Below are 72089 nucleotides of genomic sequence, written 5' to 3' on the forward strand. Positions count from 1 at the left end.
TACGGAAATACAAAACATTATAGAACAGCATATAATCTAGAATCTTATTCAATTATATATTATCGACACGAATTCTGACGTTTCTACATTTTGGTATTATGTATATATATATATATTCTGACCTTTCTATTTTCTTACTTCTCCGTACTTCGATATATTCAACATTTTCTACTTTACCAAATTAAATTTTCGCTTTTTTAAATATTCGATATTGTCACCTTGTTCCATGTATTGGTCTTTCTAAATTTTCACCCGCAGCCATTAATTCTCTCTCCCTCTGTAACCAGAAAAAAACATTAGAAAACATCGCGTTTCAGATCGCGACATATGACTGAATCAAATTTTATCCCTCCGCAGTATATATATATATATATATATATATATATATATGTCTATACGCATATCGACAGCTCAACAGCTTCGGTTCCTCTTTATAACCAACGAACCACCATTCGTCCATATCGTGCTTTATAGAAAAAATTGAATGAAAAAATGTCTGGAATAACTAATCGGTGACTCGATACTGACGAAACAGTCGCGTCTTCTTCTCATCCGATGTTTAATCGGTGTTGGCCCGCATCGTCAGTCTGATCGAAGACCCCCCAGTCGGGTCCCATTCGTCGACTGGGTGTGCGGCTCTTCGTTCGCGGGCCACTGGACGTGTCGATCCCCCCCCCCCCCTCCCCTTCCTCTCTGACGTCATCTCATCTCATCTCATCTCACCTCATCTCATCTCATCTCATCTACTCTGATTCTCGCTTCTCCGGTACCTGCGTCGCGACTCGTCCTCTCCTCCTTACTTCTTCTCTTCTTCCACTTCCACTTCTTCTTCTTCTTCTTCTTCTTCTTCTTGTTCGAATATCCAAACCAACCCGCGTGGTGATGGTGCCCGGTGGTGCCGATGTAACGAACAATGGAGGCGGGATGCTCATTTGTCTGCGGGCATTGTTGCTCGATCAGGCGGAAACACGAGCCTCCCCCTTTTCCTCCTTTCCCCTTCGTCCTTCTCCACGTACCTACTCGATGATCCGGTTGCGGCCACACCGAGTCTCGACTCGAATCAACCGCGGGCGAATATCGACCCTTCGAATTATCACGCAATCGTGATTAACAAGATATCGATTTGCGATGGGGAAATCGGGATGATACCATTTCGATGAATCTGAGGAAGAAATTCGTCAGTCTTTAATCGATGTATCGAAGGAGTAAGATTGAAAGAAATCTTACCGTTGATCCAATTTCTCATAATTATACCGAACGATAAAATATCGAATATATGGGTGGTGCTTCTTAAATGATGCGTCGAATCTGATACGTAACCATAATCCCAAACGTACCGACAGAACCAAAGTGCAGACCAGTCCCCTTAATCTGGATAATCCTAATCGTTGTAAGGTTGTCAGAATGTGACTTCCGCTTTGCGACGGTGAATCGATCAGCTGCATCCATACGACGTATCGAATACCGTCCACATCCTGTTTCACTGCATAAATTGGCGTTTGTCTTTTCTTTTCTACTACTTTTTTTTTTTTTTTATTTTGTTTTTCTATTAAATGTTCACAAGGATACACGAATACAAACACGTGTACACGTATATACGTATTGAAACTTGATTTGGGTTGTTAATGCGATTTGAAAGGTTTAGATCGTTATAACGCGAGAGATTCGTTCGCCGGTAAATTTCGCAGAGTCCGCGGACTGGTTGGGGGAATTCACAACTTAACATATCGACCTTAGATCCATCCGTACAACAAATTTCGGCGTTATTAAATTATATACAGGCATACGACGACGGTCCGCAAAACTGGAACAAGACGCAGCTTTCAAAGCTCGTTATATTCACTTGCCTGTACATTATACACACGTCGTATATTACATTCATACATTTTACGTACATGTGTACGTTTATTCCCTGTTTTTACGTTGCGTGCGCACCGCGACGGTGGACTTGTTGGAAGAAAAGAAGCAAGGTTACGAACACACGGACTCGCACAATACCCATATACATACATGAATACATACATATACATATATATATATATATATATATATCCATGATGTTATATGTGCGTGTACATAATATTACATAGGTATATACGGGCGTCTTCTGGCTCATTGAGCCCCCGGAACAGATTCGTCGCGACGTGGTCGACGTCCCCGTGGATTACGTGGGCCTTATGTTAGGGTCCCAAAAATATACTACGGTCAAGGTAGCAGCTCCTCTCGCGATGAGAGGAGGAGAGTTGGGTCCTGAAGGGCGGCAAAGACGGTGGGGGGGGGGGAGGGGGGAGCAAGGGGGACATCGTACCTTATCTTCGACATCGGTTGAGCTTCCTTCTTCTTCTTAACGCGTGACCGAAGAAGACCGCCGTGTAACAAAAATGAAGCTGCTGCTGCTGCTACTACTGCGATTATCTATATATATGTATAATAATAAATGTAAAATGCAAACTTATCCATATGTAAAATTTTTACTATATAATACAGATATTCCGTAAAAATATTTGCGAAAGAAATTTAACGCTGTTTATTTATTCTTTGTCGATAAAATCACTTTTTTTATATTACCGTGTAAATTGACTGAAAAAAAAAGAACAAACGAAAGCAAAACGATCTCTTAAACCAGTCAAACATATAAACGTTTCAATTTGTATCAGAAAATTTGACAGCGACGCAAGTATAATCAATCACCGTCAATAAATAGTTACTTGTAGCGGTTGTTTTTTTCTTTTTTTTTTTTCTTGTGGCTGTTTTTGATACGTATGACGATATTTGAACGTTTTGTTAATGTAATTATTGAAACTCTGCCATTTACCACAATTTTTTGGTATCGTATTTTGAAACAAAGCGATATATTCTCTCTTGCAATTAGTGCGGTTTGCAGTTTCAATCTTTCGCTACGCGCTCCTCGTCCTTTGAGAATGATCGAGGGATGGGAAAGGGAAGGAAAGGAAAGTCGAAGGAATGGGGAGACGAGGAGAAGCAACCAATTTGACGGGAAGATAATTTGATGTTAATAGAATATTGGCGAGCAGTAACCATAAATCTTTGGTTAATTTGGCAGAGTGATTCAACTTGCTTCTGTGCTGCTGCTGCTGCTGCTGTTCGCCTTGTTGCTCTTTTTCAACGATTCTTCTTTCTGCTGCTCTTTTGTCGAATGCACCTTGATGCGCATCTCTTTGTGTTACGTAAGACTGTTGCGTCTAACGTTGTATACACGAACTATTATCGTTGTTGTCATTATTAAGTACATTAAACCTTGAGCGGGATTAACTGCTGTGTATAATTGATACAATTTTATTCTTGCTATTTTTAATCACACATCCGTTGAGAAAATGCGATTTAAAGCTTTCCTCGTTTTCCAAGCTTTAAAACTTTTCAACAATTGATCGCGATGATTTTCTTTTTTCTGTAAAATTCTGTCGATGTACGAGACAACGTACGATCGGATAGTATTTTTGAAAATAGTACGAAGTGCTGTAAAAAATCGTCGATCATTTAATTTCGCACTACAGTTGTGACGCGATTTTGTATCCTAGGATAGTAAAACTTCCAAAGGCGTATCGATGTTCGCTTTAGGCCTGGATTCGTATTTTGCAAGGATAATCGTGTACGTAATTTCGACTCTTTAACGGGTTGTTTCGATTTGCCCGTTGCGTCGAACACGCGCTGCAACCAACTAGGCGCAAGGCGCTTTTAATTCGTTCAGGGATCGTCCCGCTGCTTGCACCGATCAAAACACTAATTTCACGGACGTTTAACGCTCCGATAGCCGCGAGTTTGCGCCACGTACCGTTGCCGATGGTACCGCGGGTCGAGGGCTGACCCCCAAACAACATCCTCGGGGTTAAACACCCTCCTTTACACGAATATTACGCATCGTCGCTTTCCCGTCTCTCTTTTCCCTCCATCTCGCCCCCTCGCTCTCGTATAATTAATCACACATCAGGCTGTCTACGTGTCGTCGATTTTTCATATAACAATTATATACACGCGTACCCAAATGATGATCGCGGTTTATGCGTCGAACGAATAATTTTTAGTTACACTTACAACGTGTTGTATATATTATAGTTGTTATACGACTAGAAAATTTACTCTCATTAATTGTCGTGATCTATTTATTCGAAATTCATTCAACTGCGGTAATTGTGAGCACGCAGTTTGTAGGGTGAAATTCAAAACTGCGAGTTTAAGAAAAATTTTACTACTTTAAGTTACGACGGAGACATCTGATGTCTACTTTGCAATTAATTTGCATAATAAAAGTGAGTTTGTTAGTAAAGTTTGGTCAAAACGAGTCGTCGGAAAATGTCCATTTTCGTCTAGAAAATCGAGAAATGTAATGAAGTTTGAACGATTTGCTATTTTATAAGTATATATATATATATATATATATATATATATATATTTCTCTGTATTAAGTACACGAAAAATCATTATCTATTGTGTACGCAAGTTTGGAGTCGTGGACATACTATTATTATCATTATTACTATCATTATTATTGTTATTATTATTATCCTCGTATACTTTAGCGTACTGTACAGAGTTCGAAGAGAAGTTTTATATACGTATAATGCATACCCACCGAAGATCCAGTCCTTCTACATAGATCTATACACACGTACATACACGTAGGCATGTATTTATGTATAAGGATGGGCCAGATGGTCGATAGGAAAAGGAGATCGATTATTATCGTCGATATTGCCGAATGATCGGTTGATCCGTTGTTGTTTGTAGGTAATGAAATTAAAAATTCTACCTTTATGGGTGTTTCGCCGTAGGGTCCGTCCCCTGCCTCTGCCCCTCGTCCCGACCTCCTCACCTGATATTGTTATTATTTATAAACGTTCGGCGATCGCTGATCGAGCCGTATTAACCCGCAGCACATGCGCTACTAGAAAGTCTTCTTACCAAGTCCTTAGCTTGGGTCAGGAATAACCCACCTCAGGTTAACTGCCGCCGCTGCCAGGCCTCGACCTCCGTCTCTATTGATTACCTGTTACCATTCCGCCTCCTGGGCTCGTGATCCGTGTTATTACAACAAATTTTAGTCTCCCCTCCCCCCTCTCTTTCATTAATGGGATAATATATATACCGTTACGCGCAAAACCTGCAAGGCTGAAAAGACACGAATAAGATCTTTGACTCTTTAAGATCTTGGGTTTCGCAAAAGACTCCGTGGTGGTTTTCCTCGATTTTGTGCAAAATCCTCATACCGGGTCAGAGTTGAGTGAAGCCAAAGCAATGGACCAATTTTCAACCGAATTGGTACGTCCGACAATAGCAACGTTCGTTGCAACAAATAGTTCGCTCGATTTTGCTGGTCAGAATCTGATCGGCTCTGAGTTGGAAAATATCGAATTAGTCAGGATTGAAACGGCGCAAATCTGTCGATTCGTTCTCAAGATTTTATCATATGAAAAATTGATCAGTTGTGTGTCCAGATGCGGGACATTTGAAAATGGTCGGTAATGATTTTTTAAATCTTGAAACATGGGTTCGGTTCGTACAACGAAAATTAGCGCAAGCAGCCATTCCATCGGAATTAAGACAATAACACAGTATGTAGGGAAGTTATGAAGATCGAGGGCAAACGACGCCAAATTTATGTAACAAGTAAATATGTCTGGCTGGTTTGGTTCGGTGGGAGTTTCGTTGTCCCATTTTCCACGGTGTAGAGAGCTAATCATAACCGAAGTGACGCGACTCGAGACTTCGTACGTACGTAAAGAGTAGAAAGATCAAGACCAGACGTAACTAATTATTCTAATTTGTACAGAATTTGTCCCAATTCGTCGTCGTCGTCGTCTTCCACGTCGCTATGATATAACAGCCCTAGCTAGGAAGAAGCTATTATTCTCTCAGACGTTTGCAGACAGAAAAGAAAAAGAAATAAAAAAATTGAAATTGCCCGCACACGCATTACACACATCTCTGGATTTCACACTGTGCTTGCACACTGCCTATTTCATATCAGAACTAAACACCGGACTACCAGCTAGATCTGGACAATAGAAGACCAGACTACGTAAATTGCTATTTAAAACGTCTCTATCCGTTGTTAAATGTATGACTGCGGAATATATTATGGGAGAGGATTTTCCACGTCGCGTTGCTCTCGTTTTGTTCCGTTATTCTCATTTTCAGAAAAAACAGTTTAAAAAAATGTGTCCATTCTTCCACGAACCATCGTCATCTTGTCGTCATAATATGGTCATTAGATTCAGGAATTCAATTTCTAATCAGGTTCAAACTGAACCTGTTCCATCTTGTTTCTCGCACTGGAATCGTCGCGGAGTGTATGAAACTTGTTTTTTTTTTTTTGTTATTTTTAAATTGTTGTGTCGTTTCGTTTCCGAGAGACGTTCCGCACCTGCAGCCGTTTGTTTAAAAGGGAACATCCTGTTGAAGTGTTTATAGATATTGTTTATTATTTGTGGAAGACTGGATGTAGTGCCTGAATATGATCGTGGCCCGAACGAATGCGTGTTGATTTAAACACGTTTATAAACGTACACAGAGCGCAAGCGCGCGATAAAACGTGCGAAGCTTCGCGCCACAGTCAATTATCATTAATTACGTTGACGAGTGACAGCCAGGGCCACCATCGTCATCACCATAGCCATCGGCCAGCCGACGAACGAACGGACGGACGCAGAAAGCAGTAGGTACTTTAATTCGTCGCATCCCCCAGCCGACCTCGACGACGCAGTTCGTCTCTTCCTTGGTAGTCAGTCGGTACTATACCTCCCAGACGTGACAGAAATACCACTATAATGCAGCTACTACTATACCGTAACCGTTAACGACAACAACTCGCGCGTTAATTTGCTTACCGCAATTTGCTACTTCCTCGTATTAACCCATATTACGAAATGCACCAGCCCATTGATAATCGTCACTCTTCGATTATTCCTCGATTCGCTTCGTACCCCTTCAATTGATCTTCCGAATTCACCTCCTTTTCATGGACGTGTGAAAGGTTGTCAAATATCAAAATTGCAGGCGGGACGAATCGTTGGATGCTTGCAACTTGTTACAATGTGTCTCGTTTTCGATTGTACTGGAACCTGTAGACTGTACAGAGTTCTCATTAACTGCTCCTTGTTCAGAGAAACCAACGTTACTTGCAGTTTGACACTATTCTCAACGTAATCCGAACATCTTTGACCTTCCAAGGATCTCGTCAACTTGTACAATCATTTCGAAAATGGATTTAAACGTTCTTACTGACCAGGTATCAACTGTTTACAGAATGGAAACGAAGGTCTGATTGCATAAGAAACGTTTCGACGCTGTGACATGTATGCGCCATGTGCTTTGCCGTGGCAAATTGACAACAGCAATAGCATTGAAAATTAGTATTTAGATGAGTTGACTCCAATTGACGTATACCGTGAGAATATCTCGCTGTGTGAACCTCGTCATCGTCGAGATCATCTAGGCCCAGTATAAAACACTTCGTACGTTGCCACGATGCCGTTAATAATGCAAATTGTTGGACGTATACGTCCGCGTGCTCACGGGTTACGCAACTGTATTATACCCGCCTTCTTCGTTTCCCTAGAATCTCGATATTTTTTTTTTCGTTACGTTGGATCAATTCCATGCTTCAAAACTCGTAGATATTACTTACATACATTACGTTTTCAATGCTTAGGGGACTTTGGATATAAGAATTCGATAATAGCGGTAGGAAAGTGCCGGAACCTTGCCCACTTCAAGGATTTGAATTTCCGCCACTTTTACTGTTGATCAGTAATAATTATGGAACAATGTACGAATAAGCAGACCGATGGCAAGAACTCTAACCTTCAATTCGTAATGAAATTTATCGATAACCCTCCAAGTTATTGGCGTGTACAGAGTTGTGATTGCCGCACATTTTTTTTAATCGATTTTCCTAGTCTGAGCAGAAATTGTGAAGCGATACTTTTAATCCCGTTCTTCTGGACATTTGAATGCCAAGTTATGGTCTCCGTGTGTCGAGCCAAACACACCGGGAACTAAATCTCGTCGTGAATGAGGGGTATAATTTTCACGCTTCGTTTAAGAGAGAAGAGTCGCACATCTTGTGATGATATGGCGCCAGTATAAATAAAATTCTCACACGTACGCGGTGTTCCAACAGCTAAGGTATATATGTATACATGCATTCATTCATGGACGCGGACACACGCAGTTGTTGTGTATAAAAACGACCGAGGATATCTACGCGCGTATAGCTGTCAACGTAATAACATAGTTTTCGGTTTCCGTATTGAAACACGATTCTCTGCCACACCACTGCCATGGGGTAGGTCGTCGAACAGCAGCCACGAGTCGTATTATACACCCCTCCACGCGTGAAGTGGGTTGTTATAACTGGCATGCCTATGTGTATAAATGGCCTGAAATACCTTCTCACACCTGACTTAATGTAGTAACCATACGTATACACCGTGTTTATTATACGCACTATCCAAGTATCGTCCCAAATCACCACATTTACATGACCCGCAGTATAGGAAGTAGAAGAAGAAGAAGAAGAGGTGAAATTAAAGTTACACTCTAAAAAGGCTTAGATCTTATTCTTGCAGTTACATTTCTGTTCTTCAGCTTTATCCAGTGTCGTTGCTTCGACAACGAACTTGAAGTTAAGGATGCACGAGACGTATAGTCAGAGCGAAAACATGCCGACGGAAAAACGTGACAGAGGTTCAAAGAGTCCAACTCTGAAGCTGATCAAGTTAGACAGTAAAACATGTTGAGCTCGTCACTGAGATATCTAAACCATACATAGTTTGACAACGGCCTTTGTTTCAACACTTTTCTGAACTAACCGTACCTGTATGTTCCTTTGTTAATCCTTAATTCATTCCACCGCATTTCACATTCCTCGACTTGATACCTGTAAACCAGCGATTTACTGCTCCATCTGAAACGTTACGTGTGATTTTGCATGCGGGAAGGTTGAAACCCTTAATCCCACGCTGTTCAAATTCATCCCTGATTGCGAACAGTATGTTTTAAACCCCTCAGATTTTTGATTTTCGTCAGTACAACTGGAGCACCGCATGTCCGACGTACCTAACGTAACAAACATTCCCTCATTGTCGTGAATCCATCCCCTGATCCCTCTTCTCGCGTGCGCACCCCTCTACCCCCGTCCGTGTGACGAACCATTCGTCGTCCCTCCGCCGGTTGGCGGATGCTCGACCAATGAGCTCGGGCCACTCGAAGGGCTTGTGTCACTCGATTGGGGATTTTGAGCATATGTCTGGTCTGCATCGTGCCAAAGCGAGCGAACCCTCGCGTTGGGGATGAATCGGAACAATATGGTGAATGCCCACGTGAAGATACGTGGTTCACGGTACAGGCATGTCAGTTTATACGCGGGTAGATGGATGGAAATAGGCGTGCTGCTGTCTGCGAGCTTTCGGAGGTATTGTATTGTTTGCCTGCGCGATCGAACAATAACTCGAATAAAGAAAAAAAAAAAAAAAGAAGGAAAGATAGAAAAGGGAGGGAGCGCAGGAAATGTAAGGGAATTGAGAAAGGCTCGCGTATTTATAGAAAAACGAGGAAGAAAGAAAACTAGGAAGGAAGGAAGGAAGGAAAGGAGGACAATCTTGATAATCTGCACTCGTTATTGTACCGTCTACTACACATTGTGCGTTTTGCGCCCTTTATAAGTTCCTTCAAGGGGTTCGAAGTCTGTTCAATGTACGAAAGTTGTCGCTTATATCTGACCGTTTTACAGTTCTCTGCTGTAGTTACATCTCCATATTCTTTCCTCTTCTCATTATAACCGATAGCACAATCACCCTTATCATGTCTGTAAAATTATTACTTACCGAATTGCGATCGAAGAAAAGTTTCATTTGCCGATCGAAAACTTATTTATCCATCGGTTGAACTTTTCGGGAAAAAATTTAACCAAATTATCTTCCAACGAGTAGACGGACTAAAAAAATTGGATTATGCACCTGCGACGTAATGTACTTGTCACTTGTATCTCAGGTATAATAATATATCCATACACGAGTAGAAAATCGTAGGTACAAGGTGTATTATTTATACATATATATATATACATATACTTTTACATATGTACATTATGAATATACACGTTACGTAGAGAGTTAGAGAAAGAGAGATGAGGAGGTGGAGGAGTAGGAGGAGAGTGTAAGGTGACACCTGTAGGACATGTCCGCCGCACTGGGCTTCGCCGTCGCCATGCACATATTATTATACATATATTACATACACACCATGGCCTGCAGCTCTTCGCTGCACCTCGAGATAATCGTTGAGTAAAATATGCATAATTCGCAAATTCGCAGCAAACATTTTATAGCTAGTACGATACCTTTCGGGACGTGAATCTTGTGAACCATATCAAAAATGGGACTGTAGAAAATGTCGAATAAATCTGATGACAAAGAAAGCAACACATTGAGAGAAATTTCGTTAAAATTAGTCTCGTTACGATTATAAACGAAATAGTTTGGTGTAAATCGTTGAATGTATGCTTGTATAGCCAGACTTGTTAAAAAATATGATTCAAGTAATCGTATTTATGTGTGATTATAGTTGTCGATTCTGGCTTTTTGCTGATTTCAGCCAAAAGTTTGTCTGGTCTGTCACATGTTGTCGTATAAACAAGGCTTCAACATATCGTTATTGTCGCAGCAGTATCTATGAAATCAGTAGTACGAGTCACCGTATCCAAGAAGAACAGTGTAACAGGTACTGGATTTTCAGGCCTCCAGTTTTAACGCAGAAGTGTATTCACCGAATTGTATGGCGAAAAACGAAGGCAGTGAAGCGGTGAATTACACTAACCGTAACTAGAAATCTACCTCCTTGCATGTGTGTTGTGTAACATAGTCATAACCCGCCACGAACGATCCGCAGGACAGCTTGGCAGCGTGTCCTGCGAAGCAGTGAGGTCGTGAGGATGTTATAAGGTACCGCATATAGTACCTTATACCTCTTTCCCCCTGTAGAGACGCGTAGATGCACCGCGTTTCATTCGGAAGGCTGCAGGGAGGTCTGATGGGTTATGTGCCCTAAACGCACGTGTGTATTCGGCACAAAAACTCACCGATTCGGGGGTCTTCTTTATGTCTGGGTGTGCAGCGCGGGCCTACTAGTTCGTAACTTGACACCGAGCGTCCTCGTCAGAGGCCCCTGTGTCACGGGGCCCTCCTGTTCACTTCGTACCTATCCTCGCATCCTCCGCTTTCGTCGGCCCTCGTTCCTCCATGAAAAGTAAATCATAACCGTGCATCCCGCAGCCCAGTGACGTTCGAGGATGGTGCCGATGTGCACAATGCGTTTTCAGGTTAAACGTCGCTCCGCATGATCCGGAAGCTTACCTGATTTTCAGACCGTATTGTGGTCCTTGGAATCACTGATCATGCCCTTCGTCGCCAGGGTGGCTACTGGTCAGGGAATTCTGGAAAACCTGGAAATGTCATGGAGTTATTCGGTAATTATAGAATAGTCAAGGAAATGTCAGGGAATTTCGTGACGGAGATTTAGTGGCCACCCTGATCGATTCCAAGGACTGTCGCTGTTGTACCTGGTCGATTGTTGTTCCACTTACCAATTTTGGTTTCGTTTCGTTTCTCGTATACGGAGATTGGATTTGATACGGTGGTTGGTATGAAACTGAAACTAGCAGCCAAACAACGCGTTAAACTTTTTCGAACTTAAAAAATACAGTTCAGTCTTGGGTGGTTCAAAGCATTTCAAAAAATTTTGGTTTTCGGATTTCACTACCTAATTCGAACGACCATTACAACGTTTTGCTCCTAATGTTGGCTGCTATCTTCAGCATCGTTTTGGTTGGTGGATTGGATAAAGATTTGGAAAATAGAGGTACCCAAAGTCACTGCAGACCAACCTGATCTTGATCGCGAGGGTTTAAGGTACGTACTCTTTCTCCGGGCTCATTTCTATTCTTCACACTGTTGCGGAGTAAAATTTGAATCCTTGTCTATACGAGGGAATCTCCGATCTGTGATCCTGGAAAGAAAGAGACAGAGAGAGAGAGAGAGAGAGAGAGAGAGAGTGGCTGCTGCCACGTAGCCGTGACGTGGTGTGGCAAAGGACGATTATACGCAGGCAAGCAAGTTGGCATAAGGCAGACCTGCCGGGGTTAAAGACAGGAGTGCCATAAAACGTTGTCGAGGCATACACACGTAGGCATACACCTACAACGGGGAGACAATTTGTCGGGTGAGTTTTTCTCCGGGCTTTGGTCCGCTTTCCGCCGGACAAAATCTCTCCCCCGCATCTGGGGCGGTGCGGAGACTCTCCGCATCAGCGTCGTCCCGTATCGTTATGATTTGTTGCCTTCAAGATCTGGCCGTTCCTCAAGGAGACGCAGACGCACAGGCGTACGTCGTATACCCTCGCCTTCGTATGAAAATATAGACGAAGAAGGCCGGGAGGAAGGAAGAGAGCGAGAGAGAGAGAGAGAGAGAGTGAGAGAGAGGCACCCACGCTTTCCGAGAACCTCGACTGACCGCGCGGTCCGTTCCTGATGTTCTCCGCGATCCTCGAGGGTCTCGCACACACGGCGCTACCAAAGGTCGGGAGATTCGACGTCAGATTCCGGGGAAGGTGTAATGAGCTACTTAATTTGTGAAATTTAAATTCAAGAATAGCTAGGGGTAAAAGAAGCTGAGAGAGAAAATGTACCGTGTGCCAACGCAGGTGACTTGGAATGGAACGTTGCGGTGATATTTTGTCTCTTCTCGAATACCTGCATGTTTGGTTTATGGTACACTGAGAGAAATTTTTAGTTCCGGTTACCGCTCAGTCCTTGACTAATTTTCATTTTTTACCATCATCGAAAAATATAGTTCTATAGGTAGAAAATGAAAATTAGTTTTCTAGCCGTTACCGGACAGTCTAGTATCCGTTACTATTCTTTCTCATTACGATCGCTGTTGCTATATTTTCTTACAACTGTTGCGAAAATTTAATGCTCGTGCAACGATAAATTGACGTTAAAGCCTTGTTTGACTAAAAAAGTAGAGTAAACCGAAGAAACTGATTTTGCGTTGCAATTGCCAAAAAAGGATCGACGATAGCGCGAAATGTTTACGCGTACCTCGTTTTTCCTAATTCCAACAATATTGTAACAGATTTTTTAACGATGCCTGTTTTACTGAATTTCTCTAGTAACTGTAACAAATGAAATTTTTCTCAGTGTACATAATAATCTGAGCCCGTATACCTACACGTGCGATGATTCTCCAAATCGAATCACGTTCAACGTTGCGGAAAATGGAGTGTGGACTGTTAATCTCCAATGTACCCGGCTCATCGTAACGATTATACTGCTTTAAAACCTGCTGGGTCTTGGATGTTAAAAGCGGTTTATAATTGATCATTCGAAAGGCTCATAGTCGAGGCTCGTTAATTTCCGTAATTGTTATTACCGAACACTGTTCTGAACGGTGATTATTTTCACGTAGCAGTAGGCACAGGTAGCCCTTGATCGTAAATACCGAATTACATACAAAGAGGATTATTGCGTCTGTGCAAGGAGCAGGTCGTACCGCAGTTATCATAATATATAGCAGCGGACAGGAGGCGAGTCTTTATCGCTCTCTCTCTTTCTAACCAGAAGCGGTAGTAAAACCTCCGCAAATGGCTTGTACGTGGGTATACTTGGATGTTGAAATAAAAATCTGTGCATCCACCCCATTCGCCTTCGCTGGGGAACGGGGAATGTATAACAGAAGATAAAGCGAGCTTGAACTATCGGCACCGTAAAATTGATCGGCTGAAAACTATCACTCACCTTTACACATCCATCCAACCTGTTGGCAGTTGACTAATAAATTTGTATAAAGTACCTTCAATCCATTGAAACCCAATTTCCGGTCCACTGATCAGTAAGAGACCGAAGTTAGTGACGAAACATCAGTGAAAGCTTCGTTATTGTGCAAGCTTGAAACAACTCTCAAGGAGTCGTCTTAACAAAACACGAGAGTACGTTTCGTTTCTTAATAATGACCAAATCTTAGACAGTACAAGCGTTGCAAAGCAACGATTTCTGCTGAACGTTCGTCGTACGACAGTAACGTTACTAAATTCAACCTCGCACCGATCGCTAACCGAATCCGAATCCAAAACCTGCGAGCCAATTCTCACGTAAAAACGAAAAACGCGACGGTATTCATTCGGTGCAGATGACGTTGAATCGTTGGTTCACTACCGACCGAGTTTATTATCACGAAGAATTTACAACAAAGGTCGGACATTCGAGCATTGTTAGGCAAGCAGGTCGACAGGCAGCAGATGCGTTTCGCGCACCCCTGAGCCAATGTGACGTAACCTGGACCAACTCCAGCAGGACTCACGGGTATGTTGGATGCGTACGTACGAAGCTGTGCGGTTGAACGCTCGTCGCCGGCACTTCAATGAGCCGTGATTACGCCACGAAGTGGTTCCTCAACGCCGTCCATTGTCAGGCGTTGTAACTTATTATTTAGCTATCCGTCGCGCTGGGGGCTGCACGCGAAATAACTGGGGGGGTTACTGCAGTAGCCATTATGTACCATCCGTCACGTGTAATCCCTTCGGATCAACTGACGCAGGTCGAAGAGGGCAGGTTCACAGAAATATTATACCTAGACTGTTGAAAATTTCATTTGTTAGAGTAACTGGAAAAATTGTGTAAAACAGGTATCTTTGAAAAAAACCGTTTCAATATCGTTGGTATTACGAAAAACGAGCTACGCCTAATCATTTTGCGCTATCGTCGATCCTTTTTTGCTAATTGCAACGCAAAATCAGTTTCTGAGGCTTACTCTACTTTTTTCTGTCAAACAAGGCTTTGACATGGCTTCATTATCCCTCGTCGAAGTCAAAAAAAAAAAAAACTGGCTCGTACCAAACTTTTTGGTCACTGGTACAAAAGCAATTTCCATTAATTTCCAAAAATGAAAATAGTCAAGGAACTGTATTGCAGTAATTGCAGCTAGAAATCTTTCTCGGTGTTCATCGATTCACCATCTTACGGTCTCGCAGATCTTTATCGTTCGCTCGTTTCTACATTTTTCTTTCTTTCATTTTTTTTTTTTTCTTTTTTTTATTTCGAACTCAACTAGGCGTATATTAATATAAGAATAATGATAAGTAGAGTAGTTAAATTTTAACTGCAGTTTATGCACTCTCCTCTTCTTCTTTTTCTTCTTCTTCTTAATCGAATCCGTATTACGTATTATATGTATATATATATATACACGTATATGAGCCAATATTTTCACGCTACTTGCTCGTTGCGGTTATTTTGAACCGGGTTTTATAACGCTTATTAAAATTTTGCAATTATCCGTTTTACGCACGCGTGTTATAATAACCAGGGCCCGTGGTAATGTGGGTGCAAGCTGTTTTTCAGGATGATTTATTACTCTATATGCCGCTTGTATTTATTAACCAAGCGGTTTCGAGTAATTTACTACATCCTGCCAATAACCGCGTATCATATAATACTATACTATATATAATACAATATAATATAATATATTATATCCTGATATATACATATATATATATATATATTTTTTTTTTGTTTATTTTATCGAAGTACTTGCTTAGAATCTGGGAATAGAATAGAAAGAAAAATACAGTTTAGTTTTCGATAAATTTCCAATATGCTTTACTTGTGATAAACAAATTTATTAACTAATCTAACTAATATCCACTCGATCCTTGCACGAATTATATATATATATATATATATATGTATATATATATATATATATTTGTGTTTCTTCCTTTACTCGGTTGTGCGATGAATAGACGTAGCCCGAAAGATCACAGGCATTGAGATTAGACGTTCAGGGTATAACAGGGGTTAACTATCCATGGATATAATAAATTTAAAGACCTGCCATTAGAGACAAACGGTTCAGGCCACCAGGTGTACAAAAACGATAAGCTGCTGCTGCTGCGGCGCAGGTAAATGGCGGCATGAGTTGCAATTTTTTTTAATATAAATATAAATTGATTAAAAAATTCATTTCCTCTCCCTTAAGGGGCTGTGGAAATTTAGTATTATATACAATATTTAGAGGGTCGGTCGAAGTGACGGGAGGTAAAGCGTGAAATACACCGTTGGACATTTTTTTATCAAAAAAAAAACATAACGTCCTACATAAATATTCATGTTATTTTTTACATTTCTATTAACGAATATGACATAAATTTTCACTAACGTCAATATTTGATTTGTAGTTTACGTCTTTTCTTTAACTCAGCGATAGATTTAAAAATAAACGAATCAACCCAAAAATCTTAGTGAATCTGCTTGAACATTTTTCTTCTAACGTTGTAGATATATATATATATATATTGTCAATTTGTTTTTTCTCAAATTCATTATAGCCCTCATTCAGCATCGGTTATTTTATATCTTATTTAACTTAACTTTATAGCAGCAGCCGTCACGAGGAAAAGAGCAACAAAGCATTAAGATCGTTTTCACGATAATTATCCGCAGCACGGTACAAGGGTGAAAAGTACATGTCTGTGTCTGTGTGTGTGCGTGTTTGTGTTTGCGTTTGCGTTTGTGCAGCATGGAAGAAAAAAGAGTCGAGCTCTTCCGAGTGCCTTTATTATACGCACATTGGTGGATGACGATGATGACGAGAGGAAGGATGAGTTTCGAAGGGAAAACTTGCGCACTACGACACAGGGGCGCTTTTCTACTTTACTTTACTCTCTTTTTGCCGCGGCCGTACACACACACATATATATATTTATATATATATATATATATATATATATATATATATATATAAACACGTACATATATATATATACACTCGGCTAACAAGTAGGTATTGTGGCCCGGTGTCAAGATCCTATACTTGACAGCATCATCCCCTTGACTGGACCCTCTTCAGGGGAAGCGGCAGCAGCCCTCTCGGCGTCTCTCTTGATGCAGTTTCACGAGTGTCTAAATAAGTCCTTTCGAATCCCCGCGCGAGCCTTTATATATATTGTATATATATAATATGTATATATATGTATCCTCTGTTATTATACCCGAGTGTGTATAAGCCGATGGTACGGCTACTGCGCACATAATCCAGTTCCTGGCATGATTGTGTCATTGGAGTGGTTCTCCAGAAAAAAATAAATAAAATAAGATAAATAATACACGTATTGTTTGTTTTTCATTAATTTATTTATTTATTTTTTTTTTCACTGCTAAATCTTCATAAAACTGTTGTTTGCGACGCGAAAGAAAAATTCCCCGGAAATTCGAACTCGATCGGACCAGATTCCGAGGTTCCCACTTCAGGGTTTTCTTTTTTACATCGAAACAACGCGTAAGAAAACAAAAAAAAAAAACATTCTATATTGTATAAATATAAATATTTAAATATTGAATTCTCTTTTGAAGTTTTGTTAATTGAAGTTTCAAGTTTTGACTCGTCAACAAACGGCGGTTCAAAGTGCGTTCCACACGCCAAACACGTAATTCGAGAGTGCGTTTTATCTCGTCTTTTTCTGACATTATACATATACATACACGTATAATATATACTCTGAATATTTTCCTACATCCTCCAAGCTTTACAAAATTTTTTCCATTCGGTGTTCGTGATAAATTTTTCGATAGGCGCTTTGGAAAAAAAAAAAAATGAAAAAGAAGAAGAAAAAAAAAAACAAAGTTAAAAGAGAAACCACCCCAAGGCGAACCCTTAATCGGACAGCGAGGCGCAAGTCGGTTTACAAAGTTTTATTATACCTGCACTCCCGGGTGTCAACTGCTCTTATTTCGCGTCGTTGCAGCAGCGGGGAAATACGACGGGAGCTTATATTGTCATTTTTCGAAACACTTTCTTACAAAAACCGGAGTATCGCTGCTGCTGCTGCTGCTGCGGACTAGATTACGTCGATCGTCCGCAGGTCGGACGGGACGTGCAGGTAGATTATACGAGCACCTCTCAACCCACACTGTAGGCATTTTGTACGCGTTATACAGATATTGTGTGGCATCAGGTAGGAGGCTACGCGGTTACCGGATATACTTACGACCGCTTGACTGGACCCCCCTCCCCCCCCCCTTCTTTTCCCGCCAACCCTATAATCTGCATTATCACATTATGCGTTATACTTACACACACACACACACACGCGCGCACACTTTAGAACGATTCCATCGATGTGTGGAACCGTTAGAAAGGTGGAGGCTACCGTATCTCGTTGGTAATTTTCATCCGCGCATATCTTGTAATAGCCGTAGTAATCTTTCTTGAAAATTTCCGCACCTCGTTCAACGCGGTTTAGTAACTCGATGCCTAATCAAACCGTTTTCCACGTTCCCAGCGTTTGTTCTTAATGTTGCGTTTAACAACGGTAAACGTTGAATGCAACGCTGAACAAAAGTCCTCTTATTGGTCTAACGCGATAATCGTTAGGCATTTAACGACCGTTGAAGAAACGTATTAAAAGAAGAGGAGAGAGGAATCCCTTAAGGATCCCTTAAGGAATATACGCAACGAGTATAACGAAAAAGAAAATAAACAATAAAACAAAAAAAAAAAAAAGATTAACAACGCGAAGGATACGTCGTTAGAAATAAATAAAGTCACGAATAAAATAGGTAAATTAATCGGTAAAAACGAAGAGCAGTTATCGAATAGAAATACGAAATATGTAAATGAAACGAAGGGAAAAAAAAAAAAATTTCGCGAGGCTGAAGTTAGTAACGTTAGCGTAACGAAATATTGGGGAGAAAAAAAAAAAAAAAATTACTATTTTGCAATTTTTTTAGTGACTCCTTCGAAGTGGCCAAGTTTTGAAAATATGAATTCCACCGCTTTGCCCTGTTTTATAATTTTTACCGCGTTACAGAGATTCCTAAAATTATGAAATAAAGAGGTTTTTTTCCGAAACTTGAATCATTTGCAACGCGCGGCTTGGTTTTCGGACGCTCTTTTAATCGTACGCTTCTGTTCTCGTCTTGCGAACGCGAATTTCAACTGCCACTTTATCGCGGTATTCAAACCGTCTCTGCTAGTGAGCGGAAAAATTTTTGCGCTGCGTTTGGCGTACTGCGGGGCATGCCCATTACGACTAGATGCGAAACTGGATAAAAATGAAATTCAGCAAGATCGGATCAGCACAAAGGAAATCGTTCGTATTTACTACCTTATATACCTACACGCGAAAACCGGACCAGATGCTCCCTGCAGTGCTCTGCGTGCAGCTTCGAGCATCGGGCACCTTTTCAGAAACGGTATTTGCTCGACGGAAGCATGTGAATCAGGGTGGCCATTGGTCAGGGAATTCTAGAAAAACCTGGAAATGTCATGGAGTTATTCGGAAATTTTTAAACAGTCAGGAAAATGTCAGGGATTTCTGCCGGAGGTCAGGGAATCGTTTGATGTACGGGGTTTTTTTTTTTTTGATACGAGTACGCCCCACAATTTTTTTTAAGCTTTAGACAAGTTGGATAGAATGCAAATTTTTTTACCATCGAGGAAAGTTTCTCTTCGTACTTTGAATATTCCTACATATTACCCGTACAAACGATCGTGACAGTTCGTACTTTCGTACAAACGAAAAAAAAAAACAAAAAACAAAGAAACAATTATACGGAAAATACGTATACTTTTTTCAATTTGCTTGTAAACAATTTATCCTTGTCGGTCAGGTAAAACGACAAGATTTTTGTCTGGAAAATTTGGAAAATTTAGGAAATTTTGAGATGGAGATTTAGTGACCACCCTGAATTGTTTTTTTATTCGCCAATATTCTCCTTCGTTAATTTGCTCTCAACATGACGCAGAGCTTTGAATCAGATTAGTATAATAAACTTCGTCGAATCGAAATCTCGCAGTATTTATCCTTCGGGACTTTCCTCAACCTTTGATCCTTCGAAAAACCGTAAACACAGGTGGAGGAAGGAAAAAAAGCAAGGAAAGAAAAAAAAGATAGAGAAAAAGAGGGAAAATTGGGGCGTCTAATCTTATCTCCGATCCGAAATCGAAACTAATTCAAGTTACTTGAAGGCTGTTTGTTATAATTACCTCTTCGTATCCGTCTTCGATCTCTCTACAGCTGTACCGCACGGCAAAGAACTTCTTCTTCTCCTTTTCTCAGGTCAAAATCGTTCTTTCGTATGATTTTGCTGCAGCTTCAGCTCCATCATCATATCACCGTTTTCACGGTCTCGGAATTTTCATTTCTGGATTTTGGGTATTCGGACTAGTTTTGTACATACACGTACAATCACAACGCACAGACTGCGACATTTATCGTATGTATAGATAATATTCCTTCTTTTTATTATTATTTTAAATAACATCAACTTTATTATTCGTACAGATTTTTTTTTTTTTTTTTTTTACCTTTTTCTTTTTCTAATATCATCTTTCTTCACACGTATCGTGAAATTACAGTAATAGAATCATCGGTTTATTGTTAGTTAGTTGTGCATGACAGGCTTGTTCGCTAATCGTTTCTCTTTCTTTGTTTTTCATCAGTATTATTTTTTTTTTGTTCTCGTTTATGTGTGTGCGCGCGTATATATGCATATATATATATATATACACACACCGTACATTCTATTGTTCGTTCTCAATTATTTAATTTTTCCCTTCATTCTATTTTATTTATGTACGTATCAATCGTCGCGTAAGGTTAAATTTGTGTACTATTATAGGTATATATATATAAATATATATATATATATACATAATGTTGTTCTTTTGTGCAATTAACATCGTACAGCGTAAACCTATATGTACTGTATATAATTAAAAAATCAAAGCCCTTTCACTTTTCACTTTTGTTTATTTCTTTCTGTCATACTTTTTATTTTTATTTTTTTTATTTTTTACGGCTGGTACGGTTGTCTTATTGTTTTTTTTTTTTTTTTTAATCTGTCTTACTTATTTCTTCAACTAGTACTATTACTATTGACACGATCGTGATCATTGTCGTCATCCTTATTGTTATTGTTATTATTTAGTAAAATTTTACAAGTGGCACTGGGTCATCGTCTATAACAGGCATAATAATAATAATAATACCAGGCATATAATATCATGTTCGTGTATTATAATATACTGTGTTTTGTTTTATACGCGCGATTTTAAATCAGTTAAATAATAAATTCTATTTCAATGCACGCGATCATTATGTTCGAAAATTTTACACTTTGGTTTTGTCTTTTAATTTTTTTATTTTTTTATTTTTTTTTTTTATTTTTTATTCTCATATTCTTTCGTATAACGAAATAAAATTTTCAAATCGAAATTTCAAATTGAAATCGGAGCGAACAAATAATGTATCTCTTTCACTTTTTCCATATATACATATATATATATATATATATATATATATATATATATATATATATATATATATATATATATGTATGTATATATATATATGTATTCTCTCTACCCTGTTTAGTCCCAAAGACTTTTACATGCGATCATGATGATATTCCTATTTAGAACCGCCCTCCGAAAAAGAACCCTTTCTTTTTTATATTCTCATTCTTTTCTTCTCTTCTTCATTCACATCTTTCATCTTCCATCTGTCTCGACTGTACGAAAGAGGTTCTCGATAAAATCTAGTCTATATATATATATATATATTTGTGTGTGTGTGTGTGTGTGTGTTTCAGTGTGATATATTGCAGTTAATAGAAATTTGAACATCTGCGCTTTGTATGTTATATATAATATATATATATGTGTATGTATGTACGGTATGTATAATACATATACAAAATTTTACTTTCATTATTGTTATTATTATTACTACTACTGTTATTATTATTATTCTTCTTCTTATCGTTATCATTATCATTACTGCTATTATCGTATTTACAGAGAGTAAATCGCGCGTTTATCGTCCTAGTTATTACAGGTATAATACTTGTTGTATTATACGATTAACAATATAATTTATCAGATAGGTATAATAATAATAATAATAATAATAATCGAATTCATCATATTATTTTACCTATATTTATATACTTTTATGCGTACAATAGCATGTTGTTTTCTATGTATCGTAATCGTGAAACGCGAATAATATTGTAATTCTGCAGTAAAGAATGTTTGTTATCAACTCTGTTTGCGTGTGTGTGTGTGTGTGTGTGTGTGTGTGTGTGGGTTTTTGCGTATAGATTATCTACATATTTACATAGGAGAAATACAAAAGCATAAATACATATACGTATGTATGTATATATGTAGTTGCGTATGAAACGTACTTGCGGCTACGCTAACGAAAACAAAGAAAAGAAATAACTGCGAGAGCGAGAGAATAGGAAACAGTGAATTAATTATTCGTAAATATATCGTAACTGTAATGAAACTCGGAAGATTAAATCGTTCGAGAATAATTATTTACACAGGTATATAAATTTCATCAAACGAAACAAAATGCTTAGCTATATCGTATAGTATTTTGTCTTTTACTGGGTTCTTGTAATATAATAATATCTATCGTATTTTTCAAATTCTTCATATATATATATACATATATGTGTGTGTGTGTGTGTATTTGTATAATATATTTGCCTCGATTTTGTTGCCATCTTGAATATGATACACATGTATATAATTTAATATATTCATATATATCACAGCGAGACAAGCGATCGGCAGTGTTCAGGGATACTTATTTCTTTTCTTTTCTTTTTTCTTTCTCAAGGTAGAAACGTTACTTTCGTTCGGTACACGTGTTGTATATATACGCATATACATATATATATATATATATGTAATAATGATTAGCCATGACGTAAAACAATTCGACGTGGTCGATGTAAATTTTATCACTGTATCACCGGTACTGTGTTTCCGTTTTTTCTTACATTATTAATTGAAATTTTTAACCGATTCTTTTCTCTGGTAAAATTTCAAAGTCATTCGAAATAGCTGAACGACATATAATTTATATATATATATATATGTATATATATATAGGTATGCGTTATAAATTTATAGATACTACCTATACTATAGAATAAAATTTTCCATTCTTTTTAAAAAATACATTTAATTATTCGATTTTCGATAATTCTTTTTCTTTTCACGGTATTCATTTTTGGTACTTGCTTGTTCGATTCTTATGCAACTCGCGACAGAATTTCTGCACAAAGAGATAAGAAAAGAAGACAGGGAGAGAAAAGAATAGAATAGAATAGAGAGGGTGAGAGAGAGAGAGAGAGGGAGAGGGAGAGGGAGAGAAAGAGAGAGAAGAGAAGAAATATATACAAAATGTATATATATTTATATATATTATTGCGATACGTAGTAATGCGAAGAAAAACGTCTTTTGTTTTTGGAGCTCGTATTTTACGGACCGTATACCTTATCCCGGTTCGGGACCGATCAAAGAATGCTAGAGAGAGAGAGAGAGAGAGAGTGAGAAAGGCAAGGCGTCCGCAGCCTTCCCGATTCTTCAGAGACAAGTCAGCGAAGACCTCGGTCTTTTTCGATACCTAGAGACATTGACCGTGTCGGTCTTCTTCGTCCTCCCCGCGTGCCCCGTGTCAACGCCTCCGTATAATACGAATTCTTACGGGGCAGAAGCGGAACCCGGTCACCCGAAATTATTATCCACGGTATCAATCTTAATCGGATGTGAATAGCAGATGTGAAAAATACTGCAGGGTGCCTGCGACGGAGAAAGGTCGACGCCAGGCGTCATCGATGTTGACGTATTTTGCTCACCTTTACAACGCGCAACTAACCATTGACTATAAACCATAGGTGGAGTACGAGTCTTACACGCTTGCTCCAAACTCTGTGCTGGTTGTCTCCTGCACCCTTCGTAGATATTTCCAAGCCTCTGCGTAAAGCACACTCGGATGGACGCAGTCCGTTGGTTTTACGCTCGCGTGACCCAGCCGCGAATCGACCATTACGTCTTTTCTTGATCACGTTTACCCTGATTACCCTGAACCCAGTGTCACAACGAGTGGTAGTCCCCCAGTACCAGTCCGCTGTGGTAACCCGTGTGCGTTGAGGTCATTCCCATCGAGCCCATTCCCTGGTACGCACCCATCCCCATACCGTTCATCGACATCGTGTTCATCGAGTTCACACCCTGCATCGTGTTCGGGAGCATCGTCGTCGGGCCCATCGGACTCAGGGCCCCCATCGATGGGGCTATCGCTCCCATCTGCATCGAGGTTGCTGTGTGGGGCAGCGACTTTTGCAGGTCCGATGAGGTCGGCGTCCCGATCAAGTAGTCCTGGAGCACAATCAATCACACCTGACAGTTACGGTTTCGACATTCGTTCCTGTTTTATCGGTTCGTTATTAATAGAGTGCAGGAATCATGTACTTCCGAACTTTGCACTCGCTACATATATGCCGTCGCCTTCCGAGTTGTACGCGAGAAATAGCAAAACTGGTCCCAATTAAGGGGGTATCCCAATTAATAGCCTGCACGCTCTAAAATCATACCTACTTTTAGGAGTTTTTTTTTTTTTAAGAACATGAAAACACTTGGAGCAATTTGAGTTTTAAATGAACGTTCGATTTTTCCCAAAATTAGACTAGGTCCGAGTGGAATGAATGCCAAAGCAATGGATCAAGTTTGTTTCATCTAACAATAAGTCTATTCATCCGATTCCGAGTTGTAGTCATGCAAAGAAACGTACATCGTCATGTAAAACGGTCGGAGGCGATAATCTGTCAGACGACATCGCAAGGTCAAGTTCAAACGTAAATCGGACTTCACACTTCCGGGATGATCGCGATACCTTCCCTTCCCTTCTCCACTGAATCCAGAGAAGCGGGCAGCTAAAAAGAACGAATTATCGTCAAAGACACCAACCTGCGGACTGTAGTACTGCATGTAGTCGAGCTGGCTCTTCTGTTGAGCGCAACTAGGAGGTGGCGGTGGCAGGGTGGCAGTGGGGTGAACGAGGCCATGGGACAAGTGTCCGCCTTGTAAATGGTGTTGCAGCTGATGGTGGATGTTGCGTTTATCGTCGCCGCTTTCGCTGCTCGTGTCATGGTGCTGCATGTGGTGCGTCGTCGTGTGGCTATGGCTGAGCGTCGAGGAGTGGGCTTGGTGGTAGGAGTGCGGACTAGAAACTACGCTGGTTGGGGGTGGCGGTAGCTGGTAAATACCCGAGGAGTGCTGGTGGTCAACCATTTGCTGCTGTTGCTGTTGCTGTTGCTGTTGTTGCTGCTGGACAGCGCACGCCGAAGGCTGTTGTTGACTCACGGATTGTCTCTTCGTATCGTCGCCGCTTTCGCTGCTCGAGTCTCCCAGTCCTCCGCCGTGACCCTTGTCTTCTCTTTGACCGCTGGAAAACAGGGCAAAAAGAAAAGTACGTGGTGAATCGGGTGAATTGGAATAGTGCGAAGACACTCGTCTCGTTACTAAACGAATGGCTGACTCCTGAGCTTCCGGCACAAGGCAGCTTGTGCCGATTAGAAGCCCCAAGAATCGATACTAGCGCTGAAGTACCCGAAGTTAAACTAACGGGTCACGTGGGTGACAGCGTGTTGGAAACGGATTTAGTCACATGGTACTGTCACTTCAACCAATGACATACACAGTGAACCACGTGATTCGTTGGTTCCATTGAAACTGTCGAAGCGCTGGTGTCCATTTCGTCTTCTCCTAATCAACTCAAGCCGAGGACGCTGGTCAGCCATCCAGTTAGTACAGAGATCAGTGTCCGAAGATGTGTCGGACAAACTGTACACTGTGAGAGAATGATGTAGCGGAAACTATCCTCGACCTTGATTTAAGGTCAGGATAAAGCATCAAAAACTTCATCGTAATCATTAAAGTAGTCAAAACCATATACTCGAACCGTGCCTTGGATAAGTCCAAACCGTAAATCAAGTCTGAGGACCTCTACAATCATGTGTGCACCATATTTTCTATCAGCGTACTATATTCTCTGTGATTGTGTCTAACCATTATCAGCCTATGCCTGACCCTCAAATTTTTATCAGTTATAATCACGTCCCGTGGTTCGCAAGCATCCCATCGGGATGTCGGAGAAGAATCGTAAACTAAGCCTAACCTAACCTAACCTAACCTAACCTAACCTAGCCGCAGGTCCGTTTGCACGGCAGTCCAGGTACATAAAGTATAAAATGTGATTGGTGAAGCGGTTGTTTTACAAGACATTAAACGTTCCGCTGTTCATCCTCTTGGAGAAAGGATAGTAGATTGGTCAGAGAAGATGTTTGGAATGCTTCGGGTTCCATTGGGAAAAATCGGCCAAATAAGATATTGAAAAAAGAGGTAACGGAGAGGAAAAATACAACTTTTAAAATAACACCGTAGAACGCGAGAGTGTCGCTGCTGGACGCTGCACGGTGTCTGAAACGGAAATAGAAATCGTCAGAACGTTTCACGTGCTCTCTGGTTCTCGCAGAGTCTGTGTACAGCAGTCGGACGGTACCTGCGTAATATTTATTTATTTTTCACAATCACGCGGCGTGGCGCCTTCCTCCCGATATCGCCGTCAACTTGACGGCCCCAGTCAAAGCTCTTCCATCCGTCGTAGCGTTTTTTCGGGTCCTTCCGAATTCGCCGATGTTCGGAATTAGCAACTGGCGCACAAACCAGGCCGGAAAAGAGTTATTTCCTACTCCTTATTCTGGTTTCCTTCTCGGTATCCATTCTCTTTTTTTCTTTCTTTTTTTTTTTACTACCTCTGACAGAGATTGCTCCGCAGGCTCACGATCAGAGTGGGGAGTCCGTTTTAACGTGAAACGGAACCGGGAGTCAGCGTTGAAGGTGTCCCCAGGTATGCCTTATCTTTCGAAGATCGCGCAATAAATTTAGACGCTGCTGCAGCGCTTGGGTTCGGTATATAACGCGTGGATCCGCTCTTATACATACATACTGCAGTCCAGAACTCAGCCACCGGGAGAAGAAGAGACGGACAGCGAGAAATGGTTGGAATTAGACAGGGACAGGCGAGGAGATCGTCAAGATGCAAAGAATATCCCGGAGCCAAGTTCGGTTCTTCGTTCTCCAGAATTACACTTCGTCAGAATTTTTTAAACGCCATCAAAGCACCTCGTTCACTTTTCATCCTCACGTGCAAGGTGTGTTTGTACATACAATGTGCGTAACGTACTATCATCGGGACATTGAGCATATTCCACTTCTTGTTCGTGAAATTTTGTTCCTCCGTACTCGGATTGCTCGAAAACTGTTTTTTTTTTTTTCGAGACGAGTGACACGGTCTTCTTATCGGGACGATTGGTTGGTTACTAGCTAATTCCTTCAACACTTTGCGGCACAGCGTCTTATATATGCGACACTTTTTTTTGAATGGATTACTCAATACTTATATTCAATTTTCGAGATACCGTTGTCAGCTTTGTTTTCCACAACTGGACTTCCAAGATGTTAATGTTGATTTTTTAAGAGAGATTACGATGATTCTGCACATATAGTGACTGCTATGGATAAACAGCGTGAATAAATGTAATTGCGGGAAGATCATGGAAGGACTAGAAAAGTGGGACTCGGTAAATGAATCCGCTAAAAATGAATCCGACGATAAAAATTTCGAAATTTAAAATAGCGGATCCAATATGGCGGAATGAAAATACAAAAATTGATCCTATTCGCTCATACTAGATCCACTATTTTGAATTTTGATAATTTCTCAGATCTGACCCCATTTTTGATATCATCTGCCTCGAGAACCCTAATAAATCAAGTTTCAGGGAATTTGATTACAGGAAAAAGTGTATGCTTCAAAGGGTTAAGCCACTTTTCTAATGGGCTTGCTATATAGTTGAGCTCCGGTATTTTGATCCTTGGTGTTTTTTTTTTTTTTTTGCGTGTTTTGCAGCTATCTAGAATATCTTTTTTCCTCCATTTTTGGGACAGCTATGTTATGTGTGAATGGTGGCGGTAATTTGTCAAGCCTAGAGGCTCGCCGGAGCCCAGCAGGTGTGACGTGACAAGATTCAATTAGCTGATAGCCGGTGCGTTTAGCCGAAACGCAAATTAAACGACGTCCCTTTTTAGCTTGTAAAAGTGCAGCAGGCGTCCGGGGATCGTGATACCGGTAGAATTTTATGAAGGGTATGTAACGCGTTTCCCCGATCCCTTCTCCATCTTATAAGTTGCTGCTGCTGCTGCTGCTGATGCTGATGCTGTCGGAGAGATCTTATCGGCGACAAATTCTTACGCTCCTTATATCCAGGAGATATATTCTAACCCTATACGTACATAAACCGTCGATAAAGTTCGCTAAAAATTATTAAGAATTATTATTGTCAACTTTTTTCTTTCTTAATCTCGTCTCCTTCTCTCATTGCCTCGTGATCCTGATAAAAATCTACGCCCTGCAAGTTGCTGTACATATAGTAATAATAATCCGACAATTTATTACCAAGTTAAATTTCGCAAATTATTATAATGCTAAACTCCACGCTGTATAGCGCATCTTTTCCATCTATTTTCTGCCGTAGTTGTCGCTTGTTATTTTCAAATTCCACTGCAGCTATTTTTCCCTCTCAAAGCTAATTATAATTTTTTTTCTTTGCGCAATATACAAAAAACGGTTCAGCGTTTCGAAACACGTATTTCATTCGTATAAGCTCAATTATAATCCCATTCGGGTGAAATATTACACAGAGCTGGTTTTTTTCTTTTCTTTTTTTTTTTACCACGTTCATAGATACATTTATAGTTTTGCGGGAAAAATAGAATTCTTCTAAACTTACATATTAAAGAAAAATAACTAAATAAATCAATTCGGTAATTACCAGGCTTGTTTTACTGACAATTATATACCTACTCCTATCGCCAGAGAGAGTTTCAGGTACGTTAATCGTTGGATAGATTTATCAATTGTCAAGATCTCCCTATTCCCAGAATACTAGTCCATAAATCTAAATGAAATCGTGTCCTCGAGATAAAGACGAGAATTTAGAAGTGGATAAAAAAATAAAAATAAACGAATAAACAATATGTTCCAGAGTACACTATCGGGATCTATAAAACTATGTAACTGAGTTTGTACTTTCGAGGATAATAGTAAGAACTACTATTATATTTACAGCTGCTTTGGTATAACTTGATAATAAAAAAAAATTGCTCAAATACGGGGGGAAGAAAAAAAAACTAATGTAGAATAAAAGCGAACAAGAGTAAATGAATAAAAATTAAGAACGGTTTGGGCGTGTATCCAGAATTCATCTACTCTTAACGAGAGATGCGATGTATAGATAATGCCTGAGTAGTTGTTTCGTTTGTGACATAACAACTACATGGCCGGTGGCATTTGCGTGCAGAAAACAAAAAGAGAATTACTCATCGGCCTATTTCAAACTCCTCAATCACGTAGGAAGCGGAGCTGAACGGGGTCTCCACCCTCCCCCCCGTTACTGCTCCTTTCCTTATCCCGTTTTGAAATGGACTGCGGACAACCGGTGGAAACTAATAATAATTCTTCTCCTCTCTAGTCCGAGGGGTTTTCGTCTCGGACTCTCGTCGTCCAGTCGAGTAGGTAGGTATATCAGATCGGAGATCGTCTCCTGGGTCCAACTCGCGGTTATACCAGTGAATACGGAAATAGATCGACGACCAAGCCTAAGACGAGAACGACCTACCGCTACACCAAATATCACCAATTTATCTAACGATAGTCGAAATTTTCCGCTCTAAAAAATCAGAATCAGTACTCGTTTCGTGTTAAAAACCCCAATCACGAGTTGTATTATGGTACAATTAAGTGGCCTTCGTTACATATGGCGATAAAAACGTAGGTGCTTGTTTTTCGTGTTTTTATTTCAAGAAAGCTTCGTTTTCTCGAGTGCCAAGTATGTGCCATGAAAGAGAAAAATCGAAGGATTTTGCAAGCCGTTTTCAATTTATTGCCATTTCGACTGCAACTGCGTTCTGTGTGCACCCTGCGCATCTGCATAGTTGGGTATAACGCGTTTTACAGTAAACTGGAGGCAGGTGATCCTTATAGGCAGTCTCCTACTCGAGAAGGATCTCTAAGAAGGACCAAAAGCGCAGCTGATTCCTTAAGCAGATAAAGGAAATCTCGTCCCTAAAATAATGGGCGACCAGCCTACCGTGTACACATCGTACGAACTCTGTTTACAAACTTCGGTTCACTCCTTGTGCTCTCTTCCTCATCTTCATCCCACTCTTATTCTTATTCTCCCTTCTTTTGACTCTGGTATTCTTCGAACCATGTGATTTTTCCGGCTCTTGTGTATACCTGGACTGTGAGCACCGGGGTTATAGCAAGTAAACTTGGGAGTGAAGAATTTTTGGAACAAAAGAAGTCGACCAAGCTTTTCTTCGCTTTATATGAAGATTTAATGCGGTGGCAAGCGAGAGGGGAAAATGGTAGGAGAAACGGTCAGGCTAGTGATTAAACGGTTTGAAAATTGAACAGCAGCTCTTCTAATTGGTATCAGAAAAGGTAAAGGAATTAAAATTGCAGGAGTATGCGTTGAACAAGCAAATAGCTACAACCTGTTCCTTTTCTTTCGTTTCCTTGTTTTTCCTTCGAGTATACCTTGGCGTAAGCCGGCCGTGTTAAAACGTATTCGATGTTTTCGTATTCGTTAATCCGGATTATTTCAAATCCACCGACCGAAGGGATAGCGGCTAAGCTACCGACGGAGAGAGAGAAAGAGAGAGATAGAGAAGGCAAAACCAGTGATGGATCTGTAGCAGGAGCGACAGAGAGAGAAGCATAGCGAGGGAGGCGGAAATTGTGTTTCGTTAGTCTCAACTTCGGCTATATTAGCCCGGTGATTATCATATTTGTTGCTAGTTAACAGGTTCGTTTAGATAAATGTGATTAAGCGTTCTACTCTCGTGTTTTTCTTTCCCAAGTCCAAACCACCCACTGCGATTGGAATTTCAGAAAACCCGGCCTTATGTTGCCCTGGTCCCGATGCTGATGCATCCCAACTACCGTCGGCCACCGTTTCAACGAACTTCACGCCGATCTCTAATTGTCAGTGTCATGCGTTTGGGCGATTTCGTTTTGATATAAGGTAAGTGTACCAGTCATTGACACGCTTGGAACCAGTTATCGACCCTTTTATTTTCCATAATTATAAATTGACGGCAGAAGTTGTGAATTTCGCGACGACTAAAACCAATCGCTAGAGGGTTAGACACTAGAAATTTATTTTTTGGTTTATTAGAACCAAGGATCAAACTGATACAACCAAAAAAAGGTCAATAATTGGGACTGGGTGAATAACTAGTACACTTGATAGCAATTGCAGAGTGAAGTATCGTTTCAACAACGTTTAAACATTGTTGGAACAACAGGGAAATGTGATATTGCTTTTCGGTAAGAAGTTAGAATAGTTAAGGACTGTACGGTAACCACAGCTAGTCATTTCTCTCTCTCTCTCTTTCTCTCTCTTGCTCAGTTATTTAAAAGTTATTTCAACGATGTCCTCTTACGATGTCCGAATCGTCGAGTGATATGAAAAACGTCGTTCTAAAGTTCAGGAGAACTCTATGGAACGGAAAGTGTCATTGCTGGTAACGCAAATCTTGGTCCTTCAGCTGATAACGCTCGACGTTTTGGAGTGTGATTATTCGTTTACGATTATCGTATATCAAAGCTTTATTTCGGTCCCGCAAGACGTTGCATCGCGGTTGAGTTCATCATTTGACTACAAGTGTTTGCAGGTAATTTACAATACAGCCTACGACTATGATTCGAAATAAGATATGAGGGTGCTCTATTTGCAGAAGACAGTCCGCAGCGATCCTCGACTGGACGACTAAGAGATAAAATAAAAGAAATACTGCCACGGTAATAATGTTATGTTTTGGCATTTGTATTATGTACGTATAACTTACGGATGCTGGTGGTCGGTACGGACTGCCAACGGAGTCTGACTTGGCACGGTGCAGCACGTACCTACCCTCAATACTACAAACGTCAAACGATCCGGCATGCTTCAACCTTTTATCTCTATATATTCATTTCAGCCGTAATGTAACCAGCTACTCAACGCCAGCGGCTCTTCATCCTGCATCCAACAAACTGTCACTCCATGCTCCAAATGTTACGCTGACGCGCTACTGTTGGTTGGTTCGTTGATTTGTTTGGTTGAAAAAAATAAGTGGCTAGATCCTCGTGTGTTCGCCTATGTCCAATCGAGTCCACGGACTATCGTTTATCTACGACGTTTCGTACAGCGATAAATATTTTTGTTATATATGTGTTTTTTTTTCACCTCAACGGAAATAGATAAGTAGCACGTAACCTGGAACGATTTCTTCCGGGTTTCCAAATGACTTGAAAAGTTCACAGAGTTCCGCTACGTTTTACTCTGATTTACGTAGCTTGGATTCGTTGACGAGATTAATTCGAAGACCGTTTTGACATACTGTAGTGAGTCCGTCCGTTTTCTGATTTTCCCGACGGTGAAATCACAGTCACCACGTGACACTCTTTCCTCTTGGATTTCGGGGCACCGTGCGAAACGGCGAGTATTTATCCTATCAGAAAACCCGAGTTTTCATCGGTCACTGTAAAAAGCGCATCTTGGTGGGGTGATATTAGATTGAAGCCTGCTGCTGGTGCGGATTAATTAGCGCCAATTTTGTACCGAGTAGAATAAGCATGGAATGGTGTACGCCGGAGATGCTGATTATAATAGACGGTTTCCCAAGCAGGACGTCGCATGGCACGGCTGTAATTAACGAGACTCGTGCTCGTCTAGACCGACCTCCAGACTTTAGACCATCCTAAATTATCCCCGTACCACGAGACGTGGGCCTCTCGAAAACGCCGCGTGTTCCTTACTTTCCACCTGTGTCATCCATAAATCCCAAACCGGCTATCGATTATGCCGCATCAGCCTGCAAGCCGAATCTGATCGCCGGATAATTAAGACGATGAATGAATCCGGGAAATGGAATATATATACTCAAATCTCTAACACTGGACCGTGTCGCTGCTGCAATGGGAACGAAAGAATCGTCTTGATCCTATGTACTCTAAATTTGAATCGTGATGTGATGAGAATTGTTACAATGCAGGAACAGCAGTTGTCCCGGTCAGTCATGCAGCGTTGGCTATTTATTTTCGGTGAAAAACTGGTCGTTACCTAAGTTTATACTGTCTTCAATTAGTGCAGACGGTCCTTCTCAAACGTGCTGTGTCAATCTCGTTGATTGAACGAAGTTACGGTTCACTGATTGCATCGACTATTATCAACCGGTGACTCAGTTTTGGAGAGTATAAGACAACGGAGGGTTGTGATGAGAACAATCCTCCCACGTGCGGTTCTTCTTTTCCAGTATACCAATCCCGGGTCCAGCATGGTAGACACCCTGACACGTTCGGTACCGTGAAAGCGGCAGTGTTCAGGAGCCATTTTGGAGCAGCACACATGAAAAAACAGAAAAACGCGACCCTCGAGGATATACACCGTAGGACGAGGGATGTCGTACCTCCTTCAAGAACACGTCAAATTTGACGGGCACGTCGAGGACTCACATGCGTGCCAGCCGGACGCGAGTGCGGAGCGCATGCTTTGAGGGGGAGCAAGAAGGGAGCAAGACTGCCTGTCTCTCGAACCCGTCGGGAAGAGAGGAGCCTCGAGGAAGAGCTCTCGCCCTCTTATTCTCCTCGATGCCTCGATGCCAGGGTCAGGGTGGCCGACCCACAGGCGGGAGCCAAAGGAGGAGCTAAACCGAGGGCGGAGTAGCTCGCTTACCTACGGCTACTCCGAGCCTCGATCGTTACCGAGGAAGTAGGGAACTGGGAACTCGTGGGGCCACTGCCTGTGGCCACGACGCCCCGCCGGAGAGGAAGGAGACCGAACCCACGAACAGTGGGGACTTTCATTCATCGAGACTTCCAGGAACGCGATTATAAACCGACTTTATTCTCGCTTTCGGCTGCTCTTAGCCGCTAATTCTCATTGGTACTCTCGGAACGACGATCGCGAGGATGTATTCATCCTTGAATATAAGGTGTTCGGTGAGCTTTCGTTTTACTGGGTCAGAATCTTATTCGGGTGATAAAGTTCTTCGGGTTTTTGTGTTACTTCTTACGGTATAATCGTCTCAGTGTGTATCCGATCAGAAATAATCTAGTCAGGCATCGATTTTTACAAGTCCGTTACGGATCATTACACATTTGCACCTTATCCTGATTACTGACTCATTTTCACAACAAACACTTAGGTTGGGATCCTGACCATGAATTTCCACTCCGTGTGGAATTTCCAAAACGTTGAAAGTTTGGAATTCTCTCTTCTCAACCTTCAACATATGCTTCCACATTTTTTTCATTTTTCTCTTCTCTTAACAGAATGTAACTTAATGTTCGACGAATTTATAACATCGATAAAGAATATACTATACATCGTGGATATTTTTTTCTTCTTTCTTTCTCATCTCAAACGTCTTTTGCATTGTACAATTTCAGTCGTTGGATGAATTACGTGTCAGATGAACAAGGCATAAATTGTTCGATGAATTTTATTTTCCCATGATCAGTAGTAATGTTTCGCAAAGTTCAGGGTGTGGAATAGATTTCACGACGGTTGCTGAGGACTGTTTCTCTCTCTTTAACTTTTCCACACATGATAACTACGTCTGCACAAATTGGCTGTATCGCAAGATCCAACGACAGCCTCGTCTTCTTAACGGAGCGTCATAATTTAACGGTCAATAAATTGTTGGTGCGTCGTCGTAGAAAATATTGTAACGTGTAATAAGCGATTCCCTGCAAGCGACGATGTCGTGAGCAACGTTTGCTTCTACATCGCATCTTTTTTAGTTTATTTATTCTCTTCATCTTTTCGTGACAAAAATTTATTCTTCTGTTCATATATCTTAGAAAAACATCTTAGAATATGACATTTTGACAGATGATACGAAGTCTTGACACGCCTGATGATCAGTTGCTTCTTTTCTTTACAAACACCAAACGCTATTTCGGTTCGTCTGGCTTTGTCTCGCCGCCAATTAACTCCATAATTTCTACCCAGACGAAGTTAGACCAATGTTTTCCAATACGATATTGCCGTGCTGTTCGCGTGGCTTGAGCTTCAAATCCACTCCTACTTCTCCTTCTTCATTTTCATCTCCGAACGTTGCTACTAGAGATGACGCGAATTTGTGGAAACCGGAGTTGCCGTGATCTTAGACTCCGAAGAGGCAAGGACGCCTTCGCGCCGCTGGCGAAAACATAATAAACCGCGTTTTCAAATTCCTGTATCTAGGGGGGAGGGGAACAAGATTTAATGCAAACACGTGAGAACAAGACAGGTCAGACGCACTTAGGTGCGCCGGCTATTATTCTGTCAACCAGTAGATATACTTCAAAGTTCCTCGAGGCGAGGTGAGGCGGCGGTGGTGACGGTTGTGGCCACTGGCCTATACTGACAATGAATAATGTTTATCTTTACCCTACGCATGCCGTGCATTTGCACGCTTGCACACTATAAACTGCCCCCGGAAATAGCGATCGAACTATATTTGATCAGCTAATGACGATTGTGTTATTTAGAAATTGTAACCGGATACAGACCAGTGGTGGATAAACAGTTCGGTAATATCGCCAATTCTCAATTCGAAAGTCTCGTTTCATCGGCTGGCACTGATTTAACACCTCTTATCGAATTGCGATCGCGATCGGTCTTGAGATATGATAATTTCAGACCATAAAACGGCTCTCAGCTGGACACTTTAACAAGGGTGCAAATAGTCGTCAGAAGTGGATTTCACGATCAAAACACTTGAACACGTTGGAATGAAATACGAGTATTCCGTGAAGATAAGTCTGGAGATGAACCTCGTTCCCTAGAATTTGTCCAACCGTAGACTCTGGTTCCAAGAGACTTCCTGAACTCTTGATTCCAAAGATCCAGTGACACTTGATCCGCGCTTTTGCCAATCGTATAATTAAATACCTGCAGTAGCACGCGCGGTTGTAATTTTGTCAATTGGATTCAAGGACCGTCGTTTCGTTGCGTGGTTTTCTTTCGTAGTATCGTTGGTGCTCTCCTCTCTTCTATCTCCTCGTATCCTGTATCGCAACGAGTTATCTAACCAGAAAGAACTCTGGAGAGGATCAGAGCACATGGTTATAGGTATAAGAGACTTGGGTAGGTGGTATAGTTCTCTGGTTTCAAGCTGCAGAGCGCCGTTTTGTAACCGTAGCTTCATTCCGTCGCGGCACGGCCGCCGGCTGGCCGGCTGTTGTTGGTTGAACCGTACGTCGCGCTATTTTCGTACCGAATTCAACGCGCGGCCTGCTTGCTCCTCTCCTCGTCGCCGTCGTCGACGTCGCATTTGCCTACTCTCTCTTTCTCTCTTTCTCTCCTTCTCTCTTTCACTCTCGTCCGCGTTTATTATACGTACACGCATACACAAACCGTCCAGCTTATAAGCTCCGTACCCTTGCACTCCTCGTGCAGCAGCAGCTCTTGCTGCAGTCCACGGTTTAGTTTTTATCTGCACCCGATACTTGGTCTGCAGCGCGTGCCCTCTGAAAATTCTTTTCACGAACCGATTTCTATGCACGCGTGTTGCTCAATTGTCACTGTAAATCGGGATCCCCTAAACAATCAGTCTTAACAAGCAATTAAGACGTCAAGCTTCGAAACATCGCTGGTTTTTAACACCTCTGATGCTACTATTTTCACCCATTTCATTCCACGACATTTATTGTCCAATGATCGATTAGTCCATTGTGAATCGAATTCGAGGGGATTTTCTGGCCTCTTGTAAATTGAAAGATCTTGATGATCTGTAACATATGGAAAATCGTAGTATCTACACCGATTCCGTGCCTCTATTATCTATCTCAACTTTTTACGATACGTCGTCTAGATTTCTAGACAGATTCCTGACCAGTTGCTCACCGGTAACCCGATCCCTCGGGAGTTAGTTCTCAGCTTCTTCCCCCTTGGGCTCTCCTATAAACTCATCAGCATGCGCCAACGTCTATATAGAGACGACGCGTATTGTAGCGTTGTGTAGGTATCTCTGGCTGTTGGGACTGCAGGCTCTATCAGCTGCAGATGAGCCGCGAACTTTAAGCTCGTGCTCTTTGACGGTGCAGCAAATTATATCCTCCAGCTTGCCCCAGTGAAGTAATTTTAGAACTCGGTTGAACCATTAATATTATAATCGTCGTCATCGGGCGTTACTTGAAAAATTTCCGTCATTCCGGGAAATCCTTTCGAGCATTCCTTACACAGACTCTGTAGATCAGGATCGAGAACACTGCGTAATAAAATCTTGAGGAAGGATCCAAGTGCTCTGATCACGCCGTGCAGCAAATGGCGATTACAATTCGCGCGAACAAAAGCCAAACTTTGGAACATGGAGACTACGTAAGGAGTAGGAACTCCATCTATACGAATTGCTGCCCGAAATAAGAAGGTCGCAGTGAAAAACCTTCTACGAATCACATTGCAAGATCATCGATCAGTCGATCTTGGGCATCCCTACATCCGATGACACTTCGGTGCAAAAGGAGCACTAGCGACGTTAGTGGTACTAGAAATAAATAAACATAAAGTGTACGATTACTGCGAAAAGTTTTGTCGATTCGTCGATTTGAGTTCCTGTTCCTTATCTAGCTGGTCTCCATGCTTTGGAAGTCCCATGCACATAGTCACATACGTAAAATATTTATAATATGCGAAACTGCTGGTGTGTGTATTTATACGTAAAGGTAGCGCAAATAGAGCCGAAAAAATAGTGAGGTTTGCGTCGGGGATCTGCAGAGGCGCCATCGAACCCTCCTCTCCTTGCCTCTCCTCTCCTCATGGATGAAGTGGGTGGTGTGTATATAGCTGTGTTGGACCGTACCCACGTATACGTGTGGGTGTGCAACGCATACAGCAGCGCCAGCCCATCAGCTCTGGCTGGCTCCTGTGTCGCCGGCTTTCCCTCGGGATGTCGTCGTCGAGTGTCAATATTGGCGTAACCTTTACTAACGTTTCTGGGGTGGTTGGTAGGTCGGTACGCCCCTTATTCCCTCCGCTTTTCATCCCATCCATCCATCCATCCATCCATCCATCCATCCATCCATCCATCCCCCGAACGAACACTCCGCAAACCTCCACGCAACTTTCCATCTGCGCCGATCCTGCGCACACGCCGACTGACTGTACGTACTTCCATTCCATTCCGTATCCCTTTCCAATTCGATCGCATCTCTGCGGAGACACTATTTCACCTTTCCTTCATCGAAAATGTTCAATCCATTATTGGACAAGTTTTCCGCGGACTTTTTTGCGGCAGTTTTATACCTCACCATGATTCTTCAACTCTTTTTGCAGCTGAGTGTAAAGACCTCTTGCAGTAGTCGTTTCCAGTTCTTCTTTCCATTTTCGCATTCACCGTTCAGTCGGTTCCGATCATTCCCTTTTCGTTTCATTGGTCTCGCGTCTTTTTTCTCCGTTCTGACGTTACTCACTACCGTACCAATTCCAGTACGGATCCGGGGAATAAAACTGTCCGACTTTTAACTTCATCGTCAATCGCAACGTTCGGAATTTGACTTGGACGCTTGAAGTCTAGACGCGCCCCCGCGACCGCGGCTTGCATCAGGGTGCGCAAAGGGCGGTGAGGGAGGAGGGGGAGGAGAAGGAGGAGACATTCAGGGGGTTCGATAATGGCTCCTGCATCCCGTCTCTCTGTGTCAACAAAACGCTACTAATGCACGACCCACGTATCCCGGTGTACCTTATACCTACCGTATGTATTATACACATATTTGTCTGCCACTGCAGCAGTCGTCTACCCATCAATATACGCGACCATACCTTCATGTGTGATATCGGCCGGCTGGTTGGTTGGCAGGCATGAACGCATTTGTGTAATGTACATACTCCACAAGGATATACCTCGATGGGTGTACCTCCTCAACCTGCGTAATGCATCAGAAATGAAAATCATAATACTATCCCACAGTCGGCCGGGAAACAGCTTGAAGTGAAGTGTTAAAACTTTTCACATGCTTATACATGGGTGAATCCCAGTATTGTTAACTTGTCGTGACGATTATTCGATTCCAAGTTACAGGGTCTTTTATACTCTTCTTACAAGGAAGGTATCTCGGATATATCTCTCCGATTTGATTTCTTTCTTAATATGTTGCGGTAGACTGAAAACTAACCGACACGTATTTTTTTTATCCACAATTAAAATGAAGGTACGATTTGGCAGGTTTTTGCCTTTTTTTTTGTTTTTCAATTGTGAAAAATACATTTTTTATTTCTCGTTATGAGAAAACTTTTCCACTTGGATTGATCGAATTATCCGAATAATTTTTTAAAAATACAGCTATTCAGTGTTTTTCAAGAGAAAAATACATTTCGAAGAAAGAAAATGACAGCTTGCCATATTCCTAGACTTCAAAAATACTCGAAAATCATGTTTTCAAAATTAACTATTCACCCGAGACACGAAAAACCTTGAATTACTTTGTCGACGCCTTGGCAGTTTTAAAAAAGACTCGTCATTGTTGCAGTTTCTGGAACGCCGAAGTACGATTTCGAGAATCAAGGACCGGGATGCGTGAAACAATGATGACGTAACAGAGCCATTGCAGCCGTTGGTGCATTATCACGATTACAATACATACGAAGTCAGATTTTGCCGAGGCGAGACCAGCGGTGAGTTGTTATTGTTAGCCGATTATGAGACAGACGAAACACCCTGCCGAGAAAGAGAGATAGAGATAGAGAGAGAGAGAAAGAGAAAGAGAGAGAGAGGCTCCGGCCTGCTGCAGAGGCGGGTATTATTTATTATTTTTGACTTATCTATGCGCAGTGTGTGCGATAAACGAACGAACCGACTCGCACAGTTATAGGTATGTGTTATGGTATACGGGGTGTCGCCTTCGATACAAAGCGGTTTGATTTTTCTCCTGGTTATAGCGGCAGGTCGGAATGATCGTCTCTCATCTTTGCCCTCATCGAGCGATGAAAACACGTCTCGATTTCGCGGTATGAAAATATTATGTATTGCCAAAATATCTCTGCATACGTGCAGGGATTATTGTTATTATACCAGTATCGTTGTAAACTTATACGCATATGTTTCTACCTTAGTGTAACTTCCTGCCTCAACGAATCTAGGAGTTACATAACACCTCGGAAAAAAATCTCAACCATATCGGGTTTCGATCTCGCGTTCACACATGTATATATATATATGTATGTATGTATATATACACCATTAAATATCATAACGACACTGATGTTTGTGTGTTTGTGTGTGGATTGGCCACGGGTAGAGATATATATGTATGAAAAACCATATTCATTATACGACAATTTTTGGATTAAACGTTTATCGGGAAACGAATGAAAGAAAATGTGCCAAATACGGAAGAAAAATTGTAGAAAAAAGAAATTGTCATTCAAAAATCAGGTTCTAATAAACTGGATGATTATAAAATCGGTTAAAAATCATTCAAATTTCCGATGGCGATATATAAATTTTACTCCGAAACGACAAGTTGAAGCTTGAGTAAACGCACCTTCGTTGAATTACAATATGTTAATAATTTTTCAACGGATGATTTTGACTCTTGGTATGAATTATGATCCAAGAAATTTTGCGACTTGTATCTAGAAATATTACATATAACAAAGATTTGAGGACGTCGTTGCAACAAAGGAAACACGATGGCCGCTTAGACTTGTCTAGTATTATACAGACAAACAAAAAGTGTGTGAAAAAATAAACTTTAAGAGAATATATCCGGTTAGGCCGCGGTTGTCTTTTTTTTTTTTACTTTCTTTCCAACTTTTTGTACATTAGCTTTACTTATTTTTTTATTTTTGGTTTTTGAACCCTTCTTTTCGGAAGCTCATAAAAATCTTAAGTCCTCCTACCGCACCTTGCATCGCAGCTTTTCTACACGCTAGATTTCGTTTTCTTCCTATATACATATATATATATATGTAGTGTTATACTAAGTATAACGTAAGCGTAAACATTACTTTTATGTATGTTTCATACAGCATATATATTATATATATATATGTATATATATAACGCGTCACAGAGAAAATAGTAGAATTTCAAAAGGAACAGTAAAAGAAACGAACCGCGCGAGATGAGATGAAAATAAATAGAAAAAAATCAAATAAAACAAAACAAAATAACACCGCGGTGGTGAGAAAACGGTTTTTCAGGGTAAAAGAGGGAAAAGAGAGCTGAGGTCTGCAGCCACCTGGCACAACTTTTATACCTATGCTCAGGACTAGCTGCAGCCGCGTCAGCCACAATTATTTCACACGATGCGTGTACTACACCCACACGTACAAGAATCGCAGTTAAAAACTTCAATGGAAACCGCATTAAATACCCGCCGATGATCTCGATGTCTATGGATAACGGTGCAGCACTGCGGCACTGAAACTCGTGGTCGGTGTGATTCCGGCTCGGTCTTTCTTTCTTTCTTTCTTACTTTATTTTTTTTTTCTTTTCTTTCTTCTTTTTCTCCATCCCTTTAAATCTACGTCTCAAAGGAAAGCCATTATATTTTTGGGTAAAGATGTATGAACCTACGTGTATACGGTATAGCTGCACTGAGAGAAATTTTTAGTTCCGGTCACCGCTCAGTCCTTGACTAATTTCAATTTTTTACCATGATCGAAAAATATAGTTCTATAGGTAGAAAAAAAAATGATCGACGTGAGCGCAAAATGGTTAGGCCTACCTCGTTTTTCGTAATTTCAACAATATTCAAACACTTTTTCTAACGATACCCGTTTTAACGAATTTTTCCAGTTACTGCAACAAATGAAATACATATCTCTCAGTGCGTCACCTTATTTATACGTATACCGTATCATCGAAATTGAACCAAGAAACCAAATGAAGAAAAAGAATATAAATACATGTATATAAAAGATAGTAATTCATTTTTTAAATAAACATAGCGAAGGTATTATATGCGAAGAAGAAAAGAAATGAACAAAGAAATTTCTCGTAAGTAATCAAATTTTTCAATAATTTAATAATTACTTACAAAAAATTGTCCTTGAATTTATGTTCAATCGAATGGTTTGGTTTCATTGATTTTGGTTTCTGTCAATGATGGACAATCGATTAACGCGTATTACCTCGTATAAATATGCATATGAACACATTTCTGCAGCGCGGTATTATATATATGTATATATATATATATATATATACATACAATTTTTAAAAAATTAAAAAAAAAAAAAAAAAAACACCAACACAAAGAACAGAAGCAACGGACTTAATGCAGCATCTCGTCGACGTGGCGAAGCAAGCGCAAATTGCATCCGTTGCAACTTTGCTCCGTTTGCATGGCATGCGTGCGGATGAATATATTACATATATATATATATATATATATATATATATATATATGTGTATATGTATATCATATTATATTAAACATGACCAACCGTTGGAGTGTGCGATTCGCATTGCTGTATTATAACCGTGCAGCTCGAGGCTCGCGTGCAGATATCAATGATACGGAAAAGTCAACAAAGGGGGTAGAGAGAAAGAGAAATTGTAAAAAAAAAAAAAAAAAAACAAAGTAAATAAATAAAAATAAATACAACTAAGCGGGTAGTAAGGAGTCAAATACGGGAAGAAAGAAAAAAAGACGGAGAAGAAGAAGAAGAAGAAGAAGTAGAAAAACAATTCTCGCACTACGGGTGATGCAGGCTCGCGTTACAACCCGCGTCTCGGTAACTGTAAATATTTGATAGGAAGAGGCGATTAGAAAACGCTGAGATTCACCGACTCGCATACGTATGCGATATATCGTATCGTCTATACATATATATATATATATATATATATATATATGTCATATACAAATACGAACACTGACGAGAGAGAGATTTCATTTGTACAATCGGTTGAAGTTTTTTTTTTTTTTTTTCTTCTATGCTTGTAGGAAAAATTACAATGAAAAGGAATACATAAATATACTTATGTAAAAAAAAAAAATTTATATAATTCATGGGAGTGTGAGATTATTCTGATAATTTAAAGATTGATGCGCTTGTTTAAACAGTTGCATGATCGCTTCGTCAATATTGTATCGAATTTCATCTAAGTACAGTGTATCGTTTATTTTTTGCATCGAGGGTTTAAAATCTCTGATCGTAGTTTTACTTTTACAACAATACCTGCGCGTGTTCTTTTTTTATAAGATCGAAATTATTCGCACGTTACGTTACCTATAACGATCCGTACTTAGGAATAATTATCCTGTAATTGTACGGTAACTCTACAAATTAATGAAATTTTTCTGACGGTGTAAGCTGTGTATTATTATAATATGATACAAATGAGACACAGAGAGAGAGAGAGAGAGAGGGAGAAGAAAGAAAAATGAAATGAAAACTAAAAAACATCGGCAGTAGAATGCACCGATAACGATAACGACGATTTTATAACGGAGACGAAAATAAATTTAGTCAAGAAAAAATAAAAAATCAACCTGAAATAAAAACTATAACTCGCAGAGCAACAAAAGTGGAACGACGATGTGACTCCGTCATACGACGTGTATCTTTACACACGTCTACACATATGTATATATGGTACAACGCACCATAGATCGGGTCTGCATGCGGTTTTTTGATCTATGGGAAAATGTACACACAGAAGCCGTAGAGCTCGAGGCCAGATATACAATATTATTACGCTTGTGTACATTAAGCACACACGCACGCATGCGCACGTACATTTACACCCTTCCCCGCAACACGTACGTCAGTTCCGCGGACCGACTCGGTGGTGCTTCCCACTTCCTTCGTCGTCCTCGTCATCGTCATCGCGTATATCCTCCACGTGTTGAGCCGGTCGTTTCGAACCGGTTCGGAAGACCGACCGATACTTCGGTATAATATAACTTCCCGTCGATGTAACGTAACTAACGAACGATGTACGTAAATACGCACGTGCGTTGGGTAGATTTCGGATTAGTTTGGTACCTTGCGGATGATAACGACGTTTGCGCGTGTAATACACCTGCAGCAGGCGAAACTACCGATTCTCGTTTTTTTTTTTTTTTTATTTTCTATCGGTACCAAAAATTGATTTACAGTGCGGTACGAAACAACCGGTGATTAGATCGTGAGTATCGATTTTGGGACGGAAATAGTTTCCGGGTGTCGGAAGGCTTTGGTTTTTATGAGTCTGCGTACCGCGATTCGTTGAGAAGTTAAACTTTGTATGCATTTTTCGTTGATTTTGATATTTCAAAGTTGCGCGCAAGGTTTATCCTACAGTTTTGTTTGAATTTTGGCACGTTTTTTTTAAATTTTTTTCACACATCGTCACGGAATTCTTCTCAAATTCTCATCTGGGAGTGAGACACGCTCCAAATTTTATGTTGATAAACTGATCGTTTTGGATCATGATTTTAAAAAATGATTTATCTTCTTTTAAAATCGAGATATTAACGAAAAATCCTACGACAATTTGCGGGTATTTGCAAGTAGATGATACCGGAAAAATTCGTACGCTATGCTGCAAATATCAAGTGAGAAACCTTGCGCGGTATGAATATATTCACCTTTTTACACTCCGTTAAAATTGACTCTAAAACATGTAAGAACCTAACGCACGCATACCTAATACCTCTATAAAATTTTCGAAACTCGTTCTGAACGAGTTAAAAAAATTTCCTGAAATTCCTGTAAATACTTCCTCAAATTAAAAGAATCTGACGTTGGCTAAATTTAGCGCCTCTATAGCTTAGAAAGATCTTTCTTCAAACTTTCGCCCGTTTTTCAAGTACGTACACTGCGATCCTTCTCCTTGTATCCAGGCTCCGTGACCGGTACAGTCCTCCTCCTCGAACCTCTCAACCCTCAACAATAATTATATATACCCGCTGGCATTGAGCACACAGTTTGACAAGAAAACCCCAGAAGGCCGTTTTGGCGAGCAGTGATTTCCTAAGGTTTCCCAGCGAAATTGTTTGCGGATGAAGCCTATGCTAATTTTAGGCCTACTCGAGGAAATCTACTCGTGGATGGTGAACCAAGGATGCGCCATGCCTGGGCCTGACCGAAGCTCGTTCTGGGCCGGTTGTTATTGTTTTAAGAGGAGCGCTTCGCTGCAGGTCGCGTCAAAAGGAAAAGCCGCGGTTACCGCTGGCAAAGGGTTGTTTGAACAATCGCTAACTACCGTAGAAACTCCAAGGGCTCCCTGCGCCCTCCTCCACCCCCTCTTTTCCTCTCTCTCTTTCGTTGTTGTCTCACGATCTTATTCTTCGAGTCGTAATAACTCGCCGCCACCGCCGCCTAGGCGTAGTTTATACACCGCGCCTACCCTTCTCTCACCGAAACGAAAAACTCACGGAAAAAGGCAAACGTGAGGCTTACAAAAGCCGGATCCCACCCGTTTCTGCACGTGGTTCACCGCGACAGCTTTTGCCGCCTTATTGGTACACCCGTACACCTCGGCTTACGCCATGTGAGATACGTTACGGAAAAGTTTGCCCTGAAACGAAAAGCTGTACACTGAGAAAAATTTCATTTGTTACGGTAACTAGAAAAATTGGGTAAAACAGGTATCGTTGAAAAACACTTTCGCAACAGTTGCAAGAAAATATAGCAACAGCGATCGTAATGAGAAAGAATAGTAACGGATACCAGACTTACTAATTTTCATTTTCTACCTAGAGCTGTATTTTTCCGAAAATAAAAACCGAAAATAAAAATTTCTCTCAGTGCAAGTTTATACGATAATTTTGTATATAGATCTGAAGCTTTTGAAATGTTGCATATGTTTTGCTACGTAACGGTTTACTGCTGAAATTTCCTATAATTCTTAATCTGCGAAATAATCATTTTTTGTACACAAAATTAATTGTCACGCGAATCGTACAATTTTTTTTCATCTCCGCATATCCTGAAGTCACGATTAAAGATACGATCCTCGGTTGGAAAGTTTGATAAAATGTGTATATATACATATGTTTTTTTTAATAACGCTCTCACACGTAATATAATAATAAAAATAAATTTTTTCCTATTTCACTATCGTAAAATCCTATTGCCGATATTGCTGATAAATTGAACTCCTGCGTTTTTGACATTTGCTACCGACATATTGCAATCCCAAACAATCCCGTTTTACAATATTTGTAAATTTTTACCCACCGCACCAAAACACATGCATAGATTATTTTCACGTAAAACGTGCGTGTATAATTTAAAAAGAGATCCTCCGAGCATGTGTAATTAATTAAACATCACGAGGCGCGTCGCTCGTGATTCCGTCGAGCCAATAATTCATTTCATGCGTCAAGCAATCTGCTCGTTCCTATCGCGAGATAAGGCTCGATGCTGTTGCTGCTGCTGCTGCTGCTGCTGCTGGGGTTGTAGGGAGGAGGAAGCTGTCGATGCCCGTGTGTAAATACCGACTTCGTCGAGCGTATACGTACATCGGTGAAACCCATGGGGAAACACGGGGAGAGCTGGTTAACTCCTCGTTCCCCTCGGGATAGGGCGTAAGTACGTATCGATGTGGGCGTTGTTGCCACGATTGTTATTATATTAGCCTTGAGCGGTCAAAATCCAGAGAGGAGAGAGAGAGAGAGAGAGAGATAAATCATTTAGCGAAAGATTTCACGTGTCATAAATCGCCCCCGAAACTTTTGGATAAAATAAAAATTTGAAACGGGAGTATTTCAAGAATCAATTAATAGGTGAAAGAAATTTTTTTATACTCGATCAACTGAGTCATCATCATCGTCATCGTGGTTCTAATTTTGCCTGATTTTCGTACACACTCAAAAGTTGAATTAACTCGTATAGTGTAACATTGATTGTGAGAAACAGTTTGTGCGAATGAACGGTAAAAATATATCAAAGTTTTTAGTATGTTTTAGTTCGAAAGTATACTGAGAAAAATTTCATTTGTTATTGTAACTAGAAAAATTCAATAAACCATGTATCGTTAAAGAAAACTGTTTGAATATCGTTGGAATAACGAAAAACGAGGTACGCGTAACGATTTTGCGCTATCGTCGATCCTTTTTTGCTAATTGCTACGCGAAATCAGTTTCTGAGGTTTACTCTACTTTTTTAGTCAAACGAGGCTTTAACGTCAATTTATCCATGCACGAGCGTTAAATTTTCGCAACAGTTGCAAGAAAATCTAGCAACAGTGATCGTAATGAGAAAGAATAGTAACGGATACCAGGCTTTCCGGTAACGGCTAGAAAACTAATTTTCATTTTCTGCCTAGAACTATATTTTTGGATTGTGGTAAAAAATAAAAATAGCTAATGACTGAGCGGTAACCGGAACTAAAAATTTCTCTCACGATCAGTGTAGGGAAGAAGAACAAGGTAAAAATCGTAATTGTTCCGTGTATCGTTCTATCGAAGTGTGCGATATTGTCACGATAGAATTTGAGAAAATGACAAGTATTCGTTTATAAAAATGATATTCTTCTCAGTAAATTATAGTAAGTCTTATTTCGTGTGAATATTAGAATTCTAGAAGCATCATGGAAATATTGACATGGTCAATATCAAACAGTACAAGTGAAACTGTGAAGGATAATAGAGACCTGAAACGTGTAAGTTTTGGTTTTTCGTTTGGTGCGTATACCCGGTCAACACTCAATGTCGGATAGACATTTTTGAGATTTACTATTCAAAGAGTCGACGTCGGTAACGGAGATACAACGATCGTCGGAAAAATCGTCGACGGAATGTCTAATCCGAGACTTTCCGCCCATTCTCACGCGTCGTAATGTCTTGTCGAGTTTCTGCAAACGCGCACGGAATTTTTTTAAATTCATATATCGCGACGTATTGATAGCGGTATTAATTGTTCGTCAAACGTCGAAGGAACGTCGGTTTAGATATAAAGTTTTTTTTTTTTTTAAATTTTTTTTTTGCACATCGTTTCATTCATTTGAGAATTTCAAAACGTTAAGAACGACCAAAAATAATATCGACGCACCGATTAAGCGCATGCGCGCTGGCATACTTACTTTGCGCACGGAAAACGTGCGTGAAAGAACGCGTTGCATAAATTACTGTTCTGGTTGAAAGAAAACATAGTATGAAAAAAAAAACTCACCTGTGTTCCGCTGCCCGGTCTCTTTGTCTTCGGTTTTTAAACCAGTTGCTAACTTGGGTCGTCGTCAGTCCTGTACTTTCGGCAAGCTCGCGTTTTTCCCTCGGCGAGGGGTAAGGATTCGCCGCGTACCACTCCCTCAAAACGCTACGGGATTTCTCTTTGAAACAGTAAGAGGTCTCCTCGCCGTCCCATATCGTCCTCGGCAAAGGGAACTTGCGTCTCACGCGGTATTTACCTGTTTGATAAAAAAATATGGATAAACGACGATTGTGAAGAGGGTCGAACCGGATTAAAGGACAAACCGAAAGCTGAAATCGATTGAATATCGATTGAGTATCGATTCCTTATCTTCCTTATCTTCGAATAAAGCGAAAAAAAAAAGAAAAAAAAAACAAACTACTCGTTTCGTCCGGGGCGATAAAGGCGGGGTGATATAAATCGATACTGACCGACGGCACCGAGAGGTCTTCCCCGCAGTCGTTCCGCCTCGATGTAGTGGGCCTTCAGCCAGAGCGCCTGGAGTTTGGGGTGGTTGTGAGGGCTGAAAGTGTGGCTCTCGAGTATCCGGTACAACTCCTTGAAATTGCCGCGGTGGAAGGCGACGATCGCCTTCGCCTTCAGGACGCTCTCGTGCCTGTGCAATCTCGCGCACGCCGGCAGGGACCACAAAAATCTTCCGAGCCGTTCGACGGACCCGGCTTGCTGGAGAACCTGTACAGACGACACCATCGCCTTGAAGACGATAGACAGGAGGGGCACACTGTTAGTCGAAATGACGAAAACGCGACCTCCTATTAATCTAGTTTATCTTGTATCTTTTCATCTCGATTCGAAAATCAATCTACCGCTTAGCCGGGTACTTTTCGCTCTATTCGGTTTCTCTATTTTTTCCAACTCTTTTTTCTCTTTTCTTTTCTTTTCTTTTTTTTTTCTCTTATTTCCAATCACACGATGCAACGCATCGAAATTTCATCGTGTGTATGTATATAGATTTGAAATTTTGTGATAAAGCAATTTTTTCTCCCGTCCTTTCGTCAAGTTTTTTTTTTTTTTTTTTTTTTACTATTCTCTCTTACGATTATTTCGTTATTTTGAAAAATTTACCAGATATACAATTCTTCCGTTTCAATTTAACGTTTTCCCTCTTCTCTTGTTTCCTTTTACTTTTCATTCTAATTTTAGCTAATTTCTTTTTCGCTGTATACAAGACAACTAGCGTCCACGTCACACGATAAGTATACAATACATAGGTATGTATTGTACCATTAAGTTAATGAAATTTTTTTTTCTTTTTTTGCCATTTATTTACATAGTTTTAATTCGACATTGTTTGCCGGTTTTCTATTATTTTTTTAATTAATTTTTAATTTTCGACAACGACAATTTTCGGGCTTATTGGAAATTATTTTTCTGCCATTTCAATTGTTCCATCATTCGTTATAGCCGAAAAGAAAATTTGTCTTTCCATCTATACAGACGATATTCAATTATTAATGTACGTATAGTTTTGAAGAAAAACAATTATTCTCGTGTGACGCGGGCAAGGAGCTAACGTGTGCAACGACCACATATATATATCTATATATATATATATTATATACACATATATAAATGTATAGGTGAATAGATATAGTGCGATAGTATAATAAATATATATATATATATATAAATAACACAATAACTGTAGTTTCTTCTTTGAGTTTGTCTTTCTCTATTAGGTTTCGTTAGGATGATAAAAAAAATATATATTATATATAATAATATTCATACGTAATTTTTGTAAAATCACTTATATAAAATCATAATTTATAGTTTCGGTCATTTTTCATCCTTGAAATTAGATCGGGGGGGGGGGGGGGGGGGGAAGGTTATCGGACGACGAAGAGGCTGAAATTTTTCCTCATCTAATGTATCGACACGAGATATATATATATATATATATATATATATACATAATTTTACTTGCCGCGATTACCTAAATCGTAAAGGTTATATATCTTATAGACATTGAATCGTGTATTAACGTATAGATATTTACAATATCCGTGTATACTATGCATGTATTATGTATACGTATACCGCGATTTTATATACCCTGTAGGTTATAAACATATGCGAGATGCGCTGGATAGTGTAATAATAAAAATTGACTAAAAAAATGTGTGTATAATATATATACAGAAATTATTATAAGCTATTCCCGGGGTTTATTTTCAGCCATTATATTCTACACATGCAGCGCGTTATGTACTCGATATTGAACATAATACGATAAATAAGTGATAGGTGTATATATAAAATTAAAAACGTCCTGTTGCGAAGGTAAAAATTGGAAAACTGTATACAATGATACTCGATATGCGATGAGGTATAATTTTAAACCGATGTTTTCCCACTTATTTTGCACCCTGTTCTTTTTCCACTCTCTCTCTCTCTCTCTCTCTCTCTCGCTCTATTCGTCCATTCATTTGTTCTAATTTAATTTATCGCAGAACAGTGATTGATCACGCTTGTCATACCTAATGCTCCCTGTATATGTATGTATACGTGGCTAAAACGTTTGCCAATTATCTTGAGGAATGAAATATTATGTGTGTATTTCGATTCGCGGCAACGATGATTGTACGTGAAAACGGCAAGTATAAATTATCTCTTACGCGAATTGATGTTATCGAAATAATTTGTGACCGAGTTCTATTTTCGTTTATCTATTTTAGAGTGAGAAAGAGAAAGAGAAAGAAAAATAAGAATAGCGTAAAATGTACGACTAATTGCTCCTTAATTCGGTCGGCACGCCGACGTTACTTCAACCAAGTGACATGTGCCTCAGGTAGATTAGCTCGTGTAACTCAGCTGCAGGTGATCAGCAGCATCGGTGTTGAAACCGAATGACGGTCAACCTCTTTTCTATTTATTTGCAACCGATTGGGGCCGCGCCCGAATTCCGCGAGGGTAATTCCGTTCCGATCATGTTGCTCCAATTATTCATCAACAACTGCGGTGTTTTCCCGCCCTTTTAATCCGTTCAAATAGTAGATCCGATCTATCCATTCCGGAATTGATTTATCGTTTGCTTACGCCGATCCGAACAAATGGGTATATAAAAATGAGACGTGAAAAATTAGTAAAGAATATACAAATATTCCAGGGATCTGTCAGCTTGTCGTTAATATTTCGATTTTACGCAATTAACTCTAATTGTAATATCACGCAGGCAGCTGTATCGTGTGATTCTAGTTATAGCAATAAATACCGAATCTTCAAAGCAACGTCAAGTCCGAGAGATTCGTGTACGAAATGAATTTCGAGTGAGAGAGAAAGAGAGTAATAACCGCGTATATGCCCGATGATTCAATTCGTACGAAGGGGAAAAAAATGTATTAATAGTATTAATACACGAAGAGGATGTAGCTGGTACGTGGTTCTTGTGATGATCCGAACCGTAAATCACTCCGCGATATGCAGGGATTTAAATCTCGCGGAACGGAAGATCTATTCGGATCAAATGTCAGTCATCGTGACCCAAAAATCTCAATGCTGATACGTATTATGCCAGAAACGACAAGGTTTTACTTATTCTCCTCGCCTTGTTATTCGTGCAACACCGCGAGGTATCGATTATTGATGTCATTCTTCTTATCGATCTCTCACGTTAGGAGAAACCAAAGAAAACAAAATCTGGGGAGTAATGGAACATCAGGAATGGACGGAGCAGTTATACTCCTTTCCACTAAGTGCCAATATTTAAAAAATGACGTCTAATGGTACTCGAGTATCTCAACAAGTCGGGAGTGTAATGAGAGTGCTTGTTGAGTATGGGCGTAGAGATGAGTGTACTTGTAGAAGGGCCTCGGCGTGATGAAACAATGGGATCCAGGTGCCGAGGCTGCGTGGAACGGCAAAGCCCATGCAAAGGAGAGGGAAGGGTTAAGATCTATAATTATTACCGGTTGAAATAGTGGCTGTAAATAGTCGCGAGCGTACCAAACCGTTTACTTGGTACGTGTATACACAAACCCGAGAACGTTTTCACACGTCCAACACTCCAAGTGCTGCATTAAGTCCGCTTCGGTATAGCACAGGGAACGGCACAAACAGGGTTGACAGGTGACGAAAGCTTTATTGGGGGGAGGTTATAAATAAATATTCAGAGCTGATTGTAGGTGCTGTGGGAAAACTTGGAAACGGCTAGGATCTCGCTTTTCAACTATTCGCCCCGGACTTTTCTCCGCGAATGCAGTCGTCTCATGCATTTGTGGCAAATATCACAGTGGCAGAAACCCAAACACAAAAATTTCAAGGTTCTAATCTAACAGTAATCTAAATTCACTAGCAACGCGCAGTCCATTGTTGGACTGTTTGGTAACGAATTGAAGATCTTTTGCAGCGGTGATTGACGGATGATACAGCACTTTATAACTCCTTGCGAAGGATGAATAACAGTTTTGAAATCGGATACCGAACCATTTGAACGGTATTAAATTCGGTGCTCCATTTTTTACGGTTTGTAGGGAAGTCTGAGAGCGGTGCAAGAGTCAAATAAGATGGAAATAATCCGACTGTAGGAGAATCGTGTCACCAAAGTACAGAGGAAGCAGGAGAAAGATGAGAGCTTGGAAGCTTGATGGCTTCAAGTTTAATGGCATGCAACCGTTTTTCATACGCCATGTAACACATGGTGGATGAGACCCCTTAATTTATCTCGATACCGAGGGTCACGTGACGTGACTAGAGTGGTGGCCTCGATTGAATTACCGGATTACGCTTGCCGACTGGCGGCATGGCATAGCTTATAGGTAATCGGTGCCAATTTTACATCGACCGAGTATGACTGTGTAAACAATCAATGCCCATCGTGTTCTTTGTGTATAGGTTAGTTGGCGTACCGGGAATTGTGTAAACCATTATATCCCTGCCTGGGGATTTTCTTATGCCTGTATACTAAATGAAACGCGAAATTGAACGAGGGGCTTTGCATGCATGCGTGCATGCAATCTTCGGAGACGAATACCATGCAGGCGGAGTTCTCTCTCTCTCTCTCTACTGATGAACTTGATGGTTTACGCAAACGTTTCTTAGCCCGTCGATAATGCAACGAGTCTTTGTCCAAAACGACGATGACTATACGACTTTGCAAATTCAAAAGTCTAATCATAGGTCGTTGAGCAATAATAGAGGATATTTATGTTACTGTGCGATCTGAAGATGACCTGAGAAAATGAGCTTGAAGATTAGACCAGGGTTGAAGACAATTCAAGCTGCATGTCTTTGTCGCCTTTGAATTTTATAGTCATATTCCATTTACGTTCACATTACAGCTGCACAAGTTTTTAACAATCAGGCAAACTTCTCACACTCTGCACAATTCTGTCATGCAATTGCGAGTAAAGTGAATATGTCATTTATGCAGTTTTCCAAATTCCGTAGATGTCATCTCACGATGTAGCCAAGATTATTATAAATTTATGGCCCCTGAAGCCAGATTCTTAGCACATGATATTCCACTGGTGCGAAATAAGACAGTTGTGGTTCTGTTCTGTTTTGCAACGTAACTTTAAGTTGGTTTCGGTTTCACGTGCATTCGACAAATGTCTCATTCAAACATTGTATAGCTACGACTCGTCACTCCAACGATCAATCAATACTTCGTTCATTACCTAGGTTAAAGTTCCCCGCCGGTCGCACGCAGGTATAAAAACTACGGTGTCAATTTTCGGATACCGCAGAAATCCGCTGCACTGCGCTTGGTGTAGAAATTCAACATCGTGTTCAGTGGTACGAATGTCAGAGTTAAGACGGTGTTCAATTAATCGGGGAAAATGGAAAACTCGGTGCAACACCGAACCGTCTATAGGTACGCTCCGACAAGGGAACCCAAAAAGATCAGCATTTGAACTCAGGCTCCCAGCGTTTATACTGCGTAACGTATGATTAAGGTCTCGTGATGAAACATGATCGAGAAAGAAGAAAAAAAACTAACCATCCAACGAAACCGTTCATCGATCGCGATCGATCGAAGGCAACCTCTACCTTCAAAGAATGTACAAACGCACCTCACAAACGCAGGCTACTTGTTCCTGGGTGAACCCAAAGCTGGGTAACTGTCCATTGGTTCCGCCGCCGCCGGCCGAACTTGCCGGGCTATCCTGAGGGCTGTAGGTCGTCGGTCCGCCGGCGGTCGTCGCGTAGCTCGCGGCTGTTTGGGCGTCTATCACGGGGGCCCCCGACCCATGACCTAAGGGCGTCGGGGTCCCCTGGGGGCTGTAGTCCCCAGCCGGACCCAGCAAGTCGCTACCACCGGGGCCCATGGCTTGTTGAACCCCGGAGCTCGCCCCCGCGCCCCCGTACCCAAGCATCACCTCATCGCCGGGGCCAATTCCGCCCCTTGCAACTCCGCTGGATCCGACCTCCACCGTGAATGTACTGCGAATATTTTTCACTCTCCCACCTGGTCCCGTTCACACTCAACGCACTGAGGATCGGCACTTTTTCACACCGCGCGCGATTTCGGCTGTTCGTCGTGAGGTTCTTCGACGACTCGAATCGCTCCTTCACTTCATCATCGAGTCCACTTATCACCGATCATCCTTTACTCACCACCACCCGTACTTTGTCTTTCGTATTACGTACACTGATGAATCGGTCTTATGTCGATGCTCCTTGGGCTCCGGGCACGTCTCCCTCTTTTGGACTCCCTTCGATTTCGGATAGCTAATGTGACACGCTGGCCTCGTGGTGTGGATCACTCGGTTCCTGCCCACCGTAATTCGCAATTTTTTATCGCGTTTAACCCTCCCGCTACTGGACGCGGTGGTATCATGACGTGATCTGAGGGTACGACAAGAACCGTAACACTATTTTACCCAGAACGATAACCATGTCGAACACTCGCCGGACATACAAGGTGCAGGCAAAACTGTACAACGGAAAGTACTTGCAGGGTGGGATGCACAATTATCACTTCAGCTGAGGGTGACCGGTGTCACTACAATGATCGTAAAATCAGTCCGGCAGAGGATGATGACCGGTAGATGATGATTCACGAGACAGTGGAGTATCGAGTGTAGTAAGTCGAAAATGTTGAACAGACGGTAGAGAGGAGTAGTTCAGTGTCGAGGAACATGAATGTGGGCTAGTCGCGCGCGTATTCGGATATTTTTAGTCACTCCAGAGTCGCGCTGTTGCTGCTGGTGATGTTGGTGCTGCTAGTGCTCTCTTGCTCTCGGGTGTCGCGGCGCTCTTTGGCGTACATAAGCTATATTCTCAGGTTACAAACAGCACTAGCAACGCCGCTTCCGACTTCGGGTTCCCAATGAGGACGTCAGGAACGTTCCCGTTTCGCTATCGCACTTTGGTACAATTGCACCGACGGTCGATATTGGTGTCCGTTTTCCAGTTCAGTGTTCGCTTTATCACGGTCTCGCTCTATTTTCGAATCCCGTGTACCAAGACCTGCGAAATTCAATCCTCTCTCGCGCAGGCACACTGATATTGTACACGTTGCATGGAGTTGGGAATATCTCGATTCCTACGTCGTCTATTATTAGCCCCGGGTTCGACTTGAGAGCTTCTTCTTCTCAGTCTTATGCCGAGTCTACTACCTACTGCTTCTGCTTCTTCCTCTTTTCCTCCGCTTCCTCCTCCTCCTCATTCGCTTGCCAGCTCCTCGTTCCGATCCAATGTTTTCTTCATTTATAAGCCGCAGCACGTTTCGCGGATCCGTTTGGGCTGTTACATTTCTTCTTTAAAATCCTCCGTTCACAACATCGAAACTCCTCTTCCTTGCAAGTACATTTACCACATGACCTGTTTATTATATTTTACACACGCACAATCACCATTTATATACGTCTAATGCACAATTTATTATCATTTACACACTGTCACTGTAATCGAATACTTGCTTTCATTTGCACATATATACTCATTTACCAATTGCCCACTGTTGGATACTGTTACACACCACCGTTTCAATCAATCGTTGTACCAAGTGGAGTGGAAAACCTTTGGTAACAAAGTGGGAACCGAGACGATATAAGAATGAGAGAAAAATTTTGTCTGACAATACAACCAAAAAAAAATAAAAAATCAAACAGTATAATGAAAAATCTAGTATAAAGCGGTGGAGGATTGAACGATGTTGAGCAATAAATAATTAAGCCCTTGTAACGTGAACGTGCGTTTCCTTTCTCGTTCTAGCTCCAGTACGATAGTCAATGGATATCCCGGTGCCGAAAAATTAAGGGTATCCAGCATACTCTCCACACGACCGACGCGCTTCAGAGATGCTGTCGTATGCGCACCTACGAAAGAACTGGCGAACGGCGGGGCCCAGTTCTGACCTCGTTGTCATGCGCAGCTTGGAGGCTTATTGGCTGGGGGTTTGGCCTCCATGACGACTCCGGCGACTCGCATTTCCATTGGCTACCAGGCGGGGCGAGTACCACCATTCTAAACCGCTATTGGACCCGACCTAGGCACAAGGTATTAAACTACACCTTTCATTCTACCCCAGTCTTTTCATCACCGGTCTACCTGTGAATTGTTCTAATACGCCTTATACTTGCTGTGCAATTATCGTGGTGTCGACTAAATCACTATCGCTTGAATGACATCAACAATTCGCACTTGCCCGTCGACTGATAACTATACATGGCGTATGTGGTATTCTCTTTCCGACAAGGAAAATCCATGCATCATTGAAACCAAAGAAATACCTCAGATATTCATCCTTTCTTTACATCAGAACGTTGCAACGAGTATGTTGAAACACTTCCTGCCTTTCGGTCGATTTTAATTTCACCTTCTTATTTCTTCTCATTGCAGTGGCTTGACTTTTATAATTCCAAAATATAACAGTCGCCTTCTTCGGCTTGCGAAATCGGTTTTTCTCCCCCATACAATACGATTAATATTTGGTTACTTCGTTTACCGTTTCGATTTATTTCTGCGGTAGGATTGGTCGTATCTTATATAGGTACAGGTCCTTAGGTATTGACGTTATACGAATAAGAAAGGACGATCGTGCATTCATTTAAGATAAATAATTGCGTATGCATTATACGCGCTGATACCTTCGTACGTATACTTACGACCGTACGTAGGTATACCTACTTGAATGTATCATATATATTATATCTGCCATGGGGTCGAGAGGTGTTGGCTGCAGTAATTTGAGATGTGAGAAAAGTGCGGAGTAAGCTTTTCTCCGGAACGAGACAGAGAAAGAGGTAGAGGGAGTGTAAAAAATGAAAAAGTGCTTGTGGAGAGCGGTTTATTGTTATCGCTATTGTAGATATTTACGCCTCGGGTTTTAAAACTGTTATCATACAACGCCGACTGTCGACTGGGATACATTATTACACTTCAGTTTGACGACCACGATCATATCGCTGTAATGATCAGAATATTACGGTAAAAAACCGCCCGAACAACCTCATACACACATCCATCTTATTATGCTGATTGGCAGTAACTTGATATACGAAATATTGCAGAAATTTACCTCGTCGAGAATAAATAATACATACACGGGATTAATTAATTAAGTTATAACACCTGCATCACCTTTGTTCTTCGCCTCCATTCGTACGATTCATTTCACAAATCCGTAGAACATGGGCGAGCAGAAAACTGATATGATATACATGATAAGAATTTGTACAGTAATTGAAATTCTGATCGGCCATTTTCTTCATCGAGTTCACTGATAGACCTGCCTAAATATTTCACATCAAGTTGCACGCGAGCTGGTCATAAATCGTGTCAGGGATATAGATGCGCGTGGCTTAGGTACAAGATGGATCAGGCGCAGGGATAAACTAGAGACACAATATAATCGTATCTTCGCGTTCGCGACGTCGTGTGTATGTAGCTGTAATACAAATGTCAAAAGGTCAATGTAACGATTGCCCCTTATTTCATGCCCCGAACATCCAATTTCACCTCATGATACCTCATGATAGTTGGTTTGTATATGTATATAAGATAGATTGAATTGTCGAGAAAATGACACACGTGGAGTAGAACAGCTTGCAGGAATTATGTAATACCCAGTGCGGTATTTTCAAAGCGTAAGAACCAAAAATTTGACATTCAGGGTTTTTATTGGCCAGAATTATCGATGAAAGACGGGGACTATTTAGACACGCGCATTTTTGATACGCATTAAGTTTTGTATGAAGCATCGTATCAAGCTTTGTTACCTTTGTGTTAACAGCATGGAAATGTTCTCCGCGATGCTTTCTTAAGCTGGTTAAAGATTTTGAGGAAAGAAAACAATCCGCCGCTGAAGAACAACTTACCGTCGGTTCTGAACGATCAGCGGGTGACAATGCGGCTATAATTGTCAGTCTGTAAAACGAAGAGCTAATTTCCTAGTCAACGAATGACTTTGGAAGCGTGACAATGCGGCGTATAGACGACCAGACTACGATCGATTTCCTGACTTTTTATCTTGTTTTTGCTCTTAGCAACTGAAAGAACGCGTTCCTCTTTGTGCTACCGCAGTAGATATTCGACAATGAATCGTATCTTGACTGCAAAAAGACTTCATGCATGTTATACCTCACATAGGAAGCGTCATACATTGTTGAAATCAGTTTATACCATCTTCGTACAATGCACGCCCTGAACGGCGTAGTTCAGAACTGCTGCGGCCATGTTGATTCGTTACGAATCAAATTTCCATCAACCCTCAACTCTCGAAAACATTCCCCTTCTTATTACCGCCGGCATCGTTATCTACGAACCGATTCACCCTGTCGTATTATTACGCCGTAATCCCAAAACCCACTCAACAACGGTCCAATTGACTCGCGGCAGAAATATTGCAGAATTAAACTTTCGGTATGCTCTGATGAAAATACTCACCGTAGGCAGTTCAGGTTGAAGTTGATGTACGTTCTGCAGGTTTTATACACACACACCGTACCATACATAAATTGCACAATGCCAGCCATTTCCTTCCTTCCTTCCGTTCCGACTTCCTTTGGCCAGACGAGAAGCCAGCAGTGCGATGAATTGAAGAGGGCTGATTGATTTTCACAATGGGGTACCGCTCCGTTTCGATCAACTCCACGACCCCATCGTATAGCGGCGGTTTGTCCCGCCTGCATGTCTGCCCGACTCGAAAGTGTCTGTTCGATTTACTGAACTGTCAAATAAACTTGAGGATGAAAATTTCCAGCTATACAAGTGACGTGATTTAGCAAGGTAGACGCAATGAGATCTGAGTAACCCGATGACCTAAAACGCTTCCAAATAATGAACCTTGTGAATTTGTGAATTTGTGAAAACTCTGCAGTTTCCTCAAGTGACTTTTTTTCTCCCTATGTCTGTTACGGAAATCTTGTTGCGGATGCCTGAGTATGGCTATAACGAAACCCTGAAGTGCGCGGAAATAAGAGCATCGCTAACAACAATGGGCTGCAAAAGGGCGGGCGTCCACTGCAGCAGAGAGTGACATTGATTTCTTTATCCCTCGGGATCTGGACGTTGCGTAACAATGCGAAAAGCGGGCAGTGAAATGCTCGTATCGCGTTCCCACAGGTGATGAGGAGGCGCCAGGTATAGAATGCAGCTTCTGATGCAGAGAGCCCCATAGAGCGGTTGAATACCTTGTAATTGCCCCGTCGTTCCCCATTCATCCTCCCTTGCTGCCACAAAAATTCACTACCAAGAACCCCGGACTTTACAAGCTGCACACACATGGAACACAAAGCGCAATACCTACAAGCAACTCAGTTCAGTACGCCCCACATCTTTCAGGACTAAAGAACAAATCATACGCTTCAATTGTCAGCTAATTACGGTCTGTGTATACTGTATAGTGTATAGCAATAATCCACACACCCCAGTTCACTCGTTTTCTTGTAAATAATTACAAATTCATTCGGACACAGACGGTAGTTCCAGTTGTAGTTCATAATAGGTGCCTATCATAGGAGGACACTTGCCAATTTTGAAATGCGTACGATGTCCGGCTGTTGAAAGATTCTTAAAGGTTCGATTAAAAGTCCAGAGCGGATCTTTTAGTCCCTGTATCTTCTTTTCTGGGTTGCTTCTAATTGCACGGTTGACAATGAACACAAAACAAATGGTCTTCATTTACCTAACTGAGAAAATGTCAAACAGTTTTTTGTCCAATGAGATGTTCGATACGCTATCGATGTCTTTTGGTTGGTATTGAAGGGGTATTTCCTCTATTGACACGGACGGTGATCGAGATTGAGCGAAGCTATTACACGTTGAAAACTTGGCGGAAGTTGAATTATCAATATCCTGCGAGGTGGAAGCTATTGGAGAAGCCTTCGAGTCCAAGCCGAGTGTGTTTTTCCGCAGAATCGAGGGTCCGCATGATTTCTTTGCAGGTTTTCTCTTGCACGATACTTGACTGTTCTTCTTACTTTTGAAATCGGCGTCCCGCTTATTGTACGGATCTTTTTTAAACCCTGCCACATGTTTCACCGGCTTATTACCACCACACGATGAGTTTCTCTTTTTCTGCCTATTGCTACACTCGCCGTTCTTCCTTGTCTCCTGTTTTTTCGGCGGTTTACAATCTTTCGCATTCTTCTTTCCGACATTTTCGTTACCATCTATCTTCTTGGTCTTCTTCTTGCTTCTTGGGACGCTGAAGTTCTTCGTAATAATCTTCTGTCGCCACTGCGGTTTTCCGTCCACTCTCCACTCCTCTCCACTTCTCTCTTGAACCCCGCTTAATCTTTCTTTTATACCGCACTCGGACTTTGAACCACAATTTGTCAGACTCCCGCGTTCCACCGACTCCAGAAGAAGAGACTCAATGACCCCGGGTTGACCCTCCTTCGTCACTCTCAACTGTGGTGCCGATTGTGACAGCTTCAGTAACCAATCATTGATCGTTCTTTCACCTGAAATTGAATCGGACACAGTTTTCATTCTCTGATCCTCGACCCGCTGACAAGATCGACCAGGCGGAGATTTCGGAGGACAGGGTGGAGGACATTTTGGTTTCGGAGGACAGGGTGGAGGACATTTTGGTTTCGGAGGACAGGGTGGAGGACATTTTGGTTTCGGAGGACATGGTGGAGGACATTTTGGTTTCGGAGGACAGGGTGGTGGAGGACAGCATGGTGGAGGCGGACAAGGCGGCGGCGGTGGACACGAAGGTGGGTTTTTCGATTTTGGGCCTGGACACTTGTGCTTCTTGCAAGAGGCGCCTAGAAGCGATGCAGAATCTTTCAGCTCCCCGGGTAAGTTGAGACTGAGCCGTTGTTGAGGGATGGGAAAAGTAGTTTGCGTCTCTGAACTGAGCGGCAGACGTCGCGGAGCGGCACTCGGATTGCGTTGGTTTTCAGCTAGAACCTGTAAAACATCAAACCCAAAAAACTATTACCTTGACAGATATCCACAAATACTCATACCCTTTTCGATTATTCGTCTTTGAGGAATTTTACCGACTGATCGGAGTCCGCTAACAACGATCTTCTCCCGCTACTTTTCCGTTGAAAATCAAACCCACACAAAATTCCGGAAGATTGTTTCAACTCAGTTATTATTGAAGGCAATGCACGAGGGTGTTTTGAAACTTCGTTATAGTTGACCTTGGATTTTTGCTGTGTTGTGAACGTCGGAAATGAACCCTGATCGTCAGCAACGTCCCTCTTGAATACATCCCTCTTCGAAGACCTGACTACGAAGCTCCAGAAATTACGCACCGGTGGTGATCTCAGATTACTCGATACCGTCTATCGATTATTGAAAAAAATCAATGATGTATAATCGACAGGTTATGCGCTCGTTATTTTTCTGTTCACGATTGCTGGCTGCAAAAGCGTCGTTAAATTTCATTTTGATAAAAAATCGTGAATACCTGGTTGCCTGTAAGAATACGCGCTAAATCCCGCATAGCACAGTTTTTAATCCCGTGCATTGTGGCCGGTTTTGAGTCTCCGGAGGTCGTTTGACGGGAGACCATTCGTTTTATTTTTCAATCGGAGTTGAAATTTGCAATAACTATAATCATGGTCGTCGAAATAGTGACCAGAAATTGTACAGATATTGGTGAGGAAGATAAATATTACGGATCGGAAGACGAGAGATTTATTTTCACGTGTCATGTCGTGTCAAAATTTAATAAAATACCTCCAGTCATCAGTTGTGAAAACAGCCGAATCCCAAAGGCTGCATGTTCATTAAGTTCGAAGTCAACGGCAATGAGACCAGCTTCGAAAATTTTCAACTCGTCGTGAACGGTGAGAGCAAAATGCGATGAGTTTGGTTTTGTGGTTTTCCCTGATGGTGTTTTGTTTCCGAACCGGATGTTCCCGGTGAATCCTTGCGAAATGTGGTTCCTTGCTTCCTCCACCGGCCGGGGAACTCGGTCGTATCGATTGTTCGTTCGCATGTAGGTATCTCTACCTGCCAGTAGAAACCTATCCCAACCAACCAGAAGCCGGCATGAGGCAGATCAATGTCACTGTGTCCATGGAGACGACGGAGCGAAGGGAATTAATGCATGAGTCCAAAAACATGCACGTATAGAGAAGAAGAAGAAGAAGAAGAAGAAGAAGAAGAAGAAGAAGAAGGAAGAGGTTTGGGATGAAAATACGGGAATAAATTAATTCTAGACTGTTGCTTAAATCGTGCCTGCATGCACGTTACACCTTCATCATTATACGATGAAACTGCGATTTCTATCTCACGCCCAAGCCTAGGTACCTTGACGCGCTGTATAATGTGGAGCAGGCGAGACCCTGTCATGCAGCAACCACAACTTGGTTAAACCTGACGTAAGTCAGCTAACAACTCGGCTTTGATGCGCGTTCCACGTATCGATATCAATATCGAGCTCTAACATTTTCTCTCTCCTTATGGCATACAAGTGTACGTATAGTACACGCTGTGCTTAGACACGCACAAGTGAACCGAAGACATTCGAATTCTCACTGCCATTCCACTTTGCAGCGTCAGACCTAGATTGCGATTCTGCTTCAAATATTTTTTTCTCCTTACCTCTCGTTGTCGGTGTTTTTTTGTTGTTCTTCTTCTTTTTATTTATTTTTTTTTTGTTCTTGTACCTTCCTCAATATTCGGCTAAGTGTGAGACAAATGATTTCCTACGTGGAACGATCTACATCTAGACACTAAGCAACCCGGAATAACAGATCTCGGTGAGCACTAATCTATCACCACGAGTTTCTAGCCGAGAACCAACTGCAGAGCAAACCAGGAGCGACGATCCGCGCCGTGTGAGAGCCAGAACGAACCGACAGTAGCGACTAAACTTAATTAATTTTAAACAAAGTTAAAGTTAGCTGACGTACGGCTGCTAACTGAAAACCCCGGCAGCTCTGGAGTAACGTAATACGGTGTCGGACTACCTGTGAGCTGATCCTAACCTCAGAATAAAGTCAGCCCCTTAGCCCGCACGCATATTCATGAATCGAAGAAGAAGAAGAAGACGCCACCCCTTTCCTCAAGTTCACGCTTTGCTCTCCTATCTCTCTCTCTCTCTGTTAGTTTTGTTTTGGCTCGTTTCTGTATCTTTATGGAAATTTTCTTTTCACATCGGTGCAAGCGGAGGAATTTTTTCAGAAATAAATTTTACACCCTAATTTAGACGGTCTTTGGAATGTTTATTTCGTACGGCGTGAGAGTACGGCAGTTGACTTCCTCGCTTTTTTGCGGCCACATAACGCGGGCTACAAATTAGGAGAAATCTAAACACGTCGTAACGCGTACGAAAAAGTGTATGGGAGAAAAGAAGCCAAATAGTAAAAAGATAAAATGAAAATAGGATAGACGGGAGAAAGTAGTAGAGGGGATGTGACTGAACTTGAGTAAAGGTGGTAGGATTTCCTTATTGTTTATAAAACACATAAATTTCGTAGTGCTGAGAGAGAGAGGGAAGAACGAGAAAAGTTTAGTGAACAGGGATTTTACTAGGCAAAAACTGAGTGTAATCTACGAGGACTGCGAGGACGAGTGAAGTATATAACGAGAATTTGTTAGAGGTATTTTTAATGGTGTCGCACTCTCGAGGGGTGAGAGTAAAGCTATGTAAAAACCCGGGGAACCCGGAAGTTGTTTTACACGAGGTAAATTTATTCTTATATAGTGCCCGGTTTGATCATATCGTCAAATCGAGGGCGTGTGTAACGGATAAGTTTGTTAACGCAGGTTCAATTTGAATATCTCCTATCGTGATCAGCCTCGCGGGGCTGATATTCTCTTAGGCTAACCCTGTTTGTTGACTGCGGTCAGATAGGATCTCTCTACAGGCCGCCACTTCATCCCTACCCGATGGTGGTGAAAATAATTATAGAATATTAACGCTGGTTGAATCGGACGGGAATAACTCCCTCAGGATACCGAAATCACCCCGCCAAAGGCGCGAGGGTGCAAGCGATAAAACCAACTCCGGGTTCCCGAGGGTTCCCGAGGGCTCTCGAGGGACTTGGAAGGCCTGCGATAAGTAAGTCGATCTGCGTCTGTCCCTTCGCTGCTGTATATATCCATGTTTTTCAAATGGAATGGAAGTGATCTGGTTACAGAAGGGTGGCAAATTTATATTCCTTACGCACTGCTATCCTACTTATTATATCCAACATCGCCCCATCTTACTTAGGTACATCGCACCGGCTCGTGTCCTCGAAATGTAATAATAGTTGTGTTATACGGTATAATAATAGCCTCCCTCGGCCAAGGGACAAGTGTTTAGGTATCGACACCCACGTGTATCGTTGGTATTATACACCACCCCGCCTAAATCGGTCCACGAAACTGATGTGAAAACAAACGTGAGCATTAACCAACGTAGGATAAGGAAACAAGCAAAGCTTTTTTCCCACCTGCCACCAGAAATTGATCAGCGTGCAGAGGTTGAAATTTAACAACGTATTGTAGTGTTGCTGATCACAAAAGTTTTCCAGTGCTATGTCCTCGCTTGACTGAAAATATAGCTAATAACGAATCATTTCTCATCCGTTTTTAATCGTACCTTCGCTATGAGAAGTGTGATCAACGATAAGTTTGGAAACGTGGATATCTTTGAGTAAACAAAACCGATTACCAACAAAGCAAGGAAAATTGCACCGAAATAAAAAGAACGGAACCTATCCCCTGACCTATGTCACGTAGCGCAGGTTTCCGCGATGGTATCGCAGTTCCATCTAGTTATAGGTATCCCCGATGACTTTCCGGGGCGGGCGGAGGGGAGGTGACACCACCCCTGGCACAAGGCGAAAAACAAAAAACGTGGCAAACTGTGCGTACACCTACACGTATGTGCGTATAGGTATTATTATACGAGTTCGCTAGCACACGACAGCCGTATCGCGTTTCTTCCAAGCATATACGCTCTCCGACTGTATATACGTTATACATGTACACCGACTCGCGTTGTCTCTTGTGCTGTTGCTGGTGTATTTTATAATACGGTTGCTTTCGGATTACTCTTTGATACTTTGAATTTGTTTCATTGTTTTTCCGACTCTCTTAAGCACTCGGAGTCTCTGGAAATCGGACCGAGATGATCATCCACGGAGGCAAGAACTAGGCACCCATCCAGTCCCTAAAATTTGATCAACCGTAAAGTATTTCACAATCTTTTTCTCTTTTCTTTTTTTTTTATCTTCTTCTTCTATTCCATCCATCCCTCTTCCCTCTCAATCGTCGAGGGGTAAAATGTGTAATCTCATGTTTCAATCTTTAAGAAAGAAACCCGACGTTGGTATTAGCTTACTTCCCTGCAGAGGCAATAGGAAAGCTGTTAATTACTCTTAGTTAGTTTGTGTACACACAACCGAAGATTGTCGGTGAGGCTTCTTCACTCCTTGACAATATTCATCGACTTCGGTGTATAAACGCTATATCTATACATGTCCATTGTCTGTTGCACCTAGATGTGGTCCGTTTCTTCAGTAAATAGAATAACAAGGAACATCGTGAGAGAGTGTACCGACATGCTTCATGGATGTGTACTTGTACTCACTACCTATGGCCCACAGGCTTGTCAACTATCTCGGAAGCTGATGGGTATTGGTGAATCTTGTTTTACCTACCCACCTAGCCGAGCATCGTCCACTGTTTATTTCGGTTCACAATGCCTCTTATACCGCCCGGCAGGCGCATGGTTAAGAACAAGGTGTAATGGAGGCAACATATCTCCTCCTCCCTGGTTTACAACTAGGTATAGAAGCGGGTCCGTGTGTGGTCCAATCCCTATTTCTCTCTAAAGAGATGAGAGAATACGCGGGGCATGGCACCCCCGCAGCACCCCCTGAAACCCGGCGGAACCCCCGTACCCTGCAGCACAACGAGCCAGCCCTCGATGATGTTAGTAACCCGATATCACCACCATCCGCGTGCACACGTTCAGTGTCTGCGTGTCTGGATACAGACGTTCTCTCCAGAGGGATAGAGTGGGCCGCGGTGTACAAAGGTGTTCCATTATCTGTTTATGAAACACTGCTTTGTACGATGCGTTATTCAACCAGTTATAATATGGTATGTACTAGGCACGCGGTAAAAAGGGTAGAAAACACACAAGAAGAGGAATACGAAAAGTAAAAACGTTAAAATGTGTAAAAAAAATTATACCCAGCAATACGGTAAATACCCACTGGTCGTAAACATCGTGTAGGTACATATACTGATAACCCACCAACAACTTTCCGACGATTTATCGCTGGGCGTCAAGACTCATTAACTCAAACCTCCGTCCTTTTCACATTCTATTCAAGATTCGTTTCAGTCATATTCTCTGATTTTAGTTTAATGAGCAGTTGAAACAATAGACCAGACCACCGGGGAAACACCTTCGATAGTACCGAATCCAGTCTCACGATTCTTTCGATCCACAAAGAGAGCTTTTGACTAACCATCCAAGCTGGTAACGGAGCACCGAATTTACTTATCGAGTGTGCCGAGGCTTCCAAGAAATACCGAGGAACGGGGGGAATGGAGGGAGCAAGCGTACCTACTGTGGTTTTAGAAATCAGCTTGACACATGACAGGATCGAATGGACTGCTTCTACTCTCGCGGTGACAGTTTCTGGGAAATTGGTTTTTTGGGGAGCCAACCGCACGATTTGTGTGTTGGTCACTCAATATATGTCCCCGCGAGCGAATTCACTTCCTGCTTCGCTAATTCTTCCACCACCCACGCTTTCTGCTACACGTATGTTACTTTTGTTCCTATACATCCACGGGTCAGACTAACTCGATTACTCACTTCCATGTACCTACCGCAAAGTCTTTCTTATACTCCTCCAGCACACTTGTTGGGTGAAAAAGAAACCATACCGTTTTTGTCAGCGGAACAGAAACGGATGCTTGATTTGAGAACAGGAGGTGAACTTTTGACGAATAAGAAAAAGAGTATCAGGTATCACTTCTTGGAAAAATCATCCGTCTCGTACACTCAGGCTTAGGATTTGAAACGAATTTCAATTTTTCCCATCCATAAATCAATGCTCTAATTTTGGCGTTGAATGATGAAACGTTGAATGGTTCCGCGGTTATTTCTAGCGCGGTAGAAACTTTACTTCGGACCCTGCTGCCATTGGGTCAAAGCGGCGGAGCTACGAAGAGAGTAGCTGATGGCATGATCAGACGTAGTTAGTCTCGCAGGTGAAGCGAGTCCGCGAGCGCACGAAGTTCAAACTTTGATTAAACGGGCAGACGGGACCGAAGCTAAAACTCATTTGTCTGGCACCCTAGCAGCTCTCGGGTCTCCATCGGCCGCATTGGTCGGCCCCGGCGGGCATCGACTCGTTCCAATATACCATGAAGTTTATTCGCTCGGCGGAAATGTTGACGGTTTCTGCGATCGTGTTCAAAGCTCTGCAGCGACGGTTTTAGCATCATCGTTGTCGTTATAGGTGTATTATATTTGCGTCAGGCTTTCCCACTCCGTTCACTCCTCTCTTTACAGGCCTTCGACTAACCCCGGTGTGCTCCCCGATTTGAGCCAAACACGCGCCGTTCCTGACTGATGGTATAAGATTTATCTCTAATCAGGAACAAATTAGCCACGTCTACCAGTATCTGCGTCGGTGACCAGCCAATAACTAAAAGACTCCACTCCAGTGGGTGCCGGTGGTGGGTGGACGTGTGTTCGGGGTGGCCACCTGTCTGGCGAGGTATGCGCTGATAGCATCACCGCGTCTAACCGAACGAAACGAAACGAAACGAAGGTGTCCCTCCTCTTTCTCTTTCTCTTTCTCTTCTCGCCTCCGAGCCTCTCCTTCTCTCAAACGCTAAGCAAAGACAACCGCTGTAACTCACCTCGACAAATTATAGACTCGCCGGAGAAGAGGAGCCAATGGCTTTCTCGCCTCAACTGAATTCAACTCTCTGCCGCAGCTTCAATCCTCGTTAGGGAAACCCTAGGCTGTACATGATATCTGACGTCTTTCTCGTCTAGTTTTTTAACTCAACTGCAAGCGGCGGATGGTAGTAAAAATATGATTCCAAGTGTTAACAGTGTCGAAGAATAAGCGTGAATTTTTTACCGCCGTCGAGTGAAATCGAGGAACCGCAGGGACTTCCAAAGCTCATTTCCATCCGATACAAATACTTAGCCCTATTTGGAGATAAACAATTACGATGGAATTTCTAGATACGTTTAAAATTCGAATTCCAAGATTCGGCCGGTGATAGGATCGACACGGTGCTTTGTCAGTCCTTCCTGTCAGACCGCGTGGCTTGTTCTTCAGTCTCGGAGTCCCGAGGGATCCACATACGTATATGTATACATGCAAGAGAGAAAGAACGAATAAGAAAGCCGGGCTAAAATCTTTTACGCTTTTAAGGCGGGCGAGCCGCTGGTCCGGGGAACTCGTGTAGTACAAAACGATGTACAGGTATTCGTGTTAACGCTGCAACAGTGTGGTCAACGAGGAGATTCGAGCTGATCGTTTATCACCAGCGCAGCCGTAGATGCAGTTTCGGATTTGGACCAAACTCAAATCAGCTTCGAGGAATCGGGATATACGAGCAATTTTCACCCGGGATTTTATTTAATCGTGTGGAAATTTTTGTTAGAGAAGAAAATAAGAGAGCACAAGAGACGAAGAGAAAGAAAAAAGGTAAACAACGACCTTCTCAAAATCTTAAGTTACGTTCAACTGCTGGAAAATTCACCCTCGATCGAATCTTCACCCACCCTGTATCAGCAGCGACTTTACCAATGACCACATGGTCTCTTTCCTTCCTCATCTTCATCGTCATCATCATCATCGCGTTTTAGTGCAGAGAAATGGTGCACAAAATCCACGATTACGCACAGCAACACTAATCCAATATACTCGTATAAATATTAATGTTGTGATTCTTTTTTTTGTTATAGGATATTCTTACAACCAGAAGAAGCAGCTAATCAATCATAACATCGCATCCCTCGTTCAAGTGCATCATCATTAATTTGTAAGTGAACAAAATCCCGTATCAGAATTTTTTCGTCTAAAATTGTTGGCTATAATTCGTAAACGGTACGTCGAACGATCGTTTCGTGACATTTTTTGCGTTCCTAAAATGTTTGCAATTGTTATATCGACGTATTTTGAACTTGAGAATTGATTACAGCTGCCCCCCCAGTCAATTAGAATAAGAATTCGCTTGTTTGTTTGATTCCCGAAGAATCTATATCTCTGCTCATTGTCTTTCTCTGCCCCTTTGCTCTTCTCAGACTGTGCGAACATTTGTGTTGGTTCGAGCTGGGTTCGAATTACGTGAATCGGCATTTTACTTGCCTGGGGCGGCTTCTGCTACCAAAGTGTATAACAATCCAGTAAAGCCTGAGAGATCCGCGTCGGCGAATGTCGACGATTCGATATCTGGGTGAATTTTGATTGTTAGTTGTGGTTACCTGTAGAGTTTGATAACTAACTTCTATCCGTAACTGTGTTCATACGCCTATATTGGCAGAAAAAAAGCTTCGAAACGACGTCTCAATAACAGCAATGGATAATATTAAGGACGAAATTTTTTGCCCGTTGAATTAAGGCTGAGCTGTAACCATTCAGCTGAATCTGTGATTCGAATTCGAGCTGGTCTTTGAGGCTGTATATGATTTTTAACGCGAGTTCTATATGCATACCAGTAAATTGTCACTTCCGTTTCGTATAATAGTTACATCACCGAATCAACGAATGAAGAATGAAATCGAATGACAAATGTAATCGAATAACGAACGGAATTCAATACTTTATTGAATTGAATCGCAGCCCGTATCGGGTGACTCGTTTCTTATTGTTATTAGTAGTTGCTAGTTATTGTCGCAACAAAACCTATAATTTAATATCATTCGAAAACTCTCTCTGTAGACACGTATATAAAAGAATTTTCAAAATTGTAACCATCATCCAGCTCGGGCCAATCAGTGATCGATCGATTGACAGGTTACGCATAGTTCGGTCGTGTAGAACCAGTTACAGCATTATAAGTAGTGCTAGTTTCGTCGCTGCTTAGTCATTCGTTCATTCATAAATTTATGTATAAATTCATTCATTCATAGAAATTCACGGCGCAGACAAGTCTGGTTCCTTGGGTGCATGATGACAAATCATTTTCCGTTCGGTGTCGACGAAGAATAATTTATGTGCAGCCGAGCTTTTGACACTCTATGGGTTAGCGATGGTCGTTTCAGATATAGGCGAGCTGGTCCAGCCCAAGGTGCGTTCGGTTCCATACACACCTCCATTATACCACGTACTGGCATTATACACCAGCTCACGTTTATCAGTCATCGTTTCTCCTCTCCGCTTCTCTCTTTTTCTCTATGAATGGTGCGATTTTCCCCATGGCAGAAGAGATGACCCACGTGCTCAGCACGTGCTCACCTAAAATAATCTTGAACCGGCCAGTTCCGAAGAGTCGCTGCTCAGGCTCTGGCTCTGGCTCTGGCTCTTTCTTCTCATACAGGCTTCCGAAACATCAGGCACGCGGCGGTCCGCCGACCGAAGACGGATTAGTTTATCGATGCCAGGTTGTTGCCACCCTGTCGTATTACGGCTACCACAAATCTCTTCGCCTCGAACCCAACGGAGACCCTCACGAGTCGAGTGACGTTTCACTGACGACTAACTCCGTTGCGTTAACATCCTCGAATTATGATCGATGGCGGTATTACGCAGCTCTCCAGATAGCCTTGGCCACCTTTTCTTCGACCCGAGTCGGACCCATCTCGATTTATCCGGGCTTCCTCTGGCATAGCGCGCGTGCAGCTGCATCATCCAGTGCAGTGGTGCCAACAAATTACCCTTCATTATACACCGAGATCCACGTGTCTAATTATCTCCCAGCAGGTTTCCGTGCCAAGTTCGAAACTCGGATTCAGATGTAACGAGATTGGAGTGCGGCACCAGATTCGGCTGCTGGGTCCTAAAAAGTTCAAGTGGCAACGACGCGGTGCAGCATCCACGGGGATAATAGTTCAGTCAGTTTAGTACCGGGGTGTTGGGAGCATTGTTTTAGTGTCAGAACGGCAGGTAGACCCCGAGGCACCACGCAGTGCCAGCCCCAGGAGGGCCTCGCGGTAGGCCCCAGGAGGCCCGGGGCCCGCCCACATCGTGCCCACGTAGCGACGGGGCCCACGCGAGATCTTAACCCGCCGATAAGCGACCCACGGATATTTATTATTTATAATTTACCCTTCTTGTTAGCGAGAGTGTCAGTGCCACCTCACGTCGCGTACCTGAAACTGCATTTTGCACGCGAGTCAGACCTGAAGCTTTACGCAGATAAAATTCAGAGTGTATCACGTTGTGCGAGCAGCTTCGTGACAAATTTGGAAAAAATAAACCCAATCGATCTACCGCAATTAAATTCTTTCACCGTAATCATCACCTATGGTTTCATTCACCTAGCTGTCTGCTTTTGGCGTAGCTGCTAACGAGCGACGACCCCGTTATCATTCCCTCTCTCTCGCATACTCTGGTTCTTCTGCTCTCTTTTTCCCCATATTCTTCATCCTGGAGCAGAACGTGGCGGTACGAGGAGGAGGCGGGGGTGTCG

General features: G+C 41.7%; 1 protein-coding gene across 2 annotated transcripts; it reads right to left on the reverse strand.

Annotated features, from left to right (window-relative positions):
• Nucleotides 1-22991: 22991 nt before the first annotated feature.
• Nucleotides 22992-56398, reverse strand: LOC124182612 (homeobox protein SIX1-like). 2 transcript variants are annotated; one of them, XM_046570108.1, is made up of 5 exons: nt 54140-56398; nt 48536-48797; nt 48087-48321; nt 24847-25324; nt 22992-24258 (listed from the first exon to the last, which is right to left on the reverse strand). In XM_046570108.1, exons 1-5 carry the CDS (start codon nt 54440-54442, stop codon nt 23974-23976), a joined length of 1563 nt encoding a protein of 520 aa, XP_046426064.1. In that variant the 5' UTR covers nt 54443-56398; the 3' UTR covers nt 22992-23973. The 2 variants fall into 2 exon arrangements, with proteins under 2 accessions (XP_046426064.1, XP_046426063.1); XM_046570107.1 differs by having other exon boundaries at nt 48536-48818.
• Between the last annotated feature and the right edge of the window lie 15691 nt (nt 56399-72089).

Source organism: Neodiprion fabricii, chromosome 5 (genome assembly GCF_021155785.1).
Source record: "Neodiprion fabricii isolate iyNeoFabr1 chromosome 5, iyNeoFabr1.1, whole genome shotgun sequence".
NCBI classification, from domain to species: Eukaryota; Metazoa; Arthropoda; class Insecta; order Hymenoptera; family Diprionidae; genus Neodiprion; species Neodiprion fabricii.

Coding starts and splice junctions, on each gene's coding strand:
- LOC124182612 (XM_046570107.1), bottom strand. CDS start 54,442: ATGCTTGGGTACGGGGGCGCGGGGGCGAGCTCCGGGGTTCAACAAGCC. Junction 25,325..48,086: donor GACCGGGCAGCGGAACACAG/GTGAGTTTTTTT, acceptor CCTGTTTTCCAG/CGGTCAAAGAGAAGACAAGG. Junction 24,259..24,846: donor TGCAGTACTACAGTCCGCAG/GTTGGTGTCTTT, acceptor ATTGTGCTCCAG/GACTACTTGATCGGGACGCC.